Source organism: Oryx dammah, unplaced genomic scaffold (genome assembly GCF_014754425.2).
Source record: "Oryx dammah isolate SB20612 unplaced genomic scaffold, SCBI_Odam_1.1 HiC_scaffold_25, whole genome shotgun sequence".
Classification (NCBI taxonomy): Eukaryota; Metazoa; Chordata; class Mammalia; order Artiodactyla; family Bovidae; genus Oryx; species Oryx dammah.
In genome coordinates, this window is record NW_024070209.1 from 42,889,977 (window position 1) to 42,957,072 (window position 67,096).

General features: G+C 37.6%; 1 protein-coding gene across 1 annotated transcript; it reads left to right on the forward strand.

Annotated features, from left to right (window-relative positions):
* The first annotated feature begins 19,057 nt into the window (after positions 1-19,057).
* REL (REL proto-oncogene, NF-kB subunit) lies at positions 19,058-56,406 on the forward strand. Its single transcript, XM_040224167.1, has 10 exons — positions 19,058-19,395; positions 29,792-29,934; positions 32,055-32,203; positions 36,975-37,066; positions 48,444-48,584; positions 53,002-53,106; positions 53,220-53,432; positions 54,007-54,075; positions 54,218-54,289; positions 55,358-56,406. The coding sequence occupies exons 1-10, from the start codon at positions 19,386-19,388 to the stop codon at positions 56,137-56,139; spliced, it is 1,776 nt and encodes a 591-aa protein (XP_040080101.1). The 5' UTR covers positions 19,058-19,385; the 3' UTR covers positions 56,140-56,406.
* The last annotated feature ends 10,690 nt before the right edge of the window (positions 56,407-67,096 follow it).

Genomic DNA, 67,096 nt, shown 5'->3' on the forward strand with positions numbered 1-67,096 from the left:
TGCCACAATGAAAGATCCCACATGCTGCAACTAAGACCCAGAGCAGCCAAACAAATAAATAAAAATAAATACATAGTTAAAAAATCGACTTTTCTGTGTCTATGGATCTGTCTATTCTGGACATTTCATACAGATTGTCCATGTTAATTTTCTAAATTTGCTTTGGTTATATTAATTTTTAAATTCATTTTCTTTCAATCCTTTAAGAACAAGAAGAATTAAGACTAGATGTGTTAGCCATAAAAAGCTTTTATTTCTCTGACATCCATCTTTCCCATCCTGGTATTTAGCTCACACATATGTTCCACTGGCTACATGTCCCATGTAGACTAAAAATGTCCTGGATTTCCCTTACAGAAACATTACATGACTGAATGTCCTGAGGTCAGGAAGTTGGAACTTGGTACACAGAGATCCTAAACCTCCCAGCTTGTAGCTTTTGAGTTGCTAAACTGTGACATGTCAGGAATCACCCCATATATCTGTCACAGTTTGTTGGTAATATGAATCTCTGCAATAGGAAGGAACAGTGGTAAAAATTACTTACACAAATTGCCTTTGAGAAATACAACATAATCTTTAAACATTTTGTATTAACTAAAGTGAAGCTCTTTCAGAGTCAAGATATTTTTTAATATTATTTGGCCTCATCAATTAATTATTTGCCTTAATTATGGGTAACAGATCCTCTGACTGGAAACTGGCAGTTCTCTTTGCTTGTTACAGTAATTAGCTATAATGACTTCCAATGGTCCTAGGGTTCTTCCTTCACTTATTAAGGAGCCATAGTATTTAAACCACCTCCTATATTGTTCTATCTATTGCTGCATGATGAACCACCCCTAATGTTGTCATTGGCTTAAAATGACAACAATCATTTTATTATCTCTTGTGGTTTCCATGAGTCAAGAATTCAAGAAGGGCTCCACTGGGTGGTTTTGCCTTTAGGATCTCTCATGCAGTTGAAGTCATTCAGGGGCAGCAGCTGGAAGAACAAATATTCGCAGAGTTGGGATGGCCGGGCATCTCTCTCCATGTCAGAAGGCCTCTCCATGTGGTCTGTCTGCATGAGTTAGCTTGTGCTTCCTCACAAAATGGTGGTCTCAGGGTGGCAAAACATCTTACAAGTTCATGGTTCTAATGCAGGGCCCAGCAAACCAGGTAGACTCTGTATCACCTTCTATGACCTACCCTGGGTGGTCGCATATCACTTCTGCCACAGTTTTCTGGTCAACTGGTCACTAAGGTTTGGCCTGGATTCAAAGAGAGGGGCCACAGAATTCACTCTTTATGGGAGGTCAAAGAATTTGCAGTAATGTCTTTCAGGCTGTCATTATCTATGTAGAAGACATTTTTTTGGTTTATACAATAGGTACTCCAGTAAGAGACATTATTTCTCTCTTCCTCTTGCTTCCTTGTGACTTTCCTTTTTCTTCCCTTTTTTCACAATCCCCTTAAAATGTTTACAAATGAAAGATTTCAGCTCCACATATTTTGCTTGGTACTTCTGCGTTCTGTAGACAGATTAATTCTTGCGCCAGGCCCAAATATTTCCGGATGTTCTGTTCTACTCTGTCTACTTCCTGTTTGGTTGACTTTTATTTCCTGTACTCTTTGTCGAAGTTGTAAACTTCCATTTTGGCCTAGGCACTGTGTTCTATTTCTGAATCTGCCAGTGGTCTTGAGCAACAGTATGCATACAGTAACTGCAAGTATAATACAGGAAGTGAAAATTAAAATACTATGTCTTAATATTAATAGAATTAAATATCCACTTTAAGGAAATACATATTGTAGTGGAGACCATTTTTCAGGCGCTCAGACCTTAAAGAGGTCTGAGTTCACTTCACTCTGAAGTGAACTGTTCTGAGCCACTGGTCACATGCCTAACTGAAATTCTTCCTTTTAGGGACAGTTCTATAGCTCTTAAATTGTTTTGGGCTGCGGGCAACAGGAACCTCAACTCAACTGGCTTAAACCATAAGAGAAATTTTTTTTTTTAATTAATTTATTTATTTATTTTAAATTTTTACTTTACAATTCTGTATTGGTTTTGGCATAGATTGACATGAATCCACCACAGGTGTACATGCGTTCCCAAACATGAACCCCCCTCCCACCCGAGAATATTTTTATAACAAGGGATCTGATGGTTCCAACTCAGCAGCTAACTGTGTCATGAAAAACTCAGATTCCCACTAAGTCTTTTGGCTGTGTAACATCTTCAGTATGTCAGCTTTATTTTTAACTTATGCTCTTAAAATGGCTTCTCTGGTTCACTTGTCACTCTCAGACACAGCAAAGTCCAGTGAATTCCTGGGTGTCTCTTTTTATTATGAATGAACAAAAAATCATTCCAGAATCTCTCTAGCAAATTTCCCATCCTGCTACATTGCTCAGACATGTATCATTTGCCCATTCCTAAAGCAGTCTGTGGCTCAGGAATGGTATTACCATGATTGGCTTAAAGATGCACTTGGCATTTGTAGCATGGCAAATTACCCAAACAAAATCAAGATTCTGCTAAAAAGAGAGAAGAGAAGAAAGAATAATAGATAGGGAACCTTCTACTATTTGGATTTAATGTAATACAAAGTAAGAAATTCCCCTCCTGTGGGGTTCCTAGATCACTGAATAGCACCACAATTAATATAGTGGCTCAAAGCAGTTCTTTTTACCTATGTTTCCCAGTTGTCTATTCCCCCAAAGCTACTGCCTTAATTCAAGCACTCATTTTCTTTCCCTGCAATTGTTACAATTATTTTCCTTACTATTCACCTGCCTCTAGTCTTCCACTTCCTCCAATTCATCTTCCACTTTGTTGAGGGGGTGAGCTTCCTCTCGTGGATTATCAGGGTATTCTCACCGAAACTCAAATGCTAAAAATGGAGTGAGATGCCACTTTCACTGTCTACTTCCTCTACATGTGTTGGTGAAGTATGCTTTTGTGGCTGCAGGTGTATGAAAGAGTTCTTGTGCAAGCATGTTCAAGAGACAAGAGGAGATGGGATGGCATTTGTTGCTATCATCAGCCTAACGATGGTTTGGAGTTACTGTAGAAGGGGTTGTGTGCTCAGTCGCTTCAGTCATGTCCGACTCTTCGCAACACTGTGGACTGTGTCCTCTGTCCATGGGATTCTCCAGGCAAGTATACTGGAGTGGGTTTCCACATTCTCCTCTAGGGGATCCTCTTGACCCAGGGATCAAATGCTCATCTCCTGCATTTCCTGCATTGCAGGTAGATTTCTTTACCACTAAGCCACTTGGAAAGTCCCATAGGAGGGGTTATAGCCAAAAGATAAAGATACTGTAGTCATGGCAGGTTATGTGAGACTTCTGGCACAAGCAGTCCTTTTTGAGGCCTAGGTGACAAAGTGTGACACAGTGTTGGACAGAAGGGAAGGTCATCTGAGCTCAGCAAAGTAAGAGAGAATATCTCATAATCTATTGTACTCTGTCCCTCCTATTTCTGTGATATTATCAAAAGTCTAAGGCAACATGGATGGACCTAGAGATTATTAAACTAAGTGAAGCAGTCAGAAAGAGAAAGACAAATACCATACGATACCACTTATATGTTGAATCTAAAATATGGCCTATCTGTGAAACAGAAACAAACTCACAGACATAAAGAACAGATTTGTGGTTACTAAGGGGGAGAAGGGATGGAGGAGGGAAAGACTGGGAGTTTGGGGTTAGTGGATGCAAACTATTACATATAGAATGGATGGACAAGGTCCTAACGTATAGCACAGGGCACTATATTCAATATACTGGGATAAACCATAATGGAAAAGAATATAGGAGAGAATGTATATACACATATAACCGAGTTACTCTGTTATACAGCGGAAATTAACACAACACTGTAAATCAACTACACTTAAATTTAAAAAAAGTCTAACACCAGATTTCCCCAGTAGTCTAGTGTTTAAGACTCTGTGCTTCTACTGCAGGGGGACAGGTTTGACCCTGGTCAGGAGAGTTCCACATGCCATGTGGGGCAGCCAAAAAAGAAAAAAAAAAAAAAAAACAGTCTAAGGCAAATATATTAAAAATATATCCAGTAATCTGAAAGAAAAATTTAATACTGATCTATAACATTAGTTAAGTACTAAATAAAAATGTGTATATGTTTACCATAAAAATGAAAAAGTTTCATCTAGAATATTCAAAATTAGGTTTAATATAGTTTGAGCCTCATTAGAGATTTTGATACTTATCTGTAAATATTAGATGAAATAGTAAAGTAATAGTAATAGATTATTAATAGGTGAAAATTATTTTTTCTTCAATCTCATTTGTTAGATAACAAAATACAAATTTTTCATATGTAATAATTTAAAAAGCCCAACTTTCTGCTTATAATTTCCTACTTTTCCATTCCTTGGTCACACAAAATCTGTTTCTTATCCTCAGTAAGACCTACAAACCTTGCAACTATTCCCAGTTTGCTAGGACATCCATTCTCAAGCCAGCTTCCTTCCTTAAAGAGCTTAGTATGAAAACTATGTAGCAACACAATTTAATGTGGATGGTATAATTACCAAGTGAAAAAAAAGGCTACCAAATTTTATGTATGCATAATACTCATGGTTGAAGCTGTATACAATAGGTAATAAAACTTATCGAGGATACACTCCAAACCATTACTCTTTTTTCCCCAGGGTTGGAGGTGAAGTTACTTTTAACTGATTCTCATTTTCTCTGCTTTAATTCTTTATCATAATCAAGTAATAGAAGAAAGAAATCAAAGCCTGCATATGAAAAATTCCTGCAAGGAAACACATATATTCACACAAGCACAACAGGTGATACTTGTATTAATCAGGTAGATTTATAGGCCTTCTTTTCTACAACTTTCATTGAATAAACACATATATATTTTTGGCTGCACTGCATGCCATGTGGGATCTTAGCTCCCAATCAGTGATCAAACACATTCCTCCCGCAGTGGAAGTGCAGTCTCAACCCCTGGACCACTGGAGAGTCCCTTATATGTATATTTTTGATGGACTATTAAAATAAATTAATTAAAAGTTTAATAAAAATTTAAGAGCTTTGCATATTATTGAAGAATTTGTTAACTGGTTGACTCAACTTGCTTCTATGATATTATTCTGAGATTTTGGTATCTGTCTTAATTTCATTCTTACTATGTCTCTCTGCTTCCCTGGTGGCTCAGTGTAAGAATCCACCTGCCAATGAAGGAGATGTAGGTTCAATCCCTGGGTCAGGAAGATCTCCTGGAGAAGGAAATGGCAACCCACTCCAGTATTCTTGCCTGGAAAATTCCATGAACAGAAGAGCCTAGAGGGCTACAGTCCATGGTGTCATAAAAGAGTCGGACATGACTTAGCACCAAACAACAAGTAAGTGCCTCTCTGCAGGTGTAGTTACTTACAACTTCTGGGAGGCAGAGTTGTAGCCTTGTGTATGTGTGTGTTTGTCTCGCTCTCTCTTTTTTAATAGTATCTAGTGGTAATAAATTGTTACTCATATCAATACTGGAGTGATGCAATGTATAACAATTTATATTTCATTAGATATTTACAGAACATCTCAATACTCAGGGCACTCAGTACTGACCACTGTAGGAATAAACAACGACTATGACAGTCAATGCCTTTAACAAAAAAGTTAAAGTACTGATTTTAACTTTTCTCATGGTGTTCAGTTGAGAACTTTTGGGAAAATAGCATAAGGGACTTATTTTTTTTTTAATTGAGGGACAGTTGATATACAATATTACATAATGAGAGTCTTAAAAGATACAGAGTCTGTGAATACTAAATACTCCATATGTTAGCATTTTTACTGATAAGATTATGGCTGTGAGGTAACTATCAAATATTTTTATATTATTTCCTATCTTAGATCATATTTGAAAATGTAATGTGACATGGAAAAAAGATCCAAACTATGAGTTTGGAGGTCTAGTTTCAAGCTCCAGCTCAGCAAACTAGCTGTATCATATGGGCATAGCACTAAAATTTTCTGTGCCTCTGTTTTTTCATATGTAAAATGAGGATGTGAACTAAATGTTCTACAGGATTCCTTCCGACCTTAAAATGTAACTGTCCTCTGTTGAGACATATCAGAAACATCACATGACTTTAAGGTGCAAATGACTTTAGTACCAGTTCTGAAAAAATGCTAACTTTAAATCTGTGTAAGTAGTTATTGGATCACAAGCTTGTGAGACAACAGCTATTAACACTACTTTTACAGAAACCTAGTACACTGCGTCATGCTTCCCAGCAGTGCTATACATGAAAAACTAGCATACAGAACTATAAGGCCTACACAATACAAAGATTAAAAAGAGAGAGAGATTTGATGAATGTTTTGTGACTGCTTTTTAGCGTTTTCAGATACTAAGATTTCAATTCTCTGGGTGTTCAGAAGCCTCACATTTCAGTTCCTCAAATGAAAATAGGTAAGTGTGGCAAGTTTCATCAGGGCTAGAAGTTCTTATTTTAGGGACTGGTGGTGGATACAAGGGAAAACAGGCAGCCGATCTGCGTTTGCTGCCACACTCCAAACGATCTATACAGTTTTGAAGTTAATCTGTGTATTTCTGTTTTCCTGGTAAATTCAGGAAATTCTTGCTGCATCAGCAGTTTCCCAGATTAGAAATCTAGGCCTTTTCTCTGACTCCTGGTTCTTCTTAATACCGTATGTCTAGTTGGTCACCAAGGCTAATCACTTCTCTTTGTAATGTCTCTTGTTTTCCTTCCTCTTGTTTTTTACTTCATTTCCACACTCAATATTCTGGTCTGTTTCAGGCTCATATTTATTTGACTGCAATAACTACTTAGTGGAGGCTTTAAATGCTACCAGTCTGATTTTCCTGAGATATGGCCCCCATCACAGCACTCTCTAGTTTAAGAATTTGGAATATTTCTCCAATGACAAGGAGACAAAACTAAACTATTCCTCCTGGCATTGTAACCTCTCCATTACCAGATTTTAACCTTATTTCTATTTCCCAATATGTACTCATAATATTAGTTATTGTAATGTTAGCTGCTGTAACAAAGAGATTCAAATGCAATAGGTGAGAAAAAGAGATTAATTTCCCAATTTAATGTCTGAGCTCCAGTTCTCAGAACCCATGTAATCATACAGATTCCTTCCATCTTATTTTTAACCTCTAGGACAGCATCCTTAATACTAGAACTAAATCTGGATAACAGGACATCTCATTAGCTTGAGGGAAGGCAAACAAGAAAGCAGGCTCACCATCTGAAAGGCTCTGCCTAGGAATGGGTGGGCATATATTTCTACTCAAGAGAAGCTGAGAGATAGAATGTAGTTGGGCAATCATATATACCAAGCTATAGTTAACACCAAAAAAGAAGAAAAGTCAGCCAGCACTGTCTACCACACACCCTCTGCTTCAGTTTTCCTGGTTGCTCCAACATGTTGGTTTTCCTTCTTTCTCTTCTCTCCACTTAGCCAAATGACATCCACCCTTCTCTTTTCAGTATTGCAGCCATTTTAAAGGCATGCTTCAGTATGCTGAAGAAAGTGGAAATCGATTCCAGGACTCTTCAAAGCTTATTTGTAGTCCTCATTTTTATGTTTTTTAAAAAATTTATAAAAATTTACATTTTATGTTTTTTCCCTTACTTTTGTCTTTTATAATGTCTTAATTTATGAATGTGGATTTAGGAGATCTCCAACAGTGCCCACATAGAAAGCAAGTAAACAGGGGAGGAGCTGTGACGAGATACAGTAAAATCCACTCCTAAGAACTGAGTCTGGCTATTACAGCTATATGTCCTGACTAGTAGTACTTGAATTGGGACTATCGTAGTCTTGATAAAGCTTAATTTCTTGTAAAATAACCCTGTAGCTTAAACTGATGTAAAATATCTGCATAAACTATGAATAAAAAGGGGTAGTGAAGAGAAGCCATGTAGTCATGTTCATCTGGGGCTTGCCTGGAAGTCCAGTGGTTAAGACTTCATCATCCAATGCAGGGGGAGTGAGTTTGAGTCCTGGTTGGGGAGCTAACATCCCACATGCCTCTCAGCCAAAAAAAAACCAAAACATAAAATGAAAGCAATATCGTTTCTTCAATAAGTTCAATAAAGACTTATGGTCCACATCAAAAAAGATCGTTAAAACTTGAAAAAATAAAAAAATTTTCTAAGAAAGAGATGCACTGAATCTGATGAACAGGATCATTCTGATTATTAGAGCAGTGCAAAAATAACTGTTTATGCATGTTAAAGTATTGAGAGAGATGTGTACTACTGTCTACAATTCAAATCCAAGGTCTGTGTTGTTTGCAAAGCTAGGGCCCTTAGTTAAGTATGAAACAGTGATAATTCAACAGACTTTTTTTCACAGCCTCCATTAAATATTATTTATGATTCTCTCACTTGTAGGGTAATCAATTCAAAATATAGATTTCAGGGCCCTTCCCCTACCCACTGAACCAGAATTTCTGGGAGTGGAACCAAAGCATATGTATTCCCAAGAAGTGATTCTTCTGACCACCAAAATTCAAGAACCAGTGTTCCAAACCACTGGGGATATTCTGGAACTCTATGACCAAATAGTCCACAATAACATAGGAATACCTCTGACATTTACTGCAGGGGTAGTCAGGAATGCTAGATGCTAGATTCTCTGCAAAGGACAGTCTAACATGGCCGAGAATTGTCTCCCATCTTCATGACCTTCCTATGTTTCACCAAAAATTTACATTCATATACATGAAAAGTCTATTTATAATACAAGCCTAGATCACAATTCCATTTTACATATGAACTTGCCAGTAATGCAAGTATAGTTGTTCCTCAGTATCCAAAAGTGATTGGTTCTAGGACCCTTCTCCCCATATCAAATATTCTCAGATACCCAAGTCTCTTACATAAAATGGCATAGTATTTGCATAAAACCTAAAGCAATCCTCCCTATATACTTTAAATCACCTCTAAATTACTAATAATACTCAATACAATGGAAATGCCATGCAAACAGTTGCTAGTGCACAGCATATTCAAGTTTTGCTTTTTTGAGTTTCTGAAATATTTTCCCCAAATTATTTGCAAATTGTTATAGGCTGAAACTGTAGATATGGAACCCATGGATACAGAGGGCTGATTTACTATATAAATCAAGAGATATTTATTTTATGAGAAAAGTTTTCTAAAAGTTGAAAAATTGCAACTGTGACAGCCTACTAATACAACACATCAGTATCAGGCTGCATTTGTAGCCTGTGATTCTATGTTTAAGTACAAACATTTAAAATCTTCATTATGGTCTTTTAATGTAGTCATGCCCAAATATTTACATATCAAAGTCAATATTATTTTTCATAAATGGCTTTCTATTTTGCCTTGATATTGCTATTATGGCATTATTTTTGTTTGAAAATATACATGTAAGGTAGATTATACGTAAGACTTTCATTTTGGGGTAGTAAAGGGGATGTTATAAGTATTTGCTATAAAACAGTGAACACTGATCTGGTTGAGCAGAAAGGCATTACTCCTGATACTAAAGACCATGGCTTAAACATTTTAAATCTTGTTGTGGAAAGAAGAAAAAAACATTTGTCATTAAACTGAATAGATATAACAAAGTTTTATAATAAGATTCATTGTAGGCTCAGAAGAGCTATCCAAATGTAAGGTATACACTATCAATTCAGTTCAGTTGCTCAGTCGTGCCCGACTCTTTGCAACCCCAACAATCGCAGCACCCCAGGCCTCCCTGTCCATCACCAACACCACACACTAAAGCCCAGACATGGTAGCATGTTCAATAACCACACCTGGGCAGAGAAAGAAAGGTGCTGATCTCTAGACAAGATAATTCATTCAACAAATATTGAACATCTGCTATGTGACAGCCATCTGGAATAAAAGGCCTTGCTTTCAAGGATTTTATCAGAGAAGGCAAAGGCAACCCACTCCAGTACTCTTGCCTAGAGAATCCCATGGACGGAGGAGCCTTGTAGGGTCGGACAAGACCGAGCGACTTCACTTTCACTTTTCACTTTCATGCCTTGGAGAAGGAAATGGCAACCCACTCCAGTGTTCTTGCCTGGAGAATCCCAGGGACAGAGGAGCCTGGTGGGCTGCCGTCTATGGGATCGCACAGTCAGTCACAACTGAAGCGACTCAGCAGCAGCAGCAGCAGCAGCAGCTTTCAAGGATTTTATAGTTTAGTAAGGGAGCCAGGCCAGGTGCCGCTAGTGGTGAAGAACCACCCTGCCAATGCAAGAGACATAAGAGATGCGGGTTCGATCCCAGGGTAGGGGATGATCCCCTGAAAAAGGGCATGGCAACCCACTCCAGTATTCTTGCCTATTGAATCCCATGGACAGGAGCCTGGCGGGCTACAGTCCACATGGCCACAAAGAGTCAGACACGACTGAAGTGACAGCCCACACGCATGGGAGCCAGGCACAGGACCTGTACTTCGGTGCGGTAAAATGCGGTAGATGATTTGCTGGCTACTATGTTGCCCAGAGTAGAAACAGCCCATCTGACCAGAGGAACCGGTAATGGCTTCCTGTAAGCTAGGTCTTAAAGGATGAGGAGAAATGAACCAAGCGAAGAAGCTAGGGGTTGGTGGGGGTGGGGGTTGGGAGGTAGGGGGACAGGAATGAACCAAGTGAAGAAGCTAGGTCTAAAGAATGAGGAGGGCTGAACCAAGTGAAGAAAGACGGAGGGCGGGGCCGGGGGCCGGGGGCGGGGGGCGGAAGGGGGGAGAGAGAGAAACTAGGAGATAGCGGCCCTTACTTTAAGTGTTTGCTGGAATAAACAGTAGTTTCTTTCGGCAACCTTCAGTTTTCTCAAGTTGAAAACCTATGGGAGCTGAAGTTGTCATCTTAGGGTTGCCGCCTTGAGCTATCAGAAACTTTGCTAGAGTTTACTCAAGTCTCTTAGCAAGAAAGGGTTGACAACATTACTTGTGCTGAGAACCTTCAGTTGTTAATGGTCAAGGATGAGGCCGAGTTGACAACAGGGCTCAGAGGAGCCTGACAAGAGTTTGGTTAAGGAGAGAGTCTTTGTCACTCATCCCCCGGATCAAGATATGGGATGTTTCCAGAAACTCAAAAGGCTCCTTCAGGGCCACTTCTCATCAATTTCTACCCTCAGACACCTAGTATTTTGCCCTCTATTACAATAATTATTTTTAATCTGTTTTTGAACTTGATATAGATGGATTCATATAGTACATACTCTATTGTATGTGACTTTTTCACTTATAAGACTCACCCATATTATGTGGCAATAGTATATTCTTTTTCATAATTGGGGATAAATCTATGTTATGAATATATTACAGTTTATCCATTCTGCTGCTGCTAAATATTTGAGTTGCTTTCCTATTGTTGGATAATACACATAAAGATGACTTAAATATTCTTATCTGTCTTTTGGTAGATACAGACACTTATTTCTATTTGGAATATATCCAAGATTAATACTGCTGGATCATTAAATATTTGAAAAAGTTGACTTAAAACTCAACATTCAGAAAACTAAGATCATGGCATCTGGTCCCATCACTTCATGGCAAATAGATGGGAAAACAGTGAAACAGTGGCAGACTTTATTTTTTGGGGCTCCAAAATCACTGCAGATGGTGACTGCAGCCATAAAAGTAAAAGACACTTGCTCCTTGAAAGAAAAGCTATGACCAAGCTAGATACTATATTAAAAAGCAGAAATATTACTTTGCTAGAAAGGTCCATTTAACCAAAGCCATGATTTTTCCAGCAGTCATGTATAGATGTGAGAGTTGGACTATAAAGAAAGCTGAGCACCGAAGAGTTGACGCTTTTGAACTGTGGTGTTGGAGAAGACTCTTGAGAGTCCCTTGGACTGCAAGGAGATCCCACCAGTCCATCCTAAAGGAAATCAGTCCTAAATGTTCATTGGAAGGACTGATGCTGAAGCTCAAACTCCAATACATTGGCCACTTGATGCGAGGAACTGATTCATTAGAAAAGACCCTGATGCTGGGAAAGATTGAAGGCAGGAGGAGAACGGGACAACAGAGCATTAGATGGTTGGATGGCATCATCGACTCTATGGACAATGAGTCTGAGCAAGCCCTGGGAGTTGGTGATGGACAGGGAAGCCTGGCATGCTGCAGTCCATAGGGTCACAAACACTTGGACACAACTGAGTGACTGAACTGAACTACTGCCAATTTTCCCAAGTTGTTGTACAAATTTATATTTGAATAAAAAATTTTATGAGAATCCCGTTTGTTCTCTCTCCCCACCAACACTTGGTACTGTCCTTTTAATTTTAGTCATTCTGATATTGATGGCTCTAAGATTAATGAGTGGCCTTAAAGCACAAGAGTGGTGTGGTCTGATGTGCATTTGTCCAGAGGATTCAAGCAGCAATGGGTTTGAATATGACTGAAAGGCTTTCAAATGGGACAAAGATATAGACAGCAAATAGAGATTACAGTGGTTCAGGTGAGATATGATGAAGATTTCAACAGAACAATGTCAGTTAAGATGGAAAAACAATGGATTCATATTGGACCGGTAAAATCAGCAGGACTTGATGATCCTACATTGCGGGTTAGGTGGAGGACAGTTAGAGAGTCAAAGATGGCTCCTAACTTTCTAACTTGTGTCTGGGTAGATGGTGGTACAAAAAATATGGGAGTAAGGGTAAACTTCAAGAGAAGATGTTGTGTTGATTGAATCCCGGATGTCTATGAGTCTCCTAATAAACGGTCAGATATACCGTTTCTGAAACCCATGAAAAAATCTAGGCTGTATATATGGTCCTGGTACAACAGGTAACGTCACGGGAATGGGTGACGCTCCCAGGGAGTATGTGTGAGTTCAGAGGTACTTGGCATCCCTCTTTCATATTTCCATTCAGATTTAAATTTTCCTAGTTCTTTGTATTCTTTTTTAGAAAGAAATCCATTGATATACCCTGGGTTAACAACCATATATGAAATACTGTGTACTACTCTGACATTTTATTTATGACCACAAAGTTCAACTGGTCATTCAGTACAGCCAGACACATATAATGTTCCACTTTCACAACTTCTCTTCCTTGTCTCCCTCCACCCTCAGCTGAACATAACCTCATACCTTACACATCACTGAAAAAAAAAAAAAGAAAGGGATGCGACTGACTACTTCATCTCCATACTATCAGGTCTACCAGGTTCTGCCTTCCTTCCTGTTACCACAGAGGAAGTGTCTGCATTCCAGTCTGTGGCCAACCCTATAACCTGTGCTCTAGATTTCACCCTTTCTCCCATCCTCATGACTCCCTTCCTCTCAATCACTGCCAATTTCTCCTTCACTAGTAAGTCAGTCTCATCTTTTACAAACATGATTTAATTGCACCCTCTCTAAACAAAACAAGAGTTCAGTACCAGAGACTGCTAGTTATTACTCATGTTCAATATCTTCCCTACTTCCAGGGCACATAGCTAAATTCCATTTCTCAAATTATATTTCTCAGCCCCCTTGTGGAGGCCATATGGAAAGTAGACAAGAAGTAAGGTATTCCACTTTCAGGTCTGGCCCATAAAAGTCTCCCATTCGTGATTCTCTACCCTCTTTCCTTTTCCAAGGTGATTTTGAAGGCCACATGTTGGTGCTACAAGATAAAAGGAATTTAGGCTCCTGGATTACTTCCAGAAGAAAGCCACTCAATTTATAATGGACTGTGACTCAGCGATAAATAACCTTTGGTTAACTTGTTGACAGGGAGGTGGGAGTTATAGCCCTTAGCCTAGTACAACCTCACATCCCCCTCCACCTAGTGCTCCATTTCTGTTTTCATTAACAGCCTTCAAAGCATTCTATATATTCATCATTTCCATCATTTCTCTTCTCAGCCTCCTCCATTTCAGCTTTCATTGCCACCATTCCACAGACATGGCTCTCATCAAGGTCATTAATGACCTTCATGTTGCCAAAGGCAATCATTTCTTTATTTTCATCTTTTGCAGTCTCAGCATTATTTAACACAGCTGACCACTTCCATTCTTTTTGAAGCAGTCTCTTGGTCTTCCTCCTAATTCACTGGCAGTGGCTTCTTTTCTACTCACCTTTTTGGGCTCTTTTTCATTTTTTTCTCTATGTTCTTTCTTTCTTTCTTTTTAGTGAAGTGTTGCTGACTCACACACCTTTATTTCTAACTCTGACCTCTCCCCTTAGACTAGTTCTACATATATCCAACTACCTACTCCAGATGTCTAATAGGTATCTGTAACTTAACATGTCTAAAACACAACTCTTGGTTTTCCCTTTTAGAGCTTTTTCTCACCAGCCTCCTTTTTACCTGGTTTCTCAGACCAAAAATGTGAGTTATCTTTGATTCCTTTTTCTCCCCTTCCACTTGCATCCAATCCATCAGCAAGTCCTTCAGGCTCTTACTGAATATTCACCCAAATCTTACTGAATATGACCCCTTTTCACCATCTCCTCTGCTGGAACACTAATCCAAACCACTTTTACTTCTCCCATAGACCACTGCAACAGCCTCTCTGCTGCTCTACCTTCACTCTTACCCCTGGTTATCCTACAGTGCCCGTAACAGTTTAACACATCCTCCAGAGTAAACCTCTCAAAACGTAATCATAAATCAACCATGTGTTTAAAACTCTCCATAGGTTCCTCTGTGCAGCTGAAATAAAATTCATCCTCCTTACCATAACCCTGCTTATCTCTGCAACCTCCTTCAGTTGGTCTGGTCCCACTGGCCTCTAAGTCCCTCAGATTAATGCTTTCCTGTCCCAAGGACTTCATACTTGGTTCCACCAACTGGAAGGCCCTTTCCCTGAATCTTTCTGTGGATGTCTCTTGTTCCTCAGGACTCGGCTCAAATGGCACCTCTTCAGAGTATGCCTCTCCCTCTCAGTCACTTTCTATCCCATTACCTTACTTTACAGCAATAAAGAAATAAAATAGTTTAATGACAGTATTTGAGATGATCTTATGTGTTAAAATGCTTGATGTCTTTCATGTGAAATATAGCTGCATGAAGGCAGAGATTTTGTCTTTATATTTTTTTTAAACTGAGGAATAGTTGATTATCTTATTATTAGGGTTTGTGCCACAATCTAAAGAGCACCACTGAATAAATAGTATCAACAACTGCAAGCCCTTGAAGAAAAATACCACATGCTGGTCATTGTAATGGACTTCCCTGGTGGCTCAGTGATAAAGAATCTGCCTGCCACTGCAGGAGGTGTAACCTCAATCCCTAGGTCGGGAAGTTCCCCTTAAGAAGGAAATGGTGGCCCATTCCAGTATTCTTGCTTGGGAAATCCCATGGACGGAGGAGCCTGGCAGGCTACACATAGTCCATGAGGTGCAAAAGAGTCGAACACCACTTAGGAACTAAACAACAACAATTCATTATAACCCCCACCAACTAGCTACCAATCATCTTTACAGTAATACACTATTTTTTTCTAGGATAAGTCCTAACAAAAATAAAACAACTATTCACATTTATTGTTGTTTTTAGTCCATCCATGACCTTGTCTTGTAATCTTCCTTTTTTCTAATTAAATTTATCCTGCACAAGTGAAATAGTTTCATTTCTCAGATGTGGGCTGGATCTTTGATAAAAGGGTTCAGCAAGTTTTTTAAAAAATATTTATTTATTTATTTGGTTGCACCGGATCTTAGTTGCAGCTCATGAATTGTGACATGTGGGATCTAGTTACCTGACCAGGGATGGAACTTGGGCCCCCTGCAAAGGGAGCGCATAGTCATAGTCACAGGACCACCAGAGAAGTCCTAGCAAGTTTTTAAAATAGTGAAAGGGTTTTCAAAAAAGCCTTTTAAGGGTGAGATAATATAAATCTATGGCTTACTCATGTTACAAATACAAATAGCTCTGGAAATAAATACGAACATGCACTCTTGTTAGTGAGGAGGTTTAAATAAGTTAAGTCTTTGGAAAATAAAAATAAAACGAATTCAAAATTGTGTAGTGTTACTAAATCTCCCAAGATCTAGCTTGTGATTTCACAGATGGGAGTGGTTTAGGAACTCTGGGGTCCTGCACCTGGGAGAGATTTTCTGTCCGGTTCCAAACTCTTCTGTAAGCAAACATTATTGTGTTCTATTAAGAAGCACCTAAAGTCAATCAGTTTCTGGAGGTGAAATATAAGAAAATACATGCAAAATATTTTCCATTCCTATTTGTCTTTCATCCTCCTAATGGATTCTTAAATGTTATGTTTAGTTCATTCACATAGCCCTGACTTTTGGGGTGGTAAGAGTAAGTACAAGTCTAAAATAATTACACTGAAAAATCTGCCTAGCGCCAAAAAGAACAGAAAACATTTTCCCTTCTCTTTTCACTTAGCAATGCTTTTAGAAAAAAAGGAAACTGTAAACGAATTCTGTACACCTTTTAAAAAGCCAAATAAGCTTCTTGCAGGTTTTACATCCCCTGAACTCCCTGATGTTCAAGCTAGTTTTAGAAAAGGCAGAGGAACCAGAGATCAAATTGCCAACATCTGCTGGATCATGGAAAAAGCAAGAGAGTTCCAGAAAAACATCTATTTCTGCTTTATTGACTATGCCAAATCCTTTGACTGTGTGGATCACAATACACTGTGGAAAATTCTGAAAGAGATGGGAATACCAGATCACCTAACCTGCCTCTTGAGAAACCTGTATGCAGGTCAGGAAGCAACAGTTAGAACTGGACATGGAACAACAGACTGGTTCTAAATAGGAAAAGGAGTACGTCAAGGCTGTATATTGTCACCCTGCTTATTTAATTTATATGCAGAGTACATCATGAGAAATGCTGGACTGGAGGAAACACAAGCTGGAATCAAGATTGCCGGGAGAAATATCAATCACCTCAGATATGCAGATGACACCACCCTTATGGCAGAAAGTGAAGAGGAACTAAAAAGCCTCTTGAAGAAAGTGAAAGAGGAGAGTGAAAAAGTTGGCTTAAAGCTCAACATTCAGAAAACGAAGATCATGGCATCCGGTCCCATCACTTCTTGGGAAATAGATGGGGAAACAGTGGGAACAGTGTCAGACTTTATTTTGGGGGGCTCCAAAATCACTGCAGATGGTGACTGCAGCCATGAAATTAAAAGACGCTTACTCCTTGGAAGAAAAGTTATGACCAACCTAGATAGTATATTCAAAAGCAGAGACATTGCTTTACCGACTAAGGTCCGTCTAGTCAAGGCTATGGTTTTTCCAGTAGTCATGTATGGATGTGAGAGTTGGACTGTGAAGAAGGCTGAGCACCGAAGAATCAATGCTTTTGAACTGTGGTGTTGGAAAAGACTCTTGAGAGTCCCTTGGACTGCAAGGAGATGCAACCAGTCCATTCTGAAGGAGATCAACCCTGGGATTTCTTTGGAAGGAATGATGCTAAAGCTGAAACTCCAGTACTTTGGCCACCACATGCAGAGTTGACTCATTGGAAAAGACTTTGATGCTGGGAGGGATTGGGGGCAGGAGGAGAAGGGGATGACAGAGGATGAGATGGCTGGATGGCATCACGGACTTGATGGACGTGAGTCTGAGTGAACTCTGGGAGTTGTTCATGGACAGGGAGGCCTGGCCTGCTGCGATTCATGGGGTCGCAAAGAGTCGGATACGACTGAGTGACTGAACTGAACTGAACTGACTGAAGATCTTTCTTGGGGGCCTTGGAGCTATCCCTTTGAAATCTGAACATCAAGGAAGGCGGGGCCCTGGCTACCTATCTCTGGGAGTTTCAACCTCTAGTTTTAGCTCCAAGATGTAATTCCAATTATTTTCCCTTGGGAGAAAGACAACAGGCATTGTAGTTTATTGCATCTATCTGATGATATAAACGAGTGAGATTTCCTTTTTCTCTGTGCGGTCTCTTAAGTGCATCACAATATGGTTTAAGGCTTATGCTAATCATAAAACTGTTTCATTGTTTTCTATATTTTGTGGAAAGGACGCTTTGGTTGGGGGGGGGGGGTGACAGGAGAGTTTATTTTTAATTATTTCCCAACTGGGGCCTCCAGTTTGGGCACTTGCATGGCTGATAGCTCCCATTGCCTCTCCACACTTATTTTAAACGGTAAAGGAAAGTGGAAAGAGCACGGAGTTCTGGAGTCCGAAACCTTGAGTTTAAACTTATTTTTTACTAGCATTCTGATATACAGGCAAGTCACTTCTCTGAACCCTGATTGCCTCATCTATAAAATGAGGATAATAATACATTATAAATGGGGTAACTAAACTGACACATACAAAATTCTTTACACAGGAAGGAAACAAAAGTTACCCTAGATTCCGATGCTACACGTTCGTCCTCCTTTCCTTGTGAGTCTGTCAAATCCCAATGGGGTGTCCACTTCATTAACTTGGAGCACAGAGTAACGAGGAAACGAACTCACACTGCGGACCTTACGAGTTTGAAAAGTTTTTTAGTTGGTCAAGTACGTTAACAGAGCCCTCACAAAGGAGATGTTGCAAAGGGATATCAGACTGCGGGGGTCCCCGTATGCAAATACCTGAATTACAGGCTCACCGAGGCCGCGGCAGCTTCCGCACTTCCCCTCGAGGGCGCTCCAGGACGCCCGCGCTGCGCCGCCCGCCGGTCCGGGGGCGAAGATTTGCATGTGCGACAGAGGGAAGAGGGGGAACCACCCAACGAAAACCCCGGCCGTCGTTCCCCCTAGCCTGGGAGGCCCAGCCCCATTTCGCCGCCCCGCCCGCCCCCAAGTGCTCGCGGGCGGGCAGCCGGCTCTTCTCGACGTCACCGCACCCTCCCACCCCTCCTGAACTTTAAGCCACGCGCCCAAGAACATCCTGGAGGAGGGGGATTTCTCGGGGACCGGCGGCTTTCGCACGCTCGGGGCCGTCACTCCCCAGCTCCCAGCGTTCCCTACGTTCCCGGAGAGCCAGCTTCACCGACCGGTTCCCGAGCCCACCGGGGATTCAGGAGACGGGTGGGTGGGCGGGGCATGGGCGGGACGGGACCCGGCAGCGGTGGGCGGACGCACGCGCGCAGGTCGCAGGACGCCCCGCCCCCGCCCCCGCCCGGGGGTAGCGGAGGTGAGGGATCCTACGTCAGTCTCTGGAAGTTCCCCTCCCGCTGGGCTGTCCGCCTCTCAGGCCGACCTGCTCTCCGCTGTCGCTGCGCTCCGCCTCCTGGCTTCTGCCACCTGGACGAGCGACGCCGGGTGACCGGAGCGCGGATTAAGCGGGTGGGAAGGTGTGAGCCGCAAACCCAGAGGAGGGCGGGAAGGAGGAGGCCCCGGGGGTGGTCAGGGGGACTGGGGATCCCGCCAGCAGAGGTCCCTGGGCGGCCCGACTGACTGACGGGCTGAGTGACTGTAGCGGCCTCCGGTCCGGACGCTCGGAGCGGGGCGGCGCTGTGAGCGGAGCCATGGCCTCAGGTGAGTGTTCCCGGCGCCGGCTACCGACGGCCGGGCGTGGGCAGGGTTCCGGACGGCGGGGAGGGAAGGAGTGCGTCCGAGGGTCTAACTACTCAGGGTTTCGGGAGCCCAGTTTTGGTTATGTCTTATTCTGTTTTTAAAATCGCCTCTGGTAAGTTTGTCAGCCTTTTAAAAGTGACCTGGTTCAGGGTTTGCGTGCGAAATCCAAGTCATGCTCTGTAACTTGATGCCATTGTAATAGCTGGAACCTTAGACCTTCCAGAAGACTTGGTTTTTGGGTTAAGGAAGTAATAAGAATCTAAATAAAAGAGGACGAAAGAGTTCCCGTATTTTTAAATTGATTTAAGTTGAAATGGTCGTTTTTCGTTTTAGAATAGGAATGAGGAACCTTCCGGTCTCAGGAGAGCTCTATCTTTTTTTAAGTTCAGTTTCATCAGTTGCCAAGAGGTGATCGCAGTTGTGCTGACAGTTGGACAAATGTGACGCGCCTTTAAAAATCACCAGTGGTATTTTAACAGGTCTTAAGTGGAAATGTTGCTTCAACAAGTGGATCATTTTTACTGTAAAGTGCGTACTTTTTAATTTATGGAGCAGAAATCGAGTTTTGTTTTCTTTTGTTGGAAGGAAGGGGAAAAGAGGATTTTTCGGATCCCCGTGCTTTAAAGTAACGGGTGAGAATGAAAACTTTCCGTCACTTACGTGAATACTTATTTGTAGTCAGTAAATGCGGGGATCTCTTGCTTTACCTAGAAACTGCTTAAAGAATGCGGGAGGGAGCCTCCCATCCAGCTGTGGTGTAGGTTAGCCTGCAACCTAAGGGTTACCAAATCAAGTAGGCTGCTTTGGAGTGGGACCTTCACAGGAGTCTGTCACGGTTCTTGGAGGCACCTTCGCTGCAGAGGGAGCAAGCGTGAGCAGAGGCAAGGAGGCCTAAAAGTGTGGATTAACGCTGTGCCAGAGGCTGAAGACAACAACAGGAGGCTGAAGAAGGAGGCTTGTTTATGTTTGACCTGCATCCTCCCAACACCCTGGTTCAGTGACCCACAGTAGAAGACTGATGACTCCCAGAGAAGAGGAAGTAGAAAGCATAAAGTACTTTTTTTTTTTTAAAGGGTTGAGCAGAACAAAGCCAGCTACTGCTTTAGGCCAAAAAGGAAATTGGGGTGGTTCACATGACATTTGATTTCAGTTTGTCTGTGGTTTTCTGTGAGAATACAAATGTAGTTTAAAATATTTCAACTTTCTCTTTAGCCACTTCAGTGACCCTAAACTTTCAGATAATCTTGTAAATTCATAAATTCAGACCATGTTGAGATTAAAAGTGCAAAGATGATTGAAACACTTGGTTAATTTATTGACTCTCAGAAAGATTTTGTATGAAAGTTGAAGAATGGTTAGCATAATAAAGTAAACAGAAAAATCAGCCTTCTGGTAATTTAACCAAACTTTGTTGATATATGGTGTGAATGTAACACTTGTAATCCATCCAAAAGAGAGAAAGAAGAATTAGCCATTTATATGGACTATTGTAAGACCCACATCATTTAAAAATGTGGTACAATTTAAACTTGTTTAATGACATTTGTTTTTGTCTTATTGAGAGGACTGATTTCCTAAATTGAGGGGGGAAAATTTTAAAGGGTAATTATCACCCTCCCCTTTTCTAGAATTATATTAAAATGACACTATTTAAAATGTAACAAGTTATTTAAATTGTAATTCAGTTGTTTGAAAACTACTAAGGAAAAATATGGGTGTACTTTCCTTAATCATTTGTAAAAATCTTAGAGAAAAAGATTCACAAAATTATAAGCTCCCATCCTGTTTTGAAACAGTAATTTAAGCAAAAGAGTAACTGAAAAAAACTTCTGCTTAGTTAGTTTACCATTGTCTAGTTTATAGTTTGTAGTAAAGAGTATAAAAACCTCAGGAAGTATTTTTATTGATTACCAAGCATTTAAGACTGTTTCTCCATTTCTCACCGGATGTTATACGTAAATAGGTGTCTGTAGTTGAATATATGGTCTGTATAATATGACAGTAACATCATAATCTCATAAATAAAATTATATAAGTACTATGAATAACCGGGACTATATGTATGATTCTAAATGTTGTTTAAATTGTCATATTTAGGATTTCACAGCTTGAGTTCTATTAAGCTGTCTTGATTACTTTTTAAAAAAATAATTACACCTTGATTCCAGTCTTTTGACACAATTAATTAGGACAGGCATTAAAAAAAAAGTTCTCATTCCCATCCAAGGTATATATAAGCAGTCCTTACTCTTGTATATTTATGATTCTAATCTGTTTTAAGGTAAATAAAATTAGCTATTTTTTGGTCTGAATTTAAAGCTTCTCCTTATTCCAGTAGAAGGTGCAAATGTTTTTGTGAGCTTTGTTTACTAATAAATAGTACTGTCTTTGGTAAAATATGTATCAAAATTTAGATAATTTATTTTTATTTACAGTTTTAAAAATTATTATTTTTTAAATTGGAATATAGTTGATTTATAGTATTGTTTTAGTTTCACATGTACAGCATAGTGACTGGGTGTTTTTTGCAGATTATATTCCATTATATGTTGTTAAAAGATACTGGATATAATTCCCTGTGCTGTACAGTAAATCCTTGTTGCTTATCTATTTTGTATATAATGTATTCAGTTTTCTTTAGTATCGTTCTGCTACATCATGTAATAGGAAGTACACGAAGAAATTATATCTGCAGACCCACTGCTTATCACCTTTGTAGTGTAAATTTCAAGAGAACTCTTTTGAGTAAGGAGGAAAAATCAGTGTATGACATAATCTTTGATGATAAAACTGGATGCTGAAATTGATAGGTAAAGAAAATGCTTTTTTTTTTGTATAAAACTAAACACATAAACATGAAGACTGCTTCAGAAGTGCAGTACATGAAAATGTCAAGATAACAGTATTATAAAGGAATTAGGGTGATATATGATAGACATAGAGTGAAGGGAATGAGCTAGTGAAATGACTGGGGAAGAATCAGAGGAGAGTCATAATAAGGAACATCTGGGGTGTGTGTAGTATCTTTCTCAAATGTAATTTGAGGGACTCATAATTTCCTTTTATTCCATCTTTCCCTCAGCTGTGTTTTCTGCAAATGATTGTGTTTGTAGACCCAAATAATTGCACAGAGTATATGTATGGTAAAAAATTATTTGTTTGGTTCATATTTAAATGGGCATCCTATAATTTTTGTTTTTAAATATGGCAGTCTTAATGGCCCAGATGATTTGGTCCTGCCATATATTTTTAACTTAGTTTCTCTAGTTTATTTCATGCTGGAAGTTATATTTTTTTCAAGACTTATTCCTCCACTCCATACCCCAACAGCAGTAGATTCTCTAGCAGTAGGATCTCTTTGCTAATTTTTTTTACATCTCTTATTTAGTTTATGGTGTATACATAATCAAGTATTCTTCTGCACATACCTTATTTGGATTCTTAAAGCCCAGATGAGAGAGTTAATCTGATATATTGGAGTAAACCTGGACTTCAGCCCATGATGGACCTGGGTTGGTTTTTATTCTAGTTCTGCCCCTCTGTGATTTGAAAATGGGTCTAACTATGCAGTCTTAATAGGAGCGAATGAGGTAATATATGCCCATAAATGTTAGTTTTCTTCTGTAGTGGAGCTGTTTTGGGACTCAGAGCTCTAAGAAATAGGTGCTACTAGGCACATTTGGCACTTAATATTGTTTAAGTAACCTAACAATTATAGAATTTTATGAAACCTTAAGTTTTCATAAAAATACACTAACCAGATGCTAGATAGAAAATATACCTTTTAAGAATATGTGAGAATTCCTATTTACTTGTAAATATGTTGAAGTGGTTCTGTATGTATTTAAACTGGGGAGTAGAAGTTGACAATGTTCTTTGGAGGCCATCTCCTTGTTCCACTTAAATGATAGCATTCTGAAGAAAAAAGTAAATAAAAAATTGTTTAGGAAATAAACCACATGTCCTTTTGGTTATTTGATTGATACAACTTACCTACCTATCCTTCGTCTGATTTCTTCTGCATCTTCTGTGTTAGTCTCCTTCTGACCTTATGGGAAGAGGCTTGAGTTTTCTTTGCCCTTTTGTTAATTGGATGTAATGTCATCTATGTAGGAAGTAGTATCTCTAAATTTTTATCATAATTGGGAAGAAATGGAAAAAACTCACCTGTGTCTTGAGGTGAAGAAAGAGCAGCATAATTCAGTTGGGTTCCTAGGTTTGAGGAAAGAATAATAGGTCTTTTCTTTTTCTCCAGTGAGTAGAGGTGATATTTGGAAAATTATATATTGTTAGCTCCATTTGCTCCTTTAAGTCTAAAGCGGTCTATTATCCAGTACTTCAGTGAACGAGATGCAGTCTCTAGTCAGTTACTCAAAACTGTGGTGTGTCACATTGGCATGCTGTCCTGGAAGAAATGTTACTGATGGTAGTTATAATAACTAATTTTGTAAAAGGTATATTTTAAATAAATCAGTGTAATTGAAGGCTGTCTCTCTAATAGTACTTTTCCTCTTGCTTGCTTTTGGGTAAAACGTTTGAGAGAGGGAGAGAGTTAACAGGTAGTCAGAATTCCTGAGCCTAGTTTATCCATCACCTGGCTCATCCTTGTACATGAATTTGGGGATTGCTTCTCTAGATATGTGCCTTGTGGTTTCCACCTCTTTATGTTTTAGGGCAGTGGTTCTTAATCAGGAGTGTGTTCAAATTGCTTGGAAGGTTTTTTCCACAAACAGGTCCAGGCTTTAGATTGATTTCTATTTCAGTTCAGCAGATCTCAGGTGCCGTCAGGGTATGTATTTTTTGAAAAAGCTACCTAGATGATTCTGATATATAGTCCCAATATGAACTCTGTTCTAGGAATTTTGTTGGATCCAAATAGGATCCAACAAGATGCATTATTTTCTTAAACTAAGTTACATTTATTTTAGCTCATTTGCTGTATCAGTTACTGTGACTTTATCTCCAGCTATTTTTATGCTTGTTGTTCTGTTAAATTTGATGTTCCCTCCCCCCAGGATCCCAGCTGTCATATTTACTAATATCATTCATAATTTCTTTTTCTTATAACTTCATATAATTTTGAACTTTAGTTTTATCAACTGTGAAATGGGATAATATTTGCTGTCCTGTTTTTATGAGATTAAGAGGATCAAATGAGAAGTGTCTTAAAGTTAAGAGTGTTTTAATTACTGTAATTAACATTTTTTTCACTGTTCAACTAATGCTGGTTCCCAGTGCTACCTGTAAAGTTTTAGTTAATAATCTGCCTGTCTGACAATTGATCATCCATTTTTTTTTTGATCATCCATTTTTAACTTTTATTTCAGTATACTTTACTTTCTTTTTTCTTTTTTTTAATGTACTTTCTTTTTTTAACCTTAAAAAATCAAGTAGTACTCTTTCTTGCCTAAGTGCAAATAAAAACATAAATGTATCTTGCAAACATTTTGGCTATATTTCAGATATTGTTCTAGTCTGCATTAGCATTTTACAGTACGATTAAAAATTTAGGGGTCAATCCCAGCTTTGCATAATATTGGTTAAAGAAAAGTACAGTGATCTACTTGCTTAGAACCAGTTTTGAAGACATTTCTATTGAGATAATCATAGTTAAGAGTACTCATTTTCTCTACAATTCCCTAATTTATGTTTTACTGTGTTCCACTCCATAAATGATTGCATTTCACCACTTTTTATCTTCAGGAAGGATCGAGCTTTAAAACAGGGTACTGAGGAAGGAAGTCACTGATACACCGTACAGAGGCATGATATAAATGATTTATAAGTGGGAAGCTTTTTAAAGTTATAAACATAAAGGAATTAGAATATGAGTAGATATGAGGATTATGAAGGTATAGTGATTCTAGCACTTACAAACAACATTTTTCCTAGTCAATTCAGTTCAGTCGCTCAGTCGTGTCTGACTCTTTGCGACTCCATGGACTGAAGCACGCCAGGCCTCCCTGTCCATCACCAACTCCCAGAGTTTACCCAAACTCATGTCATTGAGTCAGTGATGCCATCAACCATCTCATCCTCTGTCATCCCCTTCTCCTCCCGCCTTCAATCTTTCCCAGCATCAGGGTCTTTTCAAATGAGTCAGCTCTTCACATCAAGTGGCCAGAGTATTGGAGTTTCAGCTTCACAATCAGTCCTTCCAGTGAACATCCAGAACTGATCTCCTTTAGGATGGACTGGTTGGATCTCCTTGCAGTCCAAGGGACTCTCAAGAGTCTTCTCCAACACCACAGTTCAAAAGCATCAATTCTTTGGCACTCAGCTTTTTTTATAGTCCAACTCTCACATCCATACATGACCACTGGAAAAGCCATAGCCTTGACTAGACAGACCTTTGCTGGCAAAGTATTGTTTCTGCTTTTGAATATGCTGTCTAGGTTGGTCATAACTTTCCTTCCAAGGAGCAAGCGTCTTTTAATTTCATGGCTGCAATCACCATCTGCAGTGATTTTGGAGCCCAGAAAAATAAAGTCAAGCCACTGTTTCCCCATCTATTTCCCATGAAGTGATGGGACCAGATGCCATGATCTTCGTTCTCTGAATGTTAAGCTTTAAGCCAACTTTTTCACTCTCCTCTTTCACTTTCATCAAGAGGCTCTTTAGTTCTTCACTTTCTTCCATAAGGGTGGTGTCATCTGCTTATCTGAGGTTATTTATGTTTCTCCTGGCAATCTTGATTCCAGCTTATGCTTCTTCCAGCCCAGTGTTTCTCATGAGGTACTCTGCATATATTTTTCCTAGTAGTAGAATCTAATAAGGAAAATCCAAATAATTATTAATATAGTCCTTCAATATTTGCATGATTTACACAAAAAAAGATCTCCAGATTTTCAGTCATTCATTCTACAGATATTTCCTGAATATCTGTGCAAGACACTGAAGAGTAAGGCACAATTCCTGCCTTCAAGTAGCTTGAAGAAATAAAACAAATAGCTTTTTTTTTTTTTTAAGAAGAAATAAAACAGTAAGTCTTACCTCACAGTTATTTGCAATAATTGCCATAAACAAAATGCTGCAGTAGTTTAGAGCAGGAGATTATTTCCAGCTAGGGAATATTCCAGCTAGGGAATGGAGAATATTACAATAGACTCTGTCAGACTTTTTACCATTAAAGAGCTTCTGCAACAGAAAGAGAATTCAGGGGTTTAAAAGTACTTGATATTATATGGTAACTAATATATGTCATTCTTAATATTCAAACATCTTTTAAAAATGTTTTATTTAATCTTTCAACAACTGTTTTTCTGTTCTCTTGTCCACAAACTATTTTCTTAAACACACTTCCTAGTTTAAGGAAGTTTTGTGTAACCAATGAAAAATATTTGAATGCTCACTTTAAGCCTAGCACTTCTATTCACACTCCTCCCTTAAAAGTTAGCCACTTACCATTAATGATGTCATTCTGTATCAACTTCCCACTAAGACACCTTTAAGTAAGCAGTGGGCAGGGATTTATTTGACCTTTAGTTCAAGCACATTGATGATTTAAGATATTACTTAAAAAATACTGTTGAGTATTTTGAACTTCATTTTGAGAGGAAAATGTACTTTCTTTTAAATACTCCTACAAGGATATGCAAGTATGTGAAATATTTGAAACTGAAATGTGAATTTGATTATTTGAAATATATGAGGATATATATAAGGATGTGAAATTGTTTTTTTAAATTAATTTTTATTGGAGCATAGTTGATTTACAATGTTGTGTTAGTTTCTCCTGTACAGCAAAGTGAGTCATACATATATATATATATATACACACACACACATGTATAAATATATATATATGTACACACACACATATATCCACTCTTACTAGATTCTTTTCTCATACAGGTCATTACAGAGTATTGAGTATGTTCTGTGTGCTATACAGTAGGTTCTTATTAGTTATCTGTTTTATATCTAGTACTGTATAGATGTCAATTGCAGTTTCCTGATTTGTCGGGAGCATTTATGAAATGCTCATCTGTATGCCTTACATTTTTCAGTAAAATTGAAATGAGTATTATAAATTTGATTAGCTTAAAGTCACTTTTCTCTGGCTCCTTGTGTTTAGAGTAAACAGATAGACAGTAAATTCAAGCACAAAGAATCTAAACCAAACAATAGAATTAAAGATACCAGTAATACTTAGAAAATATGGAGCCATCAGTGATACTTTCTGTTAACCCTAATGTTCATTGTCACCAAGTACTGTCAATTTTGTCTTGTAAATAATCCTTGATTCCTGTTATCACTACCAAATTTCACATATACCCTTATCTCCCACATTGCTGTAACAGCCTCTACACTGATCACCTTGCTTTCTCTTTTTTCAGTCTGTCCACTGCCAGCAGAATTCTTACTTTAAAATGTCAGTCTGATCATGTGATTCCCCTGCATAAAACCATTAATTGATTTTCTGTCACTCAGAGTGAAATCCCAATCCCCAGATGTACTCTGGTTCTGGTTTTGTTTCTAAGAGTAGAAGTGTATCTCAGCTCCACTGGGGCTGTCGTGTGATTCTTTAGCTCTTTTTTTCTGTGCCACCACCTTTGAACACCCTCTTCCCTTTCCCTCGAAATGCCTGCCTTTCTTCTTTCCTCCTCCTAACTCCCCACCCAGTATTTCAGTAACTTTTGTTTTCCTTGACACAGGATAGGCTTTCCTGACTCTTTTGCTCGTATTATCATTTTATGCAGAATTTTGTTAGCATAAACAAAATTTTGTTTTATTCCCTCCTCTATAGTCTAATAATTTGTGTTGTTTGCCACATTGTTCTGTAAGATCCTTGAAAGTAGCAGTTGTTATACTGTCATGGTACCACTATAAATTACTGCTTTCAATAAAGCATCTAGAATAAGAATAAACCATTTATTGAATATTTGTTATATGCCTGACACTTGGTAAGAAACTAACACGTTATCCCTGATCTTCACAACACCCTATGTGATAGGTGTTATTGTTATTATGTCCGTTTTGGAGAGGAGGAAACTTAAGAGATATAATATTTCCAGTGTCTTCAATGTTAGGAAGTGGCTGAGTTGGACTCAAAAGGCCTCTTCCCCATACTGCACTGACAAGACCCACTGTGTTACCCTTTCTGAAGATTTGCTTGCATCCTAACAGAGGATAAGCCTTTAGTTAAATAAATGGATATCTAACTGTGGGAATTTAGAAATCACTAAACTGATTGAGGCAGGGGTTTTTTGGGGGGTTGTGGTTTTTGATTTGGGGTTTTTTCATGGAAGACATCTTTATACCCCCGAAATAAAGATACATTGCTAATATCCTACTTGTAAGCACACTGATGTGCTTTATTTAACTGTCATTTCAATAATTTAGATAATAAGAGGGGATAAAGGTGCATATGTTTTAGACAACTTTATTGGCATATAACTAATGTACACTGTTTATAGAGTATGCAATTTGATAACTTTTGACGTATTTATACAATTTTGAGATCAACACAGACAAGTAATTAGCATGTCTATTGTCCTCCAAAGGTCCTCATCCACTCCACATCCCTATGCTTAGGCAACCAGTGATCTGCTTTCTTTCATTATAGATTAGTTTACGTATTCTAGAGTTTTATATAAATGGAGTCATAACACATAAAATTATGTGCACTTTTGATTTGACTTCTTTCACTGAGCATATTTACATATTTATCCACATTGTTGTGTATGTCAGTAGTTCATTCTAAAGGTATATTTTGAATTACATTCTTTACAGAAAGTAAATAATTATTTTCCTCTATAGTGTCTTATACTTTAGAGGGATTGACTGAAAATTCTTTTGAACCTAAGTCCCTTCTGGAAGTTGTTTTGATGTACTATGTGTAAGTCCTTTAAGAGTCCAATGGAGATATTAAAAAAACTTAACATTTCCTTCTGCATTTTTATTTTCAATGAACAGTCTTAGTCCACTGTTAAGATAAGCCTAATGTAAAATCAAGCAAAGTCACTTTTGGAATATAATATTGTACTTCTGAAGACTATCTTCTTGACCCTTCTGGGAGAATTTTGGGGGAAAACCCTTCTGCTTGGTCTCATGTAAGTGGGTATCTCTGAAGTGGTTATCACAGAACTTCATGGTAGCATTAGTTATAGATATTAAACGATGAAGTGCTAACCAGTAAATATGATTTGAATGACTTGTGTTTACACAGTAAGGGATTGCAGTTTGAATGGGAGAGGAGTGTCTTCACCACCCAGTCTTGGATAATTGCATTTCAACCTTGTTATTTAGTAGAGAGGGAACATTTTTTAGACTACTGTTTTCTAAAAAGCAAAATGGTTAAAATCCATTATTATTTTGATTGTAATCTCACTCTTTCCCCTTTTAAAATTTCCAGGTGGGTTTAGCCCATGTATAGAGATAATTGAGCAACCCAGGCAAAGGGGAATGCGTTTTAGATACAAATGTGAAGGGCGATCAGCAGGCAGCATTCCAGGGGAGCACAGCACAGACAACAACAGAACATACCCATCCATCCAGGTAATAGAATGCTCCTGTGTGTGTGTATGTCTCTTAGTTGCTTCATACTTTAGCTGCAGCAATTATGTTAAAGATCCAGCTTCTTCACAGTGATCTCCACCAGCTTTTCTTTTCTTTTTTTTCCCCTCTTTTTTCTTTTTAATTAATCCCTAGTGGAGAGCATGCTTGGGACATTTCTTAAGTACAGTGTGGACTCTTCATTCCTGCAGATAGTTATACTTGTGTGTTACTCTAAGTGATATCCAGTGGTTAGTGTACATTGGCAGCTTTTGGATGATTATCCCTTTCATGGGACAAAAAGCTAATGAGGAAAAAGCTTTCTCTTCTTCCAGTGGTGGGCAGAATTGTTCTGGAGTTTAAAAACATGTATTTGGGAACTGACTTAGAATTCTTCCTACAGTCAGTTGGCTAATCTAGGGGCTATGGATAAAGAAAACGTTTTTGTCTTTTTTTTCCTTATCTTTATTGCTTGTCCCTGATACTCTGGGTTGCCTTGACTGATTTGAAATATTGTCACTTTTAAAATACAGTGTTTTCATATTAGCATAAAATTTGAAAGTAATTTTGTAATCCAGAATGACTTTGGTAATATACTGTATTTATAACCTATACTATATTTATATTTGTATATAAATTTCCTTCCATTTTTAATGATTTTTTTATTCTTTAAATGCCAGTTTAAAACCTTAATGGCAGAGTGCATTTTGAAAAGCATTATTCAATGTTCTATCAGTAGATTTTAAGCTACTGTTTTATAACTACATTATTTACAAAATTTACTCTATTGGACTTTAAGAAAATGCTAAGTTATATAACAAACCAGTAGCAAAATTACATATTGAATTCCAAATTCCAATCTTTTATCACATTTTTTGTTAGCAATGTAGATTTGAGTTATCTAAGTCTTTTTTTTTTAATATTAAAGTGGGAGAGATGTTACTAAAAAGTAAATAAGAAAACAGTAATCCTTTCCTATAAGAGCAATTTTTAACTCTTCTCCATAATTCAGCTTATTCTATATAGTCTCTTAAATATTTCTATGATCTATATCCTTGCTATTACAACATGTTCTGAACAACTTTGCAGCTTGAGTTCTACATTAGCCTACCTTTCACTTTTTTTTTTTTTGCTTTTTTTTTTTTTGGCTGCAGTACACTGCTTCCAGGATCTTAGTTCCCCAACCATGGATCAAATCTGTGCCCCTTGCAGTGGAAGCTCAGAATCCTAACCACCAGACTGCCAGGGAATTTCCAACCTTATACTCTTAAATTTTTACTTTCTCTTTTATTCAGAAAGGCAATAAATACTTTCTGATTACTGTTCAAATTAAGTTTAAATTCAGAGTTAAGGATTTTAATGCCCTTTTACCTGTGAAGCCACCCATTTTTACTTAACTGCCTTGCTCCCTTGTATGTTGTTTTCTTATGTTTCCTGCTTTGTGCTTACAAATTTGCTAGCTTCCAAAGTAAATATTAACTCCTTCCCACAAGCTCCTCCTTCCTCTCCCATGTTTAACTCTTCTCTTCATTCTCAGTGTTCTGTGTGAAAACTTAATTTTGCAAAACTCAGCTTGATTTATTGCCTATTATACAGTGAACACTTGGGATATGCTTACTGATTAACAAATATTTTTGTGAAATGAAATGTCATGTATTAAGTTACTTAAGTTATCATATTTATGTACTATCATTTCCATTGTGGCTTAAATATATACTTTGAAGGGATGTTATGGTATGGCATGGCAATGGTATGGCAATGAATATAGCAGCATGGCATTCAGTGACTCAGCATCTTAGAATTTCCTCATCCACTGTGATACTATTTTAGTATACTTTGACGTGTTTTCAAAGGAAAATAAGCAAAATCAGATGATATAAACAGTTGAAATTAAGGCACAAAATGATATACCAAGGAACTGAGAGGTAAATTCTTCCCTACTGGTATTCTCTGGAAAGTTTCATGCATACTGCAGTTACCAGTCAGTTGTACTTTATCCAGTGTTAACTATATGATGTAAATTGAACTATTTAGTATAAATTCTGGTACTGATGTAAACTTTATAATTCAGTTGTTGGTGAGACATATTTATGGATCACATATTTAATTTCCCCCCTTTTCAGATTTTGAACTATTATGGAAAAGGAAAAGTGAGAATTACATTAGTAACAAAGAATGACCCATATAAACCTCATCCTCATGATTTAGTAGGAAAAGACTGCAGAGATGGCTACTATGAAGCAGAATTTGGGCAAGAACGCAGACCTTTGTTGTAAGTACACAGTCACAGACATTTTTAGGAATAGTATAAGAATAGGATTCTCCTGTTTCCTATCTATGTACCTCTGTTACTTTTGGCAGAATAAATCAATTCCTCACTGTACTTCTATTTACTGTAGTATATATTTGCATTCTCTTATCATTTACATTAGAACTATCCTTTCATTTTTTATTAGTAGACATAGCCCATGATGGTAGTAGCAGTACTTCTTTATTGTAACTAAAAGTAAACATAAACTTATTTTATGCTGCAGTTTTCTTTCTTAGTTTGAACAATTTATGAAAGGATTTCTCTAACTTAAAAATTGTCAGATGTGAAAAAATCACCTGGAAAACTGGGATTTTTATTTGAAAAAGGCAGTATAACATTAACATACAACAATAGCTTTAAAATTTAAAATAGAGATATAGTACTTTGTGTGTGAGGCTGCTGGGTTCATTTTCATCCTATTGGTGAAAGTGTAAATAAATAAAATCTTTCTGGTAGGCACTATAATTTCAGCAAAGCCTGAAATTATATGAATGTCTCTTGAACTAGCAATTCTACTTCTAGGAATTTATCTTGAGGAAATAATCTAATTAAGCATGTTCAGAAACTTAGCTGTAATGATGTTCACTGAAGCTTTGTAATGGCAAAAAGTTAACAGCAATCCGGATTATAAAACAGAGGGAGATTAGTTAAACTGGTACCTCCATGCAGTGAACTCCTGTGTAACCTTAAAAATAACACTGCAAAAATGTCTTTGTATAGGAGGATATTCCCAATATTTAGATAAATAAAAGAAGGCTTTACAATGAAGTGTGATAAATAATTAAAATTTTTTAAATTTTATATTGGAGTATCGTTGATCAACAATGTTGTGTTAGTTTTTCAAAGTAAGTGTGTACATATACATGATAGTTTAAACACTAAGATGTTGATAGCAGTTGTCTCTGGGTAGGAAGAATTGTGGGGTTTTATGTGCTTTTTTTAACTGATGTTCATTTTCTAATTCTTTTTGTAATGAACATGTATTGCTTGTGAGAAAAAATTGAAACCGATTGCAACAGGAAAAGATTAGTAGCCTCCTTAAATATAAGTAGTAACCATTTAGAAAATATACTTTAGTAACAGCACAAAGCATAGACTATTTGGTTGTACAAACTTGGCAAGGAATACTTCCTATTTGTATTATTTCACCTCCCAATGTTTTACATTGTATATTGACTTATTGAAACATAATTACTCCTTGTTTTCTGAGAACAGACTCTTCTGTTTTACTTCTTATTTCTCTGGCTCTTTGTCAGCCTTCAGTTCAGTTCAGTTCAGTTGCTCAGTTGTATCCGACTCTTTGCGACCCCATGAATCGCAGCACGCCAGGCTTCCCTGTCCATCACCAACTCCCAGAGTTTACCCAAACTCACGTCCAGCAAGTTGGTGATGCCATCCAGCCATCTCATCCTCTGTTGCCCCCTTCTCCTCCTGCCCCCAATCCCTCCCAGCATCAGGGTCTTTTCCAATGAGTCAACTCTTCGTATGAGATGGCCAAAGTATTGGAGTTTCAGCTTCAGCATCAGTTCTTCCAGTGAACACCCAGGACTGATCTTTAGGTATAGGCAGTTAGATTTTTGGACTACCTTATTTATGTCCAGTGATGCCCAATAATGCCTTTACGGCAGCCATGAAATTAAAAGACGCTTGCTCCTTGGAAGGAAAGTTATGAACAACCTAGACAGCATGTTAAAAAGCAGAGACATTACTTTGTCAACAAAGGTCCGTCTAGTCAAGGCTATGGTTTTTCCTGTGGTCATGTGTGGATGTGAGAGTTGGACTGTGAAGAAGGCTGAGTGCCAAAAAATTGATGCTTTTGAACTGTGGTGTTGGAGAAGACTCTTGAGAGTCCCTTGGACTGCAAGGAGATCCAACCAGTCCATCCTAAGGGAAATCGGTCCTGGGTGTTCATTGGAAGGACTGATGTTAAAGCTGAAACTCCATTATATTGGCCGCTTGATGTGAAGAGCTGACTCGTTTGAAAAGACCCTGATGTTGGGAAAGATTGAAGGCAGGAGGAGAAGGGGTCAACAGAGGATGACATGGTTAGATGGCATCACTGACTCTGGTGAAGAAAACTGTTGGTGATGGACAGGGAGGCCTGGCGTGCTGTGGTTCATGGGGTCACAAAGAGTTGGACACCACTGAACAACTGAACTGAAGTGAACTGAACCTTGCCCCTCAATCCAAAATCCTGTTAAGGATCATACATTGTATTTAGGTGTCATGCTTATTTAGTCTCCTTTAACTTAGAATATTTTCTCAACTTGTGTTGGTTTTTCTTGACATTAATATTTTTGAAGAATATTATTTGTTTTGAAGAATGTTATTCAACGTGGGTTAGTCTGAGTGGTTGCTCATGATTGTGTTCATGTTAACATGAAATATTTTGGATGAGAAGTCTACAGAGGTGATGCTGTATTGTTCTCAAAGTAACACTTCAGGAGATGGTGATACTGGTTTTTTCCCATTGGTGATATTAATTGGCATTCTATTATAAAGAAAAAGTTACCCATATTCCCCTGCCTCAGTTGAAAAAATACCAGTATAGACTCACGGATTCTTTTTTTGACAGATAATTTTGTTGATTTATTTTCGTTTGTGCTGGGTCTTCGTTGCACACAGGCTTTCTCTATTTGCAGAGAGCAGGGGCTACTCTCTAGTTGCGATGTGTGGGCATCACTTGTGGGGCACAGATTATAGGGTTCACTCGCTTCAGTAGTTGCAGCTCCCTGGGCTCTGGGGCATAGGCTCAGTAGTTGTGGCACACAGGCTTAGTTGCTCCATGGCATGTGAGATCCTCCCAGATCAGAGATCTAACCTGTGTCTCCTGCATTGACAGGCAGATTTTGAGCCACCAGGGAAGTCCAGACTCATGGATTCTTATAGTCAATGCGTTATAATTGAATGTTAGTCTATTACTAGCATTATTATTCTGATTTTCACATTGACACAAATTTGACCAATGCAAGTCCCTTCAGTGGAGAAGGAAATGGCATCCCACTCAAGTATTCTTGCCTAGAGAATTCCATGGACAGAGGAACCTGGCAAGCTATAGTCCATGGGGTTGCAGAAAGTCAAACAGGACTGAGCGACTAACTAGCACACACACACAAGCCCCTTAAAACTGTTTACACCTGCTCTAGACTCCGAGCTCCATGAGAGGAGGGATTGTATATTCCCATTACTCATCACAGTCCTTGGTACATAGTAGGAACTCCAGAACTTGTTGAATAACTATGAATGAATGAATAATTGACTCAGATAATCTCTGTCATCTTGGTTTCCTTATGTCAAAATTTATGTGTGAATAGCACTCAAATAGGATTATTCAGATGAAACTATCAAGTAATGTGTAAATATCTTAAAACAAAGAGTCCTTTAAAATCTTTTGTCAAAGAAAAAGTGAGAACCAACCTAAGAATCTTTCAAAGAAGTGGAATACTTTTGAAGAGAAATATGGTTTTAAGGTTCAAGAAAGGATTACAAGTTCAAGATTTATTTTTTAATTATTGGAGGCAGAAGAAGGAAGTGCTAAAGATATTTTAAGTGTTAAAAATCACAAGGGTGGTAAATATGAAAAGCATGAACAGTAAGACAACAGAGCATAGAGGGGGCAAACATGGCAAGTGACCTCCTGTTGCCAAGGACCATGTGAAGTTTGAGCAAATAGTAATGTTATTATAACCAAGTTTTGCTTCCTTATTCACACCCACCCAATTTTAATGATGTCATGGTTTTTCCATGTGGGAACAAGTATGACTAGTGGTGGTAGGGGAGTTCCCCCCACCATCATCTATACTACACATATGCAAATTGGTAGTATTTGTAGCTGTTGAGAAATTTTCCATAAATGACATTTTGAAACTCTGGTTAAATATTATTGTTGGTTTTAAATATCTGTCTAATGAAAAAATATGTAGTTTGATGCTTTCTTATGATAAATGATTATTATAACTTCATGTGATAAGGCATAAAACATATTCCACTGCTGTTAGTAGTGAAGTCATTTGTAGTCAGAAACCAGACGTCTGTGGAGTGGAGAGGCTGAAGTATAAGAGGACTAGCCGGCACTGCAGGCAACTGGAGAACCCTGTGTGAATGGGTCTGCAGGTACTTAGCTCCAGGCAGGTGTTTCTGTGCCAGTCTATTGTTGCCTTTAAAATATTCAAGAGAAAGCAGGAATGTTTATATGCAGTTACCTGAGTTTTAAATGTTGGTAGTCTGTACACATTTTAAAAACATGTAGTCAGCATTTTTATGAGCTCAGCAAAACTATACATGTAGGTGTCAGCCTGTGGGCAACTTTTTATAAGTTTTGTTTTATATTATCAAATGCACAGATTCTATTGATTTGATTATAAATTTTTCGGGGAGGTGAATTTTAGCTTTTTGGTGTTGCTTTCCTATTAATCTTTGTCTACTTTGATATATTTGATGCAGGAATGTTAGTAACATATAACTGTAAAACACTGTATATAAAAGTACTATAGTATATATTACTTTCCTCTTTAACAGTTCTCTTAGAAATATAACCCCATTTTTTATCCTCACATCTTTATCAAAGGAATTGGAAATGTATTTCATGCTTTTAATATCTCCATCTGACATTATGTTGACTCCTCAGTGTTGGATATATGCTTGATTTTTGCAGTATTCTTTAATAAAATCTCATTTATGTGTCCCTATGTTAGCTCTAAAGAAGTTTGAAAGTTTTGTGTTTCCCTTCTAGTTTTCAAAATTTGGGTATTCGATGTGTGAAAAAAAAAGAAGTAAAAGAAGCTATTATTTCAAGAATAAGGGCAGGAATCAATCCTTTCAATGGTGAGTGTGTTTGATTTAATTATTTCTATTATTTGGATATTTAGTTATTTGTGTTAAGTGATTTCTATTTGTATCTTTAACCTGTGTTTTAAAAGCTGTCTTAAGATCTGTGTTCACTTACATACTTGGCTTACACAGTATCCGAGGAATGAAATATGTTTTAAATGCTTCAGTGTTGAAAAAAATTTCTTATGCAGACAAGGCTTTGTGAATTGTTTTCTGTAATAAAATCTTCTCAAAAATATTCTGATTCTCTTTGATTGTGGCTTTCCTTTTGCCATACCAGCAGACAATTTATACTCCCCTTGCTGAATACTGAATAGGCACTGTGGTTATAAGGCATTGGAATGCGTTTAACTCGAGGCATATTCAACGGTGACGTGGTTTAGGAATAGTAGTGTAGAAATAGTAGAGGCCGTGTAAGACATCTTCATGGTGTGTTTGTTCAGTGGATTTACTAGAAATTCACTGTGAGTGGATTTTATTGGGGGTGGCACTGTCTGGTGTAGCACCTGATAACTGTGCCACAATTGCTACAGTACAGGTGAGGGCTGCCGACACCCTGCACCATGGTAGTCTCCTTTGTAAAGTCATCTGCAGTTACTTAAATATGCATAATTCAGGTATTGAACAGCTATACAATTTTCAAAGAATAGATTTCTTTCTTATATTTAAAATATGCTTATAGTGTTGGTTTGTGTTTTTCTCAGATGTTTAAAAATAATTTAAGTGATATCATGATAATTTAAGGAATATGCTCATAGATAAGTAGTGTTTTGTGAATTATAAGGTCTATATCTCTCTTCTCTAGATCTTTATTTTTCATACTATTTAGTATAATGCAAAAAGCAAAAGTCCCTTTCTTCCTCTTCAGTATTACTCACTGTAAGAAACTACTATTAAATTTGATGAAAATTTTTCTATAATTTCCTTTTTACATGTGTCATGTATTTATACATTTTTTAATATAAATGAAATCATGTTACACTTCCTAATCTACTGTTTCTTTCTTTTCACTCAGGAATATATCTTGAATAACTTTCCATATCAGTACTTATAAATCTGTTTTGCTTTTTAACAGTATTCTGTGGCTTAGTTAGGCTTTAATTTGTTGATCTTGTTATCTATTAATAAACATTTAAGTTATTTTCAATTTACTAAAAAGGCTCAATTGAATATATACTTTGAACTCTTGTGTGATGCTTTTACCTTAAATTGATTATGTTCCACTTCCTTATTTATAAAATGGAGATAATTATAGTACCTACCTCATAGGTTGTTATAAGAATTAAATGAAGTAAAATATGTGAAGCACTTATTATGTACTAGGAACTATTCTAAGTGACATATAAGTACATGTTATTAACACCAAGCCTTGTTCTGGATTGGTAAAAAGAAAAAAAATATTTCAGCAGTGGCCCATCTGCCATTCTGCATTTTCCTTTTAATACCCTTTCCACTGGAGTTCAGAAGATTTGGGTTTGAATTCCAGCTCTGCCCCTGCTATATACTGTGTGACATAGGAAAGTTAAGTAACCAAAGCTTCGTTTTTCTTTGCTGTAAAGCAGTGCTGTAATGATAAAATAAAATAGTGTACATGAGTTACTTAACATTTATTCCTTGACATACAAATAATAGTTAATAACTGGTAGCTATTATTTATAATCTCCTTGTTTTATACTACATTATGCCTATTTCATACTACGTCTAGACTAGATGGCCTCTTTAATTTAAAAGTTGGCCTTTTACTTTAGCAATGAAGCAGAATTTTAAATAAGCATGCTTTTGACCCAGACATTTTCTACTTTTGAAATTTATCCTAAGGAAATAATACCTGGTGGAGCTAAGATTTGAAAACAGTTACCTTGGCTTTCAGGTGCATGGTTTTATCTCAACTATACTTTATAACTCCCTGCCCTCATTAAAATAATCTTAGAACAATGCTTTAGCATATTACTATGATTAAAAAGTTCCAGTGTTTCCTTAAATAGTCTAAAAATTAAATGGCCTTAAATTGGAAATTTTCTACATGTAGCTCCAACATATGTTTCCTACCTTCTCTTCCACTGTTAACTCTATTCCAGAAAAACTGTTTTGTTCACTTACCCTGACCAGTTCTCAGTCATCTTTCTCTGTTCTCACCACCATTGGTCTTGATCACCCTCCAGGCAGTTTGTACATTCTACATCCAGAAATATTCTTCTGAAACCAGTATGAATCATTTCAGAATTGTGCTTATTATCCTTGAGTGGCTCCACATCGTCTTCACTGGTGACTCTCAATTTGAATGTGCGTAGCACCCTCTTAGTACTTGCTAAAAATGTAGAATCCAGGCCACATTTTCCCTAATTTGATAGTCTGGTGTGGGGCCTTGAGTGCTACATTTTAAGAAAACATCTAGATCCATATTTCTTAACTACAACTCACATTAAGAAATAGATTTTATTTCTCAACTCAATAGATACACACATAGATTAAAAAAAAAGCAATATTGTTACTTCCTGTAATATACTGTCTAATCTGTTCCTTTCCATTTTATTGTATTGTTTAAATAGAAAAAGCATGTCCAACCCAGTAAATTAATCTTATGACCAGTGGCCCTGAACTCTTAGTACATGCAATACACCTTCCATCTGTTCTGTTCCCTTCCATTTCTTTTCTTTTTTTTTTTTTTTAAGAACAAGCTTAGTTAACCCACTAAGTTAATTTTAGAACTCAGTTCAGTTCAGTTCAGTCGCTCAGTCGTGTCCGACTCTTTGCGACCCCATGAATTACAGCATGCCAGGCCTCTCTGTCCATCACCAACTCCTGGAGTTCACTCAAACTCATGTGCATCGAGTTGGTGATGCCATCCAGCCATCTCATCCTCTGTCATCCCCTTCTCCTCCTGCCCCCAATCCCTCCCAGCATCAGAGTCTTTTCCAGTGAGTCAACTCTTCGCATCAGGTGGCCAAAGTACTGGAGTTTCAGCTTTAGCATCATTCCTTCCAAAGAACACCCAGGACTGATCTCCTTTAGAATGGACTGGTTGGATCTCCTTGCAGCCCAAGTGACTCTCAAGAGTCTTCTCCAACACCACAGTTCAAAAGCATCAATTCTTCGGCGCTCAGCCTTCTTCACAATCTAACTCTCACATCCATACATGACCACAGGAAAAACCATAGCCTTGACTAGACAGACTTTTGTTGGCAAAATAATGTTTCTGCTTTTGAATATGCTATCTAGGTTGGTCATAACTTTTCTTCCAAGGAGTAAGCGTCTTTTAATTTCATGGCTGCAATCACCATCTTCAGTGATTTTGGAGCCCCCCAAAATAGTCTGACACTGTTTCCACTGTTTCCCCATCTATTTCCCATGAAGTGATGGGACCACATGCCATGATCTTTGTTTTCTGAATGTTGAGCTTTAAGCCAACTTTTTCACTTTCCTCTTTCACTTTCATCAAGAGGCTTTTTAGTTCCTTTTCACTTTCTGCCATAAGGGTGGTGTCATCTGCATCTCTGCGGTGATTGATATTTCTCCCGGCAATCTTGATTCCAGCTTGTGCTTCTTCCGGCCCAGCGTTTCTCATGATGTACTCTACTGGGTCTCAAAGTACAATTCAAAAATTTCTGCCCTAGATGATTCTAATGCTGGTGATCAATGGACCATACTTTGAGGAACTCTGATATACTGGCTAGATTGTGTTTCTCAGGCATAGCATTTAAAGCCCTTTATATTCTGATCCTTGTTTTCCATTCCAGCATCATCTCTAGGTATCATCTTCTGCTTCTGTGTTCTTCTGTTTGCAGTTCCTTGCATGAAACGCTTTAATCTGTCTGGTAAATTCTTTCTGTTCATCCCTCAAATTTAAGGGACACTTCTTTCATGCTTTCTGTGACCTTCTTGGAGCGAAGTTATCTGTTTCCCCAAAGTGCTGTTTATATTTCTAACACTGTTTGCTATAAATTTATTTATATGTTTCTCCCTCACTAAATTGTGAGACTCTGAAAAGTAGGAACCATTCTTCTGTGCATCTCTGGTACCTGGACCAGTGTCAGATACACAGAAGAAACATAATTAAAATATGTTGACAGAATAAATAAATAACTGAAGGAACATGCTTTGTTTGTACTTGTCTACTAAAAATACTCAAATTGCTTTCCTTTGGTTTCCTTATCTGAAATGCCTTTTCAGTTCTCTTGAGCCCAAAGTCCTATCCCCTTAATTATACCATTCACTTAGCAATTGATCACAAAAAGCTTTATGATATCTATTAGGTCATTCAGTTGTCTTCTGAGATGATTTCATGTTTATTGTAGATAGTGTCTCTAATCGAACTTATTTATATGGGCACATAACAATGTATTTGTGTTACTGTTATATTAGATATTTATCTTTACAGCCAAGTACCTTCAGGCAGTGTGTTTTCTCCCTGTGTACAGTAGGTTACTCATCTTAACTACTTATGCATTCATTCCTTTGACAGATTTTTACCTTATTTTATCCTTACAGTCCCAGGTTGTTCTTGGTGCTCAGGATAAGTCAGTGAATAGAACAGATAGAAATTCCTGCCTTTGAATAACTTATATTCTAGGGAGAGAGACTAGGAGTTAACAGTTAAACTTAATAAACAAGTATATAATTTATTGGGAAGCCCAGGTGGTACAGTGGTAAAGAATCTGCCTACCAGTGCAGGAGGTGCAAGAGATAACGGGTTCAGTCCCTGTGTAGGGAAGATCCCCTGGAGTAGGAAATGACAACCCACTCCAGTATTCTTGCCTGCAAAGTTTTATGGACAAAGTAGCCTGCTGGGCTACAGGCCTTAGGGTTGTAGAGTCAGACATGACTGAATGGCTGAGCAGCCACACACACATATAATTTATTAGACAGCTAGAAGTACTAAAAGGATAAAAAAGCGGTGTAAGGAGCCAGGAATCTATAGTTAGGGGGATGAGTTATAAATTTAAATAGAATGGTTAGAGTCACCTCATTCTCTATTCTGATGTGGTTTTTGTAATAAAAATAAATATGCTGTGTTTTATTGTTTTTCCTAGACTGTTGAAATAAAACCTAAAATGTGCATTTCTAATATTAAGCAAAATATATATCTAATCCCCTTGAAAGAACTCAAAACACTAAAAACTAGTGGAAGTAATGTGAACTCAAATGTAGAGTTACCCTTTCTTTGTTGTTTATTCTGTGTTATTTTCAGAATATACCAGTAAATTCTACCACTTGTGTAGGAATTTGCCAAGCTGAACTGACACTTTTTAAAATAGATGTATCACTTAACACAGGAAGATTCTACTGATAAAGAATTACAAGATTAGTATCTGACTTTGTGTTATATATTTATGATATTTAGAAACAATGGAATTGAAAATGTTTAGCTGAATGGGATCTACCAATTCTGGTCTATAGACAATCTGATTATGACAGTCCATTTCCTAAAGATCAAGTATGTAAAAATACAAAGACTATTAAAAATGATTTTTGCTTTGTGTGTATCTAGGATGTTTAAGGTGAATTCTTTCTTTCCATTAGTTCTTTTAAATAGTAGCTCTCTCTTGCAGAAAGGGACATACAATAGTTAAGTAGTATTAAACTTGAGGCTTCATGTAAACTACCAGTTCAAATTATCTAATATGTGCTAAAGTCTAAATTGGATGGAGGAATTTAATTAAGGGCACTGATAGCAAATTTTAACTGTGTTCATTTAGCTGGCACCAAAAAAAAAAAAAAAAAAAAGCAAAAGACAGACTTCATGGGGGACTCTTATTGCAAAAGCAGGGAAAAAAATTTTAGCTATCACTTTCTGGCTATGTAATGACATATAAGGAATTCTAATATTCAGTGATTAAAAGCTTTAAGATTTTTACAATAAAGAATTCGCAATTCTGTTACTTTTATTAGTTACTTTATACTGTTTTTCATGTACAGAGGACACTGAGTTGTTGCTGCTGCTGGTGCTGGTGCTGCTAAGTCGCTTCAGTTGTGTCTGACTCTGTGCGACCCCATAGACAGCATCCCACCATGCTCCCCTGTCCCTGGGATTCTCCAGGCAAGAACACTAGAGTGGGTTGCCATTTTCTTCTCCAGTGCATGAAAGTGAAAAGTAAAAGTGAAGTCGCTCAGTCGTGTCCGACTCTGTGCTACCCCATGGACTGTAGCCCACCAGGCTCCTCCATCCATGGGATTTTCTAGGCCAAGAGTACTGGAGTGTGGTGCCATTGAGTTGTTAGGGGAGCACAAAGACTATTTTACAGTTAAGTTTGGGAGGATAATTTTATATTGGTAGTCTGAAAGGGAATGCAGTTTAAAAAGACAGATAGTCTCTAATAGATTCTCCTCTCTAAAGTGTGGTTAAATACAAGAAAATAAGAGCCTTTCCTCACAATTTAAAGCTTAAAAAGCAAGAAGGAAGAAAAAGGTTTTGTGTACTTTGTTATCCTTTCTTCATTGCAATCATTTTAGAAAGCCTTCTTTATTATCCTGTGCAGAACTTGGGACACTTCTTTTATGCCTTCAGTATAAAGGCATATGCCTTGAACATACTCCCATTATAACACTTTTCATGTTATTACATTATATAGTTTTAGCTTATATATCTGTTTCTCATCCAGACACTAATCTCATTAAGGGCAGGCACTGTCTTTTCATATCTCTATTTGGCATTTGTTTTAGTGTGTAGCACATAATAAAAACCCAATAAATATGTTGAAAGAATAAGTAATGAATGGTAGATTGCTGTGACCATTTACCTTTTGCCTGGCACACAAGCACTTAAATGTTAGCTTTTACTGTATTATATCTATATATTTTAAGTGACAGAAATAAAATGAATTATCACTAAGCTTTGTTTTTCTTCCTTAAATGAGACATAGCTCTTAAAATTGTTAATCTGTGTACTGTATATTTTTGCCCCATTAATCACTTTTTAAATTTTAGTAATATTTAGCAATAATTAGAATATTAGAAAAGTCACATCTCTTTTGCTAGTAGGTGCTATAATTGATTTAAAAATTTTAATCCCTACTTTCAGAAGAAATCATGATCATATCTTTTTGATAAAAATAAAATTCTTACTGCATATACACTGCTCCTAAGACTAAGGAGTGACATTTATTTATAAAGGTGGCTTAAGGAAAATAATTGTTACCTTGTATTTATGCTTTTGATAAGGTATAAAGAGAAATTTTAAACTAGTTTAAGAGAAATTTAAGAGAATTTGATTAGTCTCATGCTTACTTTTGTTAGACTTGCAACTATCATTTTTCACATTGTAGAATTTTTTAAATAAGGCCTTTTGTATTATGCTATGTTTGTATTAAAAAGCCTACAGTAAACATTATCTAAGTGGAGGAAATGGAAGCATTCACTCTGAAGTTAGGAATGAGAAAAGGTTGTACACTCTTGCTGCTTCTATTCGCACTGTAGTGGAAATTGTAACCAGTGCACAGAGATCTAGTCAAAACTGAGGAAATAAAACCAGTTATTGGAAGCTATTATTTACAGTGAGAATGCAAAATGATATAGAAATTATTAACATGTTTATTAATAAAAGGGTGAATGCATATAAAATTAACATACAAAAGTCAGTTGCATTTCCATAGGACAGCAGCAAATAATTAAAGGAAATATTGTCAGAAAATATAAAATACCTAGCAACAGATGCTAAGAAATCATGATCAAGATTTCTTTAGAGAAAATTTCAAAATTTTATTATGAGATAATTGTTGTTTTGTTGTTTAGCGTCTAAGTATGTCCTATTCTTTTTGTGACCCGGTGGACAGTAGCCTCTGCCAGGCTCCTCTGTCCGTGGGATTTCCCAGGCAAAAATACTGAAGTGGGTTGCCATTTCCTTCTCTGGAGGATCTTCCCAACCTAGGGATCAAACCCACATCTCCTGCAGTGGCAGCTGGATTCTTTACCACTGAGTCACTAGGGAAGCGCATTATGAGAACACCTAGATAGATGGAGAGGTGTATCATGTTCTCTATTATCAATAATATAAGATAGCATTTTTTACCAAATTGATATATAGGTTCAGTGAAATTCCAAACTCCCAACAAGAATTTTCAATAAATATGATAATATGATTCTGAACAGGAAAAGGAGGATAATTTATAGAAGAGGAACAGCAATGAGAAACTGACTTTATCAGCTATTAGGACTTATTATGAAGAAATAGTTATGTGATATTGGGGTTTATTATGAAGAAGTACTAATTAAGTAGTGTTGTGGTAACAATAGACTAAATGACCAGTAGAGTAAAACTGAGAGCCCAGAAACAGACTTATGAAAATATGAAACTTTAGCAAACGACAGTGGTAGCATGTCAGATCAAGAGACAGGGAGGAAATATTGATAGCTGGTAAATGAAGCTGAGGAAAGTTGGATTCCTTGGCTCTTGCCATGTATAAAAATCAGCTTTCAAATGCCTTAGATTTCAGTGTAGATGAATACTTTAAAAATTCTTAGTATAAAAAAAATTATATGTATTTATATATGTAAACCTCTTAGTATAAAATGTTGTAGATTTTAGTCCTTGGTTTCTATAAAAAGATAAGACATGAAGTGTTTTCTATAAAACAGTTGATAAATTTGATGACATTTTAAATTTCAGTTTATTGTGTTTTTCAGTTCTATTGAATTTTGCTTGGTTCCTTTTCTAATAGTTTCAAGTACTCTGCTGAACTCTCAGTATTATTTTTAACTCCTTAAATATATTAAATATAGTTATTTTAAGTCATGTGTCTGAAAACTTCATTATGTGGAATGTTTGTGGTCTGTTTCTATATGTTTCTTTTCTTGTCTTAAAAAAAAAAATTACTTTGTCTCTTACGCCAGGGCTTCCCTGGTGGCTCAGAGGTAAAGAATCCACCTGCAGGAGATGCAGAGACCCAGGTTCAGTCCCTGAGTTGGGAAGATCCCCTGGAGAAGGGAATGGCTACCCACTCCAGCATTATTGCTTGGAGAATCCTGTGGACAGAGAAGCCTGGTGGGCTACAGTCCATGGGATCAAAAAGAGTCAGACATGACTGAGCAACTGACACTTTCACTTTCACTTCTTCTTATGCCTGCTTATTTAAAATAGAGTACAGTATTCTGGCCTGGAGAATTCCATAGACTGTATAGTCCATGGGGTCACAAAAAATCAGACACAACTAAGCAACTTTCACTTTCACCAGTCACCTTATACACAAAGTTTTGATGTCTAGGATATAATCTCCCTTCAGAAGGCTTTCTTGTGGTAAGTGGCTAGTCACACTAGAAGTCTGAGATCATCTAAAATTAGTGAATGATTTAGGTTATTTGAAGCTGGGCTTTTATCCCTGTGAGGTCTGGTATCTTTCCATCCAGTCCACCCTTACTCTGGGTTTAACTTCTCAAGAGCCCCAGCTAAAGCACTGGGCATTTATCATATTTTCTATCTTTGGCAGACCCTGCATTCTTTTATTTTTCATCTATAGTCTTTTGAAAGCTCATCTCAATTTCTCATCCTCTTAGCTACCTCTAAATTGGCAAGATATATCTGGAAAACAAGAAGCCTCTTATCCTGAACTTACCTCTCTGAGTTTCTTTGATCCTGACTTAGAATAAATATATCTTTATTCCCATTCCTGGTTTATTAACCAATTTATTTTTCCTCCATGTACTATTTTAAGATTTTTAAAGTTTTCTTGAGGTCTTAATTTATATACAGTGGGATCCACTCAGATGTATGTAACACCACCATAGTCAAGATGAGAAATATATCTACTACCTCCACTATTACTACAAAATTTGTCTACCTCCCAGTCAATTCCCTCTCCCCTCTCTGGCTCCAGTCAGCTATTTGCTTTCTTTTGTCATCAATTAATCTTTTCTAGAATTTTCATACAAATGAAAGCATGTGGTATATATTTTATATCTGGTTCCTTTTGCTCACATAACATTTTTGAGATACATACATGTTTGTGTTTATATTCATAGTTCTTTTTTATTACATAGCTGTCACAGTTAGTTTATCCATTCAGATAGGTTTGTTTTTAAACTTGTCAGAGCACTTTTCTAATTTATTTTTGTGTGTATTGATTACTTCTCTTAGGAATTGAGAAAAATTGCCTTAAACTGTAAATTTATAATGTTTAAAAAAATTATTTTGATGATGTGGATCTCTCATTGCCTACCTAATTGTGCCAGCAGAGATTGCTGTGATACAGGTGTTTGTATTATAACATTTGACCTTTTAGTTGTACAGATATGTTTTTGTAGGCTCTTTGGAATTGTAGGCTTAAGAATGCTGACAGTGGAAAAAATTTTAATATCATGAAAGCTACTGAGTATAGTTTACATAAAAACAGTCAAAAATGTATTATCATTTTTATTATTGCTAACTGTGAGAATAAAGAATTTGGGTTTTAACCATTTTCAAATTTCATATTTCAAGTTTCAATGCTTTTTGAAAAATAAAATTGTCATATAATTTAATATATGTATTTCATGCTTTTTATAAACATGGCTGTTAGTTATAGTTGATTGCTACACCTTATAGTATTCTTTGAAAAGGCAGTTCCTTTGGAACTAGATTTATTTTAAATGGCAGTTTAACAGACTGTCATTATATTATGTTATAAAGCATGTTTAAAAAATTTTTTTTCAGAACTGTAAAATTTTCCTGCTGTGGGTTTTTTGGTTTTTTTTGTTTTTCTTTTGAGGAAAGTTAAGTTTACACATAAAATTTCTTAAGGAAATTAGCTGACAACTCATCTAGTATCCTCTTGGTATTTGACCCCTAAAATATTGATCTATGTTTCCTGTGTATGTCATTTTTATGCAACACATATGTAAAATTTTGTAATAGGGTTCAGTGTTTTTAAGAGCATAGGCTCTGGATTCAGTGGCCTGAGTTTGAATTCCTCTCTGCCACTTCTTAGCTGTGAAACATTAGATATGTAATTTCATTTCTTTAAAATCAGTTCCTCATCTGTAAAATGGAGTAATTCTTATGCAGATTTTGGAGATAATTTGCAGAGTCCTTAATAGATGACTGAACTAAATACGTATTTGTTAAATTAGTGAATGAATGCCTAGTCTCTGTTGTATAAAACCTACAACCATTTTTTGTAAAAATCTGATTTATTCAACTTTGGGGTTCTGCTTTAAATACCAGATGACTGGGATAGTTACTCCCTGACCATGGTCATTACTTATGAATTATGATGGATAGTGAAATATATGATGAAAAGCATAAAAGGCTGGCTTGAGATTGTGTACCATTGTATTTTTGTTAGTACAGATTTAGATGCTACTAAAGGTTATTGGCTGTATTGGGCAGGGAGGAGGACTTAACAGGGCTTTAGTTCTATGTGACTATTCTATATTCTTATTTTTTAAAAAATGTACTATTCAGTCCCTGAACAACAGCTGCTTGATATTGAAGATTGTGACCTCAACGTGGTGAGATTATGTTTTCAAGTTTTCCTCCCTGATGACCATGGTAATTTGACAACTGCTCTACCTCCTGTTGTCTCCAACCCAATTTATGACAACCGTAAGTAATTTGTTTTTCTTGTATTTGTAGCCTTGCCTTTTTATTTTATTATTTATTTGGCCACGCTGGGTGTTTGTTGCTGCACGGGCTTTTCTCTAGTTGGAGAGAGGGGGGCTACTTCTTTGAGGTGCGCAGGCTTCTCATTGTGCTGTCTTCTCTTGTTGTGGAGCACAGGCTGTAGGGCACTGGCTCAGTAGTTGTGGTGCAGAGGCTTAGTTGCCCTGCATCATGTGGGATCTTCCCAGCCTGGGATCGGACCCACGTCCCCTGAATTGGCAGGCAGATTCCTAACCATTGGACCACCAGGGAAGTCCCAATGTTAGCTTTTTAAAAAATTTTAAAGTATCTCGGCAATTTAAAAAAATGAGTACGCTCATTGTGGGAAAATTCAAACATTATGGAGTAGATGTTATCTATCTGAAGTAGATAACAAGCAGAGTAAACCTCCTATAATCTCATTCTCCAAAGATATTTCATCAGTTTCTTCTTACTATATATACAACAAATACCTCATCTCATCATCATCATTCACACCATCTATTTTTTGGCAACTTTTTGAAAATCATCACTGATTTTTTTTTTTAACTTTTTTTTTTCCTCTTAGAAACATATCTTGAACTTCTTTCCCTTTCAGGTACCTTATTCTTTTCAGTAGCTGCATATGATATAACTGTATCATACTTTTATAAATCACTAGCTTGTTACAAGGCATTTGGCTTGTTTCCCTCTCAATTTTTTTCTTTTTTCTTTAACAAATTGTACTGCATTAAATATATCCTATATGTGCCTATCTTGTGCAGATGTCCCTAGCATAAATTTGTTGAAGCAGAAATGTTGGCGAATGGTAGATTAAAGGATCTGGATATTTATAGTTTTAAAGATTATGAAATTGCCCTCAAATATTTCTGTGTATGTGTACTCTTACATATGTGCCCACCAGTGGTGTATGACTATACCAGTTCTACATGCGAAAAGATAGTGGAACGTAGAGTTATAAAGGTAAGGTAAATCAGACTTTCCTCATCATGGAGAGCTTTGAATGCCAGGGAATTATTGGAATAATGTTGACCAGATAATAGGAAGTATGAAAACTGCATTTCCATAGGGTTATGGTCATGATTTTAAAAGTTCAATCTGATGAGAGTGTATGGGATGGATAGGAAAAATCGCAGTTTACAAGCAGGGAGATTTATTAGAAGATGTGTTAATGTCTACTATTGAAATCATGAGGCTCTAAATAAACCAAGACAACACCATTAAGAAAGGAAAGGGATAGATGTGGAAGATTAAGGTATTGAGTGTCCTTTACTTGTTTATACACTAAAGCTTTTATTGCTATCTATCCTGTAAATTATTTTCCTAAAATTTTCCATCAAAAGCATTCAGTCGCTCAGTTGTGTCTGACTCTTTGCGACCCCATGGACTGCAGCACGCAAGGCCATCCTGTCCATCAGCAGCTCTCAGAGTTTACTCAAAGTCATGTCCATTGAGTCGGCGATGCCGTCAACCATCTCATCCTCTGTCATTCCCTTCTCCTCCCACTTTCAATCTTTCTGAGCATCAGGGTCTTTTCCAAGGAGTCAGTTTTTCACATCAGGTGGCCAAAGTATTGGAGTTTCAGCTTCAGCCTCAGTTCTTCCACTGAATATGCAGGATTGATCTCCTTTAGGATGGACTGGTTGGATTTCCTTGCAGTCCAAGGGACTCTCAAGAGTCTTCTCCAACACCACAGTTCAAAAGCATCAATTCTTTGGTGCTCAGCTTTCTTTATAGTACAAGTCTCACATCTATATATGACTACTGGAAAAACCATAGTGGTTTTGAGCATTACTTTGCTAGCGTGTGAGATGAGTGCAATTGTGCAATAGTTTGAGCATTCTTTGGCATTCATTGCCTTTCTTTGGGATTGGTATGAAAACTGGCCTCTTCCAGTCCTGTGGCCACTGCTGAGTTTTTCAAATTTGCTGGCATATTGAGTGAACCACTTTCACAGCATCGTCTTTTAGGATTTGAAATAGCTCCACTGGAATTCCATCACCTCCACTAGCTTTGTTCATAGTGATGCTTCCTAAGGCCCACTTGACTTCACATTCCAGGATGTCTGGCTCTAGGTGAGTGATCATACCATTGTGGTTATCTGGGTCGTGAAGATCTTTTTTGTATAGTTCTGTGTATTCCTGCCTAGGTGAGTGATCACACCATTGTGATTATCTGGGTTGTGAAGATCTTTTTTGTGTAGTTCTGTGTATTCCTGCCACCTCTTCTTAATATCTTCTGCTTCTGTTAGGTCCATACCATTCCTGTCCTTTATTGAGCCCATCTTTTCATGAAATGTTCCCTTGGTATCTCTGATTTTCTTGAAAAGATCTCTAGCCTTTCCCATTCTGTTTTTTTCCTCTGTTTCTTTGCATTGATCACTGAGGAAGGCTTTCTTATCTCTCCTTGCTATTCTTTGGAACTCTGCATTCAAATGGGTATATCTTTCCTTTTCTCCTTTGCCTTTCACTTCTCTTCTTTTCACAGTTATTTGTAAGGCCTCCTCAGACAACCATTTTTGCCTTTTTGCATTTCTTTTTCTTAGGGATGTTCTTGATCCCTGCCTCCTGTACAATGTCACATACCTCCATCTATAGTTCTTCAGGTACTTGTAACAGATCTAGGCCCTTAAATCTATTTATCACTTCCACTGTATAATTGTGAGGGTTTGGTTTAGGTCATATCTGAATGGTCTAGTAGTCTTCCTTATTTTCTTCAATTTAAGTCTGAATTTGGCAATTAGGAGTTCATGATCTGAGCCACAGTCAGCTCCCGGTCTCGTTTTTGCTAACGGTATAGAGCTTCTCCATCTTTGGCTGCAAAGAGTATAATCAGTCTGATTTTGGTATTGATCATCTGGTGATGTCCATGTGTAGAGTCTTTTCTTGTGTTGTTGGAAGAGGGTGTTTGCTATGACCAGTGCGTTCTCTTGGCAAAACTCTATTAGCCTTTGCCCTGCTTCATTCTGTTCCAAGGCCAAATTTGCCTGTTACTCCAGGTGTTTCTTGACTTCCTACTTCTGCATTCCAGTCCCCTGTAATGAAAAGGACGTCTTTTTTGTGTGTTAGTTCTAGAAGGTCTTCTAGGTCTTCATAGAACCATTCAACCTCAGCTTCTCCAGCACTACTGGTTGGGACATAGACTTGGATTACTGTGATATTGATATTGCCTTGGAAACAAACAGATCATTCTGTCATTTTTGAGACTGCATCCAAGTACTGCATTTCAGACTCTTTTGTTGACTGTGATGGCTCCTCTATTTCTTCTTGCCCACAGTAGTAGATATAATGGTCATCTGAGTTAAATTCACCCATTCTAGTCCATTTTAGTTTGCTGATCCCTAAAATGTTGATGTTCACTCTTGCCATCTCCTGTTTGACAACTTCCAATTTGCCTTGATTCACGGACCTAACATGCCAGGTTCCTATGCATTATTGCTCTTTACAGCATTGGACTTTACTTCCATCACTGGTCACATCCACAGCTGGGTGTTGTTTTTGCTGTGACTCCGTCTCTTCATCCTTTCTGGAGTTATTTCTCTACTGATCTCCAGTAGCATATTCGGCACCTGCCGACCTGGAGAGTTCATCTTTCAGTGTCCTATCTTTTTGCCTTTTCATATTGTTCATGGGGTTCTCAAGGCAAGAATACTGAAGTGGTTTGCTATTCCCTTCTCCAGTGGACCATGTTTTGTCAGAACTCTCCACCATGACCCATCCATCTTGGGTGGCCCTATATGGTGTGTCTCATAGTTTTATTGAGTTAGACAAGGCTGTGCAGCATACGTGGGTATGGCGTAAACCCTCTTGGAGGAGCTCACCATTAACCCCTCCATGGAGCCACCAGAACTTATACAGGACTGGGGAAACAATCTTGAGGGCACAAACAGAACCTTGTGCACACCAGGACCCAGGAAAAAGGAACAGTGACCCCACAAGAGACTGACTCAGACTTGCCCGAGTGTCCAGAAGTCTTTGGTGAAGGTGTGGGTCGGCGGTGGTGTGCTGCAGGGTTGGGGGCACTGGGTGTAGCAATGCGTTCATCAGACCTTTTGAAGGAGGTCGCCATTATCTTCATTGCCTCCACCATAGTTTGGCCCCAAGTGAATAACAGAGAGGGAACACAGCCCCACCCATCAACAGAAAATTGGATTGGAGATTTACTGAGCATGGCCCCACCCATCAGAACAGACCCAGTTTCTCCCTCAGTCAGTCTTTCCCATCAGGAAGCTTCCAAAAGCCTCTTATCCTTCTCCATCAGAGGGCAGACAGACTGAAAACCACAATCACAGAAAACTAACCAGTCTGATCAAATGGACCATAACCTTGTCTAACTCAATTACTAAGGTAGCAACCCATTAAAAAAAATCCTTTGTATTTAGGTGCTCCTAATACTGCAGAATTAAGGATTTGTCGTGTAAATAAGAACTGTGGAAGTGTCAAAGGAGGAGATGAAATATTTCTACTCTGTGACAAAGTTCAGAAAGGTATTTTTTGGGGTTTTTTGTTTGTTTGTTTGTTTCATTGAATTCAGAATATATTTTAAATTGATTGGTACATTTTACTTTGTGTTCAAATTATTTGTTTTCGTTATCACTAGACGACATAGAAGTTCGGTTTGTGTTGAATGAGTGGGAAGCAAAAGGTGTCTTTTCACAAGCTGACGTACACCGTCAAGTAGCCATTGTTTTCAAGACTCCACCATACTGCAAAGCTATAACAGAACCCGTAACAGTGAAGATGCAGCTGCGGCGACCTTCCGATCAGGAAGTTAGTGAATCTATGGACTTTAGATACCTGCCAGATGAAAAGGGTATGACCTTTTGTGTTAATGTTTTATGTGTTTCTTGGTCCTGCTAAGAACATTGTCTTGTAAGATATATTAGAATATAGTCATGTTATTTATTCACAGTTTTCTTTTCCTTAAAGTTTTTTGTTGATTTTTGACTCATCTTTGTGCTCTTTGAATCTCTTTCTTAGGAAAGGTATCTGGGATAATTTCAACATATCTAAACTGTTTATCAGAATTTGTTTTATATTTGAGACTCTGTTTTGGTCCTTATTGTACCTTCTTGATAGATGGCAAACTTGCCACTCAGAAAGTGGTCTCCATCTTGGTCCTAATCTGCCCTTAGCCCATTAATTGACCATTGGTTAACCTGTAGGTGTTATAATAAAGCAAGATGAATATTATAAACTATTTTTTACTAAGAGAAAAATGCCCTTTATTACTGACTTGGGAAATACTTTGTGACACCTAGAAATCCATGTTATGTACATTTATTTAAAGCATTTTCTATGTTGGAATAAACCATCTATATATGTGTTAAAAGAGAGGAAGCATACTCATTGATATTCACACATTTTCCCGATTTCTTTCTAACCAGACACGTATGGAAATAAAGCAAAGAAACAAAAAACAACTCTGCTTTTCCAGAAACTGTGGCAGGATTGTGGTAAGAATATTTTGGTTTGATTGGTATTTAAGTAAATTTGGTTTGGGGTTTTTCTTTTTTTTCTTTATTCAGTTTTTCAAATTTTAACTGGTATACTGTTGTTTTTCAAATTATACTTAATAATGGAAAAAATTTATCACAGGAGTTAATTTTCCTGAAAGACCTAGACCTAGTCCCCTAGGACCAACTGGAGAAGGAAGATTCATCAAAAAAGGTATTTTATGCCCGATAGAGTATTCCTTGTGATCAGAGAGACCAGTGTTTTGCACAATATACTAGAATTCTATTCTTAGTAATGAAAACTGAGTCTTTGATTTATTCCATTCCTACATATTTTTTTCATGCTATGAATATTGAATGAATTGATCTCAGCTTCTGAAAGTCCTGTTAGCAACTGTGATTATGTTTGGGGATTTATTATTTGAGAAATTACATTTCATTCCTATGATGGTAATTGTACTAATTACAGTGTGTCATGAAAGAAATGGTTTAGACCTGGTCAGTTACCTATATTTATTTATAAAGTTTTACTAGAACACAGCTCATTTGATTGCATATTGTTTATGGTTCTTTTCTTGTACTATTATAGCTGCAGAGTTAAGAAGTTCTAATAGAGGCTGCATGATGCACGAAACCTAAAATATTTACTATCTGGCTTTTTATGGGAAAAAAGTTGCCAATTTCTGGTTTAGATCATTATCCAGGGTTAATTAGAAGTCTTTTTTTTTCTTTTTATGTTCTTAAATCAATGCTTTTTCTTGGTTTAATATGTACAGCAGTCATATAATATGTAATTAAATATACTACTACATTTTTTTCTGAAAATTTTATAGAACATTAGTGTGAGTTATATCATAATATGGCTTAGAAATTTATGTAATTTCTCAGTCATCTTTAATGTTTCCTCCATCCCTCCATTTTCTCCTGAAAGAAGAGAATATGAAATGATTTTGAATATTTAGAGGCCCATTAAGTGAAATTCTGACATTTATCTTTCACATTTCAAAAATACCTTTATAAGGCCTCAGAAGCTAGATTTCCACATTTAACTGAAATGAAATTTTCTATGCCAAAATAACTTACCAAATTATTTTATAGGCATTTGTAAAACAGTATTATGGAATTCAGTTTTGGACTTATGTAATAATTATCTCCTATTTAACATTTTTATTTGAAGTGTTACATTGATTTCCTTGAAAAATTTTTTTATGAGTGTTTATGTAATTTTAATTTAGAATTTTGTTCATTTCAGTTTTGTAAAAATACATTTCCTTCCCCACAGAACCAAACTTGTTTTCTCATGGTGCAGTTTTGCCAGAAACTTCCAGGCCTGTTTCAAGTCAAGCAGAATCCTACTATTCCTCCTCTGCGTCCATCTCAAGTACATTGTCACATCCTGCTTCAGCCATACTACCAATGGGTACTCAGTCTTCTTCAGGCTGGTCATCAGTCGCCCACCCCACCTCACGCTCAGTCAATACAAATTCACTGAGTGGTTTTTCAACAGGGACACTTTCCTCTAATTCACAAGTTATCCCACCATTCCTGGAAATGAGTGATCTGAATGCTTCTAATGCTTGCATTTATAACAATGCTAATGACATAGGTAGAATGGAAGCATCATCCGTATCACCAGCTGACTTATATGGTATTTCTGATGCCAGCATGCTGCCTAACTGCCCTGTGAACATGATAACGCCCAGTAATGACAGCATGAGGGAGACCGATAATCCCAGACTTGTGAGCATGAATCTTGAAAATCCTTCCTGTAATTCAGTGTTAGACCCAAGAGACTTGAGACAGCTCCATCAGATGTCTTCTTCCAGTATGTCAACAGTCACCAGTTCTAGTACTTCTGCTTTTATTGCACAGTCAGAGGCATTTGAGGGATCTGACTTTAATTGTGCAGATAACAGTATGATAAATGAGGCAGGACCATCAAATGGTACTAATGCAAACAGTCATAGTTTTGGTCAAAATAGTCAGTATTCAGGTATTGGAGCTATGCAAAATGAACAATTGAGTGATTCATTTCCATTTGAATTTTTTCAAGTTAACTTGTAAGATATAAATGGTGATTCAAGAATTAAATTCTTTAAAGGTAACTGTTTTGATGCTACCTTTATAAATGTAACATTTTATGTTTCCTTGACTGAGACTATACCATATTCATATACCCTTGGACCCTTGAACAACATAGGTTTGAACCTGTGGTCCCCTTATATGCAGATTTTCTTTACTATGTCACAGTTGGCGCGTAGAGACCATCCCCATGGAAAAGAAATGCAAAAAAGCAAAATGGCTGTTTGGGGAGGCCTTACAAATAGCTGTGAAAAGAAGATAAGCGAGCAAAGGAGAAAAGGAAAGATACAAGCATCTGAATGCAGAGTTCCAAAGAATAGCAAGAAGAGATAAGAAAGCCTTCCTCAGCGATCAGTGCAAAGAAATAGAGGAAAACAACAGAATGGGAAAGACTAGAGATCTCTTCAAGAAAATTAGAGATACCAAGGGAACATTTCATGCAAAGATGGGCTCGATAAAGGACAGAAATGGTATGGACCTAACAGAAGCAGAAGATATTAAGATGAGGTGGCAAGAAGACACAGAAGAACTGTACAAAAAAGATCTTCATGACCCAGATAATCATGATGGTGTGATCACTCATCTAGAGCCAGACATCCTGGAATGTGAGGTCAAGTGGGCCTTAGAAAGCATCACTACGAACAAAGCTAGTGGAGGTGATGGAATTCCAGTTGAGCTATTTCAAATCCTGAAAGATGATGCTGTGAAAGTGCTGCACTCAATATGCCAGCAAATTTGGAAAACTCAGCAGTGGCCACAGGAGTGGAAAAGGTCAGTCTTCATTCCAATCCCAAAGAAAGGCAATGCCAAAGAATGATCAAACTACCACACAATCGCACTCATCTCACATGCTAGTAAAGTAATGCTCAAAATTCTCCAAGCCAGTCTTCAGCAATACGTGAACTGTGAACTTCCAGATGTTCAAGCTGGTTTTAGAAAAGGCAGAGGAACCAGAGATCAAATTGCGAACATCCGCTGGATCATGGAAAAAGCAAGAGAGTTCCAGAAAAACATCTATTTCTGCTTTATTGACTATGCCAAAGCCTTTGACTGTGTGGATCACAATAAACTGTGGAAGATTCTGAAAGAGATGGGAATACCAGACCACCTGACCGGCCCCTTGAGAAACCTATATGCAGGTCAGGAAGCAACAGTGAGAACTGGACATGGAACAACAGACTGGTTCCAAATAGGAAAAGGAGTATGTCAAGGCTGTATATTGTCACCCTTCTTATTTAACTTATACACCATGAGAAATGCTGGGCTGAAAGAAGCACAAGCTGGAATCAAGATTGCTGGGAGAAATATCAATCACCTCAGATATGCAGATGACACCACCCTTATGGCAGAAAGTGAAGACCTAAAGAACCTCTTGATGAAAGTGAAAGAGGAGAGTGAAAATGTTGACTTAAAGCTCAACATTCAGAAAACGAAGATCATGGCATCCGGTCCCCTCACTTCATGGGAAATAGATGGAGAAACAGTGGAAACAGTGTCAACTTTATTTTTTGGGCTTCAAAATCACTGCCGATGGTGATTGCAGCCATAAAATTAAAAGACGCTTACTCCTTGGAAGGAAAGTTATGACCAACCTAGATAGCATATTCAAAAGCAGAGACATGACTTTGCCAACAAAGGTCCATCTAGTCAAGGCTATGGTTTTTCCAGTGGTCATGTATGGATGTGAGAGTTGGACTGTGAGGAAAGCTGAGCACTGAAGAATTGATGCTTTTGAACTATGGTGTTGGAGAAGACTCTTGAGAGCCCCTTGGACTGCAAGGAGATCCAACCAGTCCATTCTGAAGGAGATCAACCCTGGGATTCCTTTGGAGGAATGATGCTAAAGCTGAAACTCCAGTACTTTGGCCACCTCATGCGAAGAGTTGACTCATTGGAAAAGACTCTGATGCTGTGAGGAACTGGGAGCAGGAGGAGAAGGGGATGATAGAGGATGAGATGGCTGGATGGCATCACTGACTCGATGGACGTGAGTCTGAGTGAACTCTGGGAGTTGGTGATGGACAGAGAGCCCTGGCGTGCTGCAATTCATGGGGTTGCAGAGAGTCAGACATGATTGAGTGACTGAACTGAACTGAACTGAATTCATGGATGCAAAACCATGGAGACTGAGGGCCAACTATACAGTTTTTTTTTTTAATTGGAATATAATTGGTTTACAATGTTGTGTTACTCCAACTGTAGAGTTTTAAACACAAATATTTCACTGAATGGTGTGTCAGTACCCCAACCCCCATGTTGTTCAAGGGTCAGCCGTACTTATAACTAGGTATGTAAGGAGTTCCTCTAACAGACAATGTTTGCTTGGGAGCTTCTTGTTTTGCTGAGACAGACTGTGTTGAAATACAACAAACGCTTAGTGCTTGAAGCTGTAACCAAAAGAGAAGGAAGAACTCATTTCCTAACTTCAGGAAGAGTTAGGAAAAGTCTAGTATTCATTTACAGAAGACTTTTGCTTCAAAAGTAGATAAATCCCACAGACTGAACTCCTGGGCTATGATGCATTGTGGAGTCCTACATACAAAGGAAATTTACATAAACCAATGTATGATGAATCTGACATGTTAAATAATGAATAAAATCAATTTTTCCATTAAAAAGAATAACTAACTTTGGGTTGTTTTGGGTATGTAGAAACAACCCATACATACTTTGGGTATGTAGAATACAAAATTGGAAACAGTCAGAAAGAAAATTCCAAAATAGAAATTTAAAAGAGCTTTACTGTTTCTTCTTTTGAAACATTTAATAATAACAGAGTGTGGTGGGAATTCTATCCTGAGAGTCCTGCCTCATTTCCCCAAGACAGACTGAGGGAGAACATTAGAGCAAGTCTTCAGTTTTTTCAGGTATGCTTTTTTATACTTCTTTTATAATGTATTAATGTATTCTTAGTTAAATGAATGAACTGATATTTGCTTTTAAGCAAATTTAAGGTAAAACCTGTAATGGCTATGTCATTGGAAAAATTAATTCCTTTATTTTGGGGGACCCCTAAAATAAACCCCAAGGTGACCCCTAAGGGGTTTTCTGAGGGTTTTTAGAGTTGCTAAGATTTACATGTAACTCAAACTTCCTTTAAAATGCTAAGTTGAGCAGAAGGCAGTAAGCTTTCAAGTAAGCTTTCAGGGTATGGGAGTTCTCTACATTTTGTGCTGTTTAGATCCATACCTTTAAAATTGCTTGACATTAGCTTTACAGTTGAGTTCAGTCGCTCAGTTTTGTCCAACTCTTTGTGACTCCATGGACTGCAGCACACCAGGCTTCCCTGTCCCATACCAACTTCCCTGTCCAACACCAACTGGGAAGTGATGGGACCAGATGCCATGATCTTAGTTTTCTGAATGTTGAGTGTTAAGCCATCTTTTTCACTCTACTCTTTCTCTTTCATCAAGAGGCTCTTTAGTTCCTTTTCACTTTCTGCCATAAGGGTGGTGTCCTCTGTATATCTGAGGTTATTGATACTTCTCCCAGCAATCTTGATTCCAGCTTGTGCTTCATCCAGCCTGGCATTTCATATGATGTATTCTGCATATAAGTTAAATAAGCAGGGTAACAATATGCAGCCTTGACGTACTCCTTTCCCAATTTGGAACCAGTCTGTTGTTCCATGTCCAGTTCTCACTGTTGCTTCTTGACCTGCATACAGATTTCTCAAAAGGCAGGTCAGGTGGTCTGGTATTCCCATCTCTTGAAGAATTTTCTAGTTTGTGGTGATCCACACAGTCAAAGGCTTTGGCCTAGTCAATAAACCAGATGTAAATATTTTTCTGGAACTCTTGCTTTTTTGATGAGCCAATGGATGTTGGCAATTTGATCTCTGGTTTCTTTGCCTTTTCTAAATCCAGCTTGAACATCTGGAAGTTCACGGTTTACATACTGTTGAAGCCTGGCTTGGAGAATTTTGAGCATTACTTTGCTAGCATGTGAGATGAGTGCAATTGTGCAGTAGTTTGAACATTATTTGGCATTGCCTTTCTTTGGGATTGGAATGAAAACTGACCTTTTCCAGTCCTGTGGCCATTGCTGAATCTTCCAAAATTACATCCATGTTTTAAGAGGAAGAAGTTTCCTTGGACCTTTCCTCTTCTGTTTGTTTTGTGTCCCAAGTCACTGTGATCTCATCCAGTTTCATGCTGTCAACTCCCAATTTTTACCCCTAGCTTAGACCTACCCCTGAGCTCCAGACTTGGAGAGAGAAAGAGAGAGCGTGTGTGTGTATGTAGAAGAGCTTGTGTAACATGTCTACATAAAATTCTAATTAAAGCTCAAAGTCAACACACTCAGAGCTGAGTTCTTAATCTTCTCTCCCAAACTTGCTTGTCCTTCCTCAATAAATGGCAGTGCCATGTTTCTAGTTGCTTATATTTAAAACAATGGAGTCATCTTTGCTTCTCTCTTTTTATCTTCCATATATCCAATCCACCAACAAATCTGAAATATATCCAAAGCTGACCACCTCTTTTGACCTCTGCTGTTAATATCCTGTTCCAGACCATATCTTCTCTTGCCTAGATTGAATTATCACTTCCCCAAACTCTCTATACATCTTTGTGTTCCTCCAAGTCTGTTCTTTGTTGAGTAGCCACAGTAGTTCTTTCTAAAACAAATGAAATCATATTCACTTGCTCAATATTATCTAGTGGCTCCCCATCTCACTCAGAGTAGAGACAAAAGTCCTTAAAATTAGCAGGCCCACACTCCCTTCCTCTCCTCACCTCATCCACTACCATTTTCCCCTTCTCATTCAACTCCAGGCTCTCTGGCTTCAGCACTCCTCTTCAAAAACACCAAGTTCAATTATAAGCAGCTAATGAAACTAAATGAGTAAATGGTGCTGAGTACTTTTTTTTTAAAGCCACAGTTTCATTGTCTTAGTTAAAACAGGATTATTAAGAGGTGATTTTTTTTTTTAATTAGAAACTTTTAATTTTAACAATGGCTTCCCTGGTAGCTCAGTTGGTAAAGAATCTGCCTGCAATGCAGGAGACCTGCATTCAGTCCCTGGGTTGGGAAGATCCCCTGGAGAAGGGAACGGCTGCCCACTCCAGTATTCTGGCCTGGAGAATTCTGTGGATTATATAGTCCATGGAGTCACAAAGAGTTGGCCACGACTGACTGCCTTTCACTTTCACTTAAGTATAACTGGAATTAAGTGTATTTTCTATTAATAAAAATGAATTTTGACCAAAAAACCTAAGTACACTCCTGCCTCAGGCCCTTTGGACTTGGTGTTCCCTCTGCCTTTAATGTTTTTCTCAGCTGTATATGTAGCTCACACCTTGCATCCTTCAGCCTCACTCAGCTGTTACTTGATCAAGGCCTTCCTTGACTGTATATACACTGGTACTCCATGTCTCCCCTCCTTTAAATTTGTCTGTAACACTTATCATGATCTGACTCTTGTTTGTTTGTTTATATTTGTTTTCCTATACTAGAATATAAGCTTCATGAGGGCAAAGTTTTGTTTTTTTTGAATCCTGCATTTGTAGAACTGTGTCTGCTTCATATTAAACACTTAGTAAGTATTGAGCATTCAAAGTATTACTAAGAGAACTTTGGTTTTTGAAAGAAATAATAGCTTTAATTGTTAAATGTTTATGATTTTTATAGTTCATGTGACGTTTCAGTCTGTTTCATGTGACATTCATTTTATTATATCAGAATCATGTATATCAGAATCAATCATTCAGGTTGATGAGTAATAACTCCTTTGCTTTCAAAACTATTTGAAAGCAAAGTAATTCCAGTGACAAAATGACTGTAGAATTTGGACAGTAATCTTAATTGTGATGCTAAGTAATTTATTAAAGACCTATTTTATTTTACAACTAGACCCTACCACAATTGTTGAGCATATTCCTAGCTAGAAACAATGTCTTTTCACTTATATATAAAGGGGCTTCCCTGGTAGCTCAGCTGGTAAAGAATCTGCCTGCAATGCAGGAGACCCTGCTTTGATTCCTGGGTTAGGAAGGTCCCCTGGAGAAGTGCATAGCAACCCACTCCAGTATTCTTGCCTGGAGAATCCCCATGGACAGAGGAGCCTGGTGGGCTACAGTCCATGGGGTCACAAAAAGTAGGACACAACTGAATGACTGAGCACAGCATAATACCCAACCAAGCCATAACTTTACTGGAATGATTAAAAACTAGTCAACTTTGTCAAAATGAGGAATGTGCGAATGTCATAAAAATTAAAATTCTGAGTTGAGTGGTACTAGGAGATGAGAAGGGAGAGCAAGATAAGACTGCAGGTCAGTAGAGTTTGAGAAGCAATAAAGATTAACTCACTAATATTTCTGTGTTACGATTTCAGAATGACATACTTTTATTATACAACTGTAAAAATCATAAGCATATAATATACTTTAGTAGAACATACCAGAAAAAAATCTGAAGGCATAATTTCTCTCTTGTTCAAAATATGAACCCAGGATATCTCCAGACAGTAGCTTATAGATGATGAACTTTTTTAAAAATACAGAATCCTATAATTTTGTATTAACTTGCACTTATCAGCTTGAACACTGTTAGGATAGCTAAATGGATATTTTAACTTAAACAATCAACTTGTTCTGCAGGGTTTTTCCTGTCTAAGTGGAAGTAAGGTCCTGCTATGTTTGTATTCAGAGTATTTCCAAAGGTTTTTTTATTTTTCAGGTGCTATTTATTGATCATAAATTTTATTTTATAATTAAAAACTGGCAGCTTGCTTCTTTTCTCTAAATGTGGTTATACTTCCATCTGTTCTTCTATCACCCCACTTTCAGTTTTGAGGAGAAAAGGACCTCTTGCTTTGTAAGCTCTTCTTACATAGCAGATCCCTCCTTTCCTCTCCCATCTTGTTTCTGTATCCTCATGTAACATTTAGTGCTTCTCTTGTATAAACACAGTAAATGTTTTCTCTCGCCTAAAAGAGCAAGAATAAACACTTTTCCCACTGCTGTCATGCTCCCTCCCTTCACGTCCAGCACTGTCCAGCTGTATGAAGTGCGTTCAGCCTGTTTCCTCACTTCCCAGTCATTCTTTAGCCTGTCAGGCTTTCTCTTTCCTCCTATTTTCTTAGGATATTCTGGGAAGTAACCAGACACCCTCCCTTGTCAAATCTAGTGTCTTCTTACCAGCCCTCACTCTGCTCGACCTATTCATAACCTGTCCTCTTGACCACTCCCTCCTAGGGTACTCCTCTCTGAGGTTGACTTTTGTTCCAGGTTCTCGATCCCAGCGCTCGGTTGGTGCTATTTTTCCCCTGGTTAAGCTCAAGAGTGCCCAGAAGAAAGTTTCAGCTTTCTCTCAAGAACTGGCTGTTCCTGTCACATTCTCGACTTTCATTAATGGCATTACCATGTACCCTGCCACTGAAGATATTTAATAGAAACCTCGGAATCATATTTTATTCTTTTTTGTCCTCACACTGAAAGAGTTATCAAGTCTTTTGGGATCTGCCTTCTAAAAAGCTCTTGTCCCTGCCACTGAAAGATTTCTGATCTGTTTTGCTTCTGGAGGTGGAGTATATGCTTTTTGCATTGCATGTAACAGAAAATTTCATGCTTTTTACATTATAAGCCCAGATGTGGGCAGCAAATCAGGGATAAATATATGAGTTGTTTTGTCCAGTTTTATGCCTTTGTCTAAGATTCAGTCAAATTAATATTTTAACTAATACATCTTAGCAGAGTTTAAAGTACAAACTTAACATCAATGAGTAAAGTCAAGTCTTAATAGTAATCATGTCCCCACTACCTTCACTAATAAAACACAGGTACAAAACAATTATTTCTTCTAAATATTTTTTCTAAATGTCTATAGTTAGAGAAAAAAACAACCTACTAGTAATTATATATGTAAAAGGAGTAGCATTTATACTCTTTATTCTTATATGTCTTATTTCTACAACTTCAGTTTACTATTGGAGTTCAGAAATTTAAAGAATAACCAAAAAATCATTAAACACCTATATGTTATCAGTAATAAACAGTAATTAGTGCAAAATGTTGGTGCTTCAGTAAATCAAGTTCTCAGGAATATGGGCAGATCAATAAAATACAAATTTTTGTTAAAGGTAGCAAACATTCATCTTATTTTCTTAAACTTTAATCAAACATTATAGCTTTGCATAAAATGTAGTGAAAAATAAGTTGGAGTGTTTGAGGATCTATTTCTGAAATTTAGTCTCAGGAGACTTCGTTGGTGACACACTTGATTTTATTGGGTAATTAGATAAAAATACTGATCACTGATCCCTGGATTGGGACGATCCCCATGGACAGAGTAGTACAGTCCATGGGGTAGCAAAGAGCCAGACACAACTGAGCACATGGTGCACACTTCAGACAGCTTTAAGATGAGACAGAAAGGAAAACACCAAGTTTTTGGGTAATGGGCATTCTTAAATGCATGGTTCAAACCACATGTATCCTTTTCTAGGTAATTTCCATTTTAAAAAAGTGTTCTTAAAAATACTGTTAACTATGATGAATCTCGATCCCTGCAGAAACACTGTTCTATTTTTTTAAGTGTTCTAAATATTTGTATATGCTTCTTAATGACTAATGAATTTGGAAGCACTGAAAAAATGATTTTTAAAAGTTCTTAGTGTTTAATTATTTAATGTTAAGTTGATACTTAAAGGATTAAATCATTTTTAAAATGTCAAAATGTCTTTTGTACAGAATATTTTATTACCTTTGTAATATCTTGTATACAATGATTTTTTCTTGATAATATAATAAATGGAAAAAATTCTAAAGCCGTTACAGAAATTTGCTATCTGACTTTTAAAACATTTGAGATTTTCTTATATTTATAGCATACGCCTTACAGAAGAAGGCAGTTTTGGTTGCTTAGAAACAGTAGACATTTTTATGGAATGCTATAGCTGAATATATTTGCATATGTAACTGTCCTTTAAAATGATAATTCTGTATAGTACCAAAATACCTTTTTAAAAGATTTTCATTTTCTGCCTTCCTAACTTATTTGCTCCCTGTGTCTCTCCCTTCTTGAACAATTCGTAACAAAAATCATTTACTTATTCTGCACAAGATAAGAGTTACATCTGCCACAGGGAGGAAAGGTGCTGGCCTAGTGTGGGATTACAGTGTGGAGCCTAGGAACATTTGAGGGTAGGAGGGAGGGGAATCTCAGTGATCTTGAATAAGGATGTGGCAATAGAAGATTGGTTATTTATCAAGGGGAATGATCTATTAAGTAAAATGTTAAGGCTAATAGGGGCCAGATTTCTGTCAGAAAGGAACTGCAAATTTCGAAAGGGAGAAAACTAGAAGAAGGTTGGAATTGAAGTACTGGTATAAGCTCATGGTATGTGTAGGTAAATATATAGGTGTATGTGTACACATGCACGCCACGAGAGGGCTTGGGAGCAGCAATGCCACAGTAGCGATGGGCACACCTAGTGCCTAGATCTTTTTTCAATCATTTTCCATGAAGAGGAACCAGTTCTTCATAGAGAAATGGCCATTTCAGGGCTGCAGATGAAATACAAGCCTGGAATGTCTTTATATTAGAAAGTAAGAACATGCTTTAGGAATGATGGGGATATGTCAGAAGGACAAAGGAGCCAGCTTGAAGGGGTATCCAGTGGCCAAGTCAACATTTAGAAATAAAAATAAATGTCAGTAGCAAATTATAAACCATCAAATAAAATAGGAAGCCATGAATCCCCAAGAAGGATGTGGATTCAGTGTAATGCCAACCAGTAAATGTAAAATGAATGGTGGAATTAGAAAATCATTTGACAATCATTGTGATTGGTTCAGGTGAAAGTCTTCAATAAATGCTAAAACTAGTGAATGAAAAGTTTGATGGTCTCCCTACAAGATACTTATTAAAGGGGAAAAAAGGGTTAACTAAAAAATTGGAGGAGCTTGGCAGACATCACCTTCATTAACTGATCAAAGCCCAGTCACCAGTAACTGCAGGTACCAAATCGTGTGACATCTGAGAAGATGTAAGACGGTAATCTCCCATTTGTGGGTATTCTTGCTAGAAAGGTGCAAGCTAAACCTAATTATAAGGGAGAAACTAGAAGAAGGTTGGAATTGGAAGTACTGGTATAAATTCAGTTTTCAGTATGAGTTTTCAGTTTCTTTCAGGCAAGCCCAAATGAGGAATAGTCAACAAAATAGCCTGAAATCCTCAGAAACAAACTAATGAAAATCAAGGAAAGACAAGTTGTATCACATTGGTGAAGATTCAGTTCAGTTCAGTTCAGTCGCTCAGTCGTGTCCGACTCTGACTCCATGAATCGCAGCACGCCAGGCCTCCCTGTCCATCACCAACTCCCGGAGTTCACTCAGACTCACATCCATCGAGTCAGTGATGCCATCCAGCCATCTCATCCTCTGTCGTCCCCTTCTCCTCCTGCCCCCAATCCTTCCCAGCGTCAGAGTCTTTTCCAGTGAGTCAACTCTTCCCATGAGGTGGCCAAAGTACTTGAGTTTCAGCTTTAGCATCATTCCTTCCAAAGTAATCCCAGGGCTGATCTCCTTCAGAATGGACTGGTTGAATCTCCTTGCAGTCCAAGGGACTCTGAAGAGTCTTCAACACCACAGTGAAGATTAAAGAAACTTAATTAAATGCAGTGTCATTCCTGACTATGAAGGACATAGTTGGGACAACTGGTGAAACTTGAACCAGGTGTGTGGATTAATTTATAGTAGTATTAGTGGGACTTCCCTGATAGTCCATCAGCTAAGACTCCCATGCTCCCAAAGCAGAGAGGCCCAGGTTCAATCCCTGGTCAGGGAACTAGATCCCACATGCCACAACTAAGAGTTTGCATGCCACAGCTAACGATCCCACATCTTGGAACTATAGCTGTCACGTGTGGCAACTAAAAAGATACTGCATGCTGCAACTAAGACCCAGTGGAGGCAAATAAATAAATATATAAATA

Excerpts from the sequence above, each read along its gene's own strand:
- REL (XM_040224167.1), top strand. Across the intron at positions 29,935-32,054 it reads GAACATACCCATCCATCCAG|ATTTTGAACTATTATGGAAA; the intron begins GTAATAGAATGC and ends CCCCCTTTTCAG. Across the intron at positions 53,107-53,219 it reads CTGTGACAAAGTTCAGAAAG|ACGACATAGAAGTTCGGTTT; the intron begins GTATTTTTTGGG and ends CGTTATCACTAG.